Source organism: Chlorocebus sabaeus, chromosome 18 (assembly GCF_047675955.1).
Source record: "Chlorocebus sabaeus isolate Y175 chromosome 18, mChlSab1.0.hap1, whole genome shotgun sequence".
In the NCBI taxonomy this organism is placed as follows: domain Eukaryota; kingdom Metazoa; phylum Chordata; class Mammalia; order Primates; family Cercopithecidae; genus Chlorocebus; species Chlorocebus sabaeus.
In genome coordinates this window covers 67,946,711-68,018,799 of record NC_132921.1, presented here as the reverse complement: position 1 = coordinate 68,018,799, position 72,089 = coordinate 67,946,711, and the positions used below count along the sequence as shown (strand labels likewise).

The following is a 72,089-nucleotide window of genomic DNA, read 5'->3' as shown; positions in this document are numbered from 1 at the left end:
ATTCTTGGATATATCAAAATCAACAGCTTTCTCTAGTCACAATTATCTTCTAAACAGAACCTACATCAGCACAGGGAGAGAGCTTAAAGATGAGTTAAAATCCTGGCTAAGTACCTCTGAGTGATTTCTTATTAGGTACTAGTGTGTGAAAACAAGAATTATTTAACCAGATGGAAAAGCAAGGCACTCCCTGAATAACTAACAAGAAGCAAACATCTCATCATAGAAGGAGACCAAGGCCCCTTACAGCTGCCATTGTGAACAGCCTTTAGAGGACTGTCCTGCCAAATAGGGAAAATGTCTACTCACTTATGACCCTGGCAAAGTGGAAGATTCAACCTGAAAATTGTCCATTTTTGAGGTTGGTTGTCCAGTTAGGGTTCGATAGAATGTTCGGCATAAATATTTGTGTTTCATCACATTCAGGACATTACTCTTCTTTAAAAATTAACTTATCACTTTAAAAACAATCCTGAAAAACAAAACAAAAACAAACAAATACATCTTTGAGAATTCTATAAACTATCAGGAGTAAATAACCCTTTCAGCAAACACACTAAATCGAACCCTGTGACAGCCATAGCCCGTAGTTATCTTTGTTTCAGGCTACTCTCCACAGAGCCTTATTCTAAGAACAAACACTTAAAGCAACACACAACGCACTGGCTCTGTTTGCTATTCCTGATGGCATTATGAGTCCGGCTATGATCTGACAAATTTTTATACTTCACGAACAGATTCCCTGGTAAAACTCCTAGGATTTAAAGAATGTCAAAAGCTTCAATGGGATAAAGCTGTTCTTAACTTATCATAACTGTGTCACGGGGTAAAATGAGTTTTCTTTTTGTTGGTGATTTATATGTAGTAGAAACTGTACTTATCACACACATTTTGGTAGTTCAGTGTACATTTCTATGAGCATAACCTTTATAACATGGCCACCACGTATTGGGAAGAATATGTTTTAATGCAAGGAAAAAGCAGTGTTTTTACTTCCATCTCTCCCCATTTTATTTCATGTCACTGTAACAGTCAACACAACAGAGACTTACTTTCTCATGAAGAAAAGTTATTCATCCATGGAACTTGTCAGGGGAGATAAGAAGCACATATGTGACCGTACCCGCTCATGTGTGAAGTTAGAAAGTGACTCATACCACTAAGTACATACATCCTCAAGGCTGCGTTTTCCTGCATTATTCGCATTTGAGGGGAAAGTGGCCACTTAGAAGACCTTACAACTCTAGCTAAAGATCTAGTTCCTGGCTGGGTGCCGTGACTCACGCCTGTAATCCTAGCACTTTGGGAGTCCGAGGTGGATGGATTGCCTGAGCTCGGAGTTCGAGACCACCCTGGGCAACACGGTAAAACTGCATCTCTACTAAAATTCAAAAAAATTAGCCAAGTGTGGTGGTGAACGCCTGTAATCCCAGCTACATGAGAGGCTGAGGCAGGAGAACTGCTAGAACCCAGGAAGTGGAGGTTGCAGTGAGCCGAGATCACACCACTGCACTCCAGCCTGGGCAACAAAGTGAAACTCTGTCTCTAAAATAAATAAGTAAATAAATAAAATAAAAATAAAGAAAGAAAGAACTAGTTCCCTTTACAAAGATGTGGAGCACTAGCATTTGAAGATAGTAAGCCTTAAGATTTTGACTTAAATGCTTATCTCAACGAGCCAAATGAAGTTCAGTTTGAAAGTCATCTGGAACCATTTGAATGATTTAACTCCACGTTTACCTACTGTGTGTGCTATACTTTCGGTTATTAGGTGATACGACGGAGTCACCTGAAATCCTTTCGGGAATCAATCAGAGTAGACATCTCACACACACACACGTTACATGGCATGGTGGCATCTCAATCCAGAAAGGAAAGAGACTTGATGAAGTACAACTAAAGAAATATTTTTTCCAATTAGATCTCTTAAATTTTGATAAGAGAAATTTTTGAGCCAGGCACAGTGGCTCCTACCTGTAATCTCAGTGCTCTGGGAGGCCTAGGCTAGTGGATTCCTTGATGTCAGGAGATCCAGGCTACAGTGAGCCATGATTGCACCACTACACTCCAGCCTGGGGGACAGAGCAAGACCCTGTCTCAAAAGAAGAAGAAAAAGCAGAAATTGTTTTGTTTGTTTTGTTGTTGTTGTTGTTGTTATTGATACATAGAGGTCATTTTTCTTTAAATCTTTGAGGACTTTGGCCTTTTTAAAAGAAGTATGCAAAATAATAGTACCTTTAAGAAAACAAAAAGATAGTATGCAAAACCTGGGGAGCAATATGTGCTTTCTTTGGTTCATAAAGAGGATGGCCCTGGATCATCAATAAGATAAATATCATCAATTGCTTTGCCAGGAACAGCGAGGACTGTGCTCTGATGAGCCCCATTCCCCTAACTCCCGTTGTGACCAGTAGCACTAGTTTTTCAGGTGGTCACCTGAAATTTGGGGCTTTTAGCCACTGCCATATGGCTTGATTTTTTTAGGCAATCATTCTTTTTGTTGTTGTTGTTGATGGAGTCTCTCTCTGTCGCCCAGGCTGGAGTGCAGTGGTGTGATCTCGGCTCACTGCAACCTCCACCTGCCAGGTTCAAGTGATTCTCCTGCCTCAGCCTCCTGAGCAGCTGGGATTATACGTGTGTGCCACCATGCCTGGCTCATTTTTGTATTTTTAGTAGAGATGGGATTTCACCATGTTGGTCAGGTTGGTCTTGAACTCCTGACCTCGTGATTCACCCACCTCAGCCTCCCAAAGTGCTGGGACAGGCGTGAGCCACCATGCCTGGCCTTAACGCGATAATTCTAATAAAATTAAAGTAATCATTCTGATACCAAAATAGACTATTTGTTTTCAACTAGAAAAATATTTTAAAAATATAGATTATATCCCAACTTATAACCCAAACACTGACCAACTTACTTATAACTGTACGACTTGAAAAAAAAAGAAAGAAAGAAGGAGGGGGAACAGGAAGGGGAAGAGGAAGAGAAAAAGGAGACTGAATGTTGAACACAAATTCACTTTTGTGAAAAGCAATGTGTACGTGTAAAAGGTATTGACACCATAGAGTTGTAGCAGAGAACCGTAGTTGCCCATAACGCATCCATTGTCTGTTCACCTCTCTTGTCAGTGGGTCCTAATTTACAGCTGTCATCTAACTACGAGATTGTTTGTCCAATCTTCCTTTGTGACAAGAAGATATAAGTAGATGTTTCTTGATGTCCGGAAGGTTCGCTCCCTGGACACAGTGGAACCAGGATTTGTGATGTTGCTTTGTCCAAATCCCTGATGTCATGGAGCTGCCAATCCAGCTTCGGGGCTGCTTATTTATAAGCATACATCTTTTACATGATAAAGAAATAAAATTTCCTCTTATTTAAATTGCTATCTGAGAGGTTTCTGTTATTTGCAGCAAAACCAAATCCTAACAGTTAAAGCTGCTTAGCTCTGTAAATATCATAAAATACTTTCACATTTATTATTTCTCTATAGATTAAAAGTAAACCTATGATATAGGTAGAGGAGATATTATCATCTCCATTTAATAGACGAGGAAATGGAGGCTTGGAAAACGTTAAGTATCGTGTCCAAGGTCAGAAGGCTCATTAGGACAGAAGCAAGTGGAGAATTCATGCTTTCTGTCCATAATCTCACTTTCTGTTATTTCGTCAATTCTCTGTGGTCTGCTGAAATTGGCTGACTAGCATCTTCATTGTACAAGTAATGATTAATCTCTATTGACCATTTACTATGTGCTAGACATTACTGTACGTTATTTAGCTGTGTTAATTCAATAAAGATTCACAGTTTCATGAAGTGAATACTATTAATTACCACCATTTTGTAAGTGGGGGAACTGAAACTAGGTGGGGGAACTGAAAAAGGTGAAATATCTTGAGGCTGACTCGATGATCAATGGTGAGGCTTTGACCTGAAATCAGGCCGACTGGTTTCAGAATAGGAGAGCTTCACCTGAGTCCTCTAAGCAGATGAAAGGAAATGCAGCATGGTTGATGAACAGTGGAATTTCCCCAGGAGAAACACTAAACATATATAGTATTATAATCCAAAGTATTGAGAGTATGCATTTGAGAGAACATCCTTACAGTCAGTGCCAAGAACTAGTATAATTCAGGTATTTTGTGATATTATGTTAATCATTCAGCTGCTCCCCCAATTATATGATGTTTTGATCTTTTTGAGTTAATGAAGTTTTTAGGTCAAGTGGGTGGTAACCTAGAATATTCGGAGCATAGGAAGATATTTGTGATTCTGAGTTACCCATCCAGAGAAGATCAAATTTTAAAAGTTTAACATTAAATTTAATATATACATGTATGTATTGTATCTAGACAATGCCTGGCATGTAGCAGGTGCCCTACAAAAATGGTAACAATTCTCTAAATTGATCTCTAGATATTGTACTGTGTACTCTCCATCTGTTTGACTAATTGTGTGGTTGCTTAGGCTTCATTCCTCCTTCTTCTGAAAATATCACCAAACCAAACCTGGGTCCATCCAGTCCATGCAGCAAAGACAAGCACTGATATCAGGACTGCAGTGAGACAAAGCGAGGGAAACTATTATTACCTTTTGCTTATTAGGTTGCTCATGTGCTTCTCAGGGCTAGCTAGTGCCTGGAACTTTCATTGAAGGAACTCAGGATTTTCCTTTATTTCCATGCTTGTGGATGGGGGTACAGAGGCCCCAGGGGTTCCTGCTCTGTCTCAGTAATAGCAGTTCAATTTTCTACTGAAATCCATTCCTCCTCTTAGTCAATCTTCTAGAATTGAACAGAGAGGACTTTTTCAGAGATGAATATATGACCCACAGTTAGTTAACAAGAATTACAGTGAGTGGTTGAAGGATGGGCAGTTAAACCACAGATATTTAGGCCTGTGTAAATACACAGTGACAGAAGCCACAAGGGATTTGAAGGATGGAACTCATTCTCTTTGGAAAAGCAAAGTGAGGGTATTTCAGTGGGACTGAACATCATGCAGAAATAATGCTGCCATTAAACATTCAACTTCTAGCATTGTGTATTGGCCTTCCAGTCATTTAAGATTTTCTATAACATGAGTTGTCATAAAGTTTACACATACAATGGACTCATTTTTCCCTTATTTACATTTGGAAAAGTCTTTCTCACTGGAAGGAAAAGAAACTTTCTCATATGTCAACAAAAAGAGTCAAACTCTATAAAATATTTGAAGAGATTTATTCTGAGCCAAATGTAAGTGACCAATGGACAGTGGCACAGCCTCAGGAGGTCCTGAGAACATGTGCTCAAGGTTGCTAGGCTGCAGCTCGGTTTTCTTTATTTTAGGGGGGCACAAGACAGCAACCAACACATGTAAGAAGTACATTGGCTCAGTCTAGAAAAGGGGGAGAACTCGAAGCAGGGGCTTCCAGGTCATAGATAGATTCAAAGGTTTTCTGATTGGCAATTGGTTGAAGGAGTTAAGTTATTGTCTAAAGACCTCGCATCAATAGAAGGGAATGTCTGGGTTAAGATAAGGGGTTGTGGAGACCAGGGTTCCCATTATGCAGAGAAAGCCTCCAGGTAGCAGGCTTCAGAGAGAATAGATTGTAAATGTGTCTTATCAGAGATGATTCTCTCCTTGAGCAGGAAAAAGACCTGGAAAGGAACTGAGATTCTCTACAGAATGTAGATTTTCCGCACAAGAGACAACTTTGCAGGGCCATTTCACAATATGTCAAAGAAATACGCTTTGATTTTTTTTCAGGGCCTGCTATCTGTTATGTGATGCCATCCTAGAGTCAGGCTGGAATTTGGTGTCCTATTGCTACAAAGAGTCTGCTTTGTCAGTGTTAAGACCTGTTTTAATGTTAACGCTGGTCAGCAGGGCCTGAATTCCAAAAGGGAGGGGGGTATACTGAGGTGTGTCTGACACCTGCTTCCCATCATGGCCTGAACTAGTTTTTCAGGTTAACTTTGGAATGCCCTTGGCCAAGAGGTGTCCATTCAGATGGCTGGGGGTCTTAGAATTTTATTTTTGGTTTACACATATTGTCTCTAGAATACCATCCAGGGGAAAAAACCTACACTGACAATGTTGTCATCATGTGTTGGCTATTGGCTTTGAGCTTAGTTTCTGCAATAGGCTAAAGTTAATCGCTAGCAGGACTGAATCCTAATTCTGTTGTGGGAATGACATAAAGCTAAATCTACATTCAGAAAGCCTTGCTAAAAATGTTGTTTGCTTGCTTTCACAGGATGAGATCCAGGCCTCTCAGAACACGCTTGGGGGGAATTTTATGCCAGGACTATCTGAAAATTTGCAATTTCAGCAGACTGTAATGTTTACCATTCTGACAACTAGACTCCAGCCTGGTATGAGGCATGGTGTAGCTGCTGAACAAATGCGGGGGAGGGAAGGAGCAAGGAAGAGAACAAGCAAATACCTGACCTGGCTGACATTTCCAATCTACACATAATCATAGTCACATCCTGGAGAGATGTGGGCGAGGGGAAAAAGCTGAGAACCACTGCCTTAAACGTCATTGTTTGTAATCTCTCCATGCACCCTACTGAAATACAATGATCTGTGCGCTAAGTTTCTCTGCTTTAGTACTATGTTGCCTTGGTTCTATGGTAGGATTGGTTGCAAGGTGAATTGCAGCTGTTGCTAAGGAGATACTCAGGCATCCTCAAGGTCCAGGCTTCAATAGATGATAGCAAGTGAGTTTTCCTGAAGGCTGAGGGCTAAAGCAAGGCAGGAATGCAAATTCTCCTTAGGGAAAAATGGGCGCCGGACTACGTTTAGCCTAGAGACTGCCGAATGGTTGTGACCAGCTTCACCTGGGAGAATGGGCGTCTAGAAAAAGCAGAGTACTAAGAAAGCAGCAATGCATATTAAAGCTGGGTTTTCAGATCAGCTCAGGGGTAGTCATTTAAAAAAGAAAAGGAGAGAGAGAGGCACTGATCTTTTAATCAAGAAAGCAACCTCCCTCCCCATGTAGCAGATAGACAAGGAAGGTTCCAAGGGTTTGCATACCGTGTGAAATCACAGAGCCTAGAGCCATACATAAGCCTAGGGGTTGTTGCTAAGGCCTGAGAGATGTTGCTAAGGATTTTTCTTTTTGAAGCCACAAAGGAGGAAAAGGAGGAATCATAATACTGAAGGATTAGTGAGATGGGTACTAGATTCTGACTTAGACCAGAGATTCTTAAGTGGAAATGTATGCGTCCCCAGGAGGGAGAATCAAAAAAGTTTCAGATCCTGTAGCTCATGGAGTGACTTAAAAATCCTTCAATAATTTCCTATTGCTTTAAAAATAAAATCCAAACTCTTCATCATGACCTCCAGGGCTGTGCATGAACTGGTTCTAAACCTCTTCCCAGCCTCATCTCTCACCTACAGCCTGAATGAAATGAGGCTCATGGTCCATCTTCCACCCGACAATTCTGACGAAACCCCACCCCTCCCTCTTTCAAAACTCCTGACTTTTGCTGTGCCATTTCACTCTCACCCTTGGATTTGGGCTTGTCACTTCTCCCAGGGGATTTCTCTAAACCCTCCCCAGGGTGGCCTCCCTAATTACCTACTTTCTTATCACCCAGCATTTGTTACGCCTGTAATTATTTGGTTTATTCATTGGTCTATCTTTCCCCATTAGAATATTTACTCATTCCAATAGTTATTCATTCAAACTGTTTGTACTGAGCCTACCATGTGCTTAGAACAGTGTTTACTTAGGATTTATCAGTGAACAAAACAAAGTTTCTCATACTCAGGGACCTTACCTGAGAGACAGGAGAAATGTATAATAAATAAGTAACACACCTAATATGTGCGATGGTGACATTTGCTATGGAAAATGTGACGTGGGGAAGGTCAGTACAGAGGGCTGGGGGCGGGGGGGAGTTGCAATCTGATCAGATTTTGTAACATTTACCACTCTAACAACCAGAGCCCAGCCTGGTGTGAGGCACGGTGTAGCTGTTGCACAAATGTGGAGAGGGAAGGAGGAAGGAAGATCAGATTCCCAAGCTAGGGACATTTCTACAACATACATGATCATGGTCGCAGCCTAGAGGAATGTGGGTGAGGGGAAAAAGTTGAGAGCCAGTGCCTTAAACTTCCTTGTTTGTAGGCTGGGCACAGTGGCTAATGCCTGTAATCCCAGCCCTTAGGGAGGTCAAGGAGGGCAGATCACTGGAGGTGAGACCAGCCTGGCCAACATGGTGAAACCCCATCTCTACCAAAAATGCAAAAATCAGCTAGGCTTAGTGGCGGGCACCTGCAGTCCCAGCTACTCGGGAGGCTGAGGCAGGAGAATCACTTGAACCCGGGAGGCAGAGGTTGCAGTGAGTGGAGATTGTGCCATTGCACTCCAGGCTGGGCGACAAGTGCAAAACTCCGTCTCAAAATAAACAAACAAACAAACAAACAAAAACTTCATTGTTTGTAAACTCACTCTATGCACCCTACTGAAATACAATGATTCATGTGGTAAAGTTTCTCTGCTTTTTATGAGGTTTCCTTGGTTATATACTAGGATTGCTTCCAAGACTCACCAGACAATATGATAATAAATATTCACATCAAATCTAGGCTGCATGTTGATTTAAGGCATATTAAAATGGAGGAAAATGTTGATCTTCTAATCAAGAAACAATTTTAATGATAGGTAATCAATGGAGAAAGCACGATTTTCATTTGGATTTCAGCCAAAGCCCTTGCCTTGTAATTCAGCCCCTCAGAAACTCTTGCTTCCTTGCAGGCAGTAAACAGTCCATAAAGGAGAAAGTGCTCATGGAGGGAGTGGTGGCTTGGATGCTCTATGTGGAAACTCCAGACAGCTCACAGCAAAGGTTGAAGAGTTCCAAGGCACTGCTAAGACCGCCTAAGATGCTACATAGGAACCCCACTACTGCAACGCATTTTTCTTGTAGGAGGGAGTTTTAGCTATTAATCTCTGAAGAGTAACTTGTATAGGGAGAAATGTCCACTGTCAAGAAATTCCAGTGTATTTTGCATTTCACATGTCCTGTTCCTATTTAAAACTAGTGGATAATCTCCAGAAGTATGTGTGACAAACAAGCCAACAATGGTAACTCTCCCTCCCCGCCAAATGCCACACTCACAATGAAGCCATTGATTTGCTCCTGGAAAAAGCATGTTTTGTTCACCTGGACAAGAAACAAACTGACTACAAAATGTATTCTTACATGACAATGTTGAAAAATCCAGTGATTATTGCTCAGCGTCAAAACTTGTTATAACAAGCTGTAAGAGAATGCTGTCAGGGTTTGTGTGTCCTACAATTTGGTTGTACAGAATATTGCTTTTCATATGCCATTGCTATTGGCCTGGGAATCTTTTGCTGTAATGGAATTCAGCTTGTACTTCCTTTAGACTTCTTAATTATTCATGCAAAATAGAGAAGGCTATTAATTAGTCAATTAATCCCCCTCTGTGGGAAAATGCTATTTGGATTCTTATTATGCATTTTAGCTACCTAGTTAGACATAATTAGCCAAATAAATGATAACTTTCTGTTTCCCAGGAACCTTTTATGCATAGTCTTAGTTTCAAGAATAGATTTCTAAATATACTATTATTTACAACAAAATTGCTAAAGTCAGAGTCTAGTAGCACACTGATAATAAAAAGTGAGTGTGAGTGGGGATACTCTTTTATAGACTATAAAGGCTGAAAAGTCACCCACCTTTATTTACTCCCAGGCTTAGCCAAACTTCCACATTTTTCCACCTACCCAATCCATCAATAATACTACAATAATTTAGGAGGTGGTTATAAATCATCTGTAACGTGTCCAGACTTTTTATTCCTGAGTAAATACTTGAACTGGGCACCTGTTGCATGCCATTTCACAGCGCTCAAGTTCTGCCTCTCTGAGGGCTCTGACAGCTTCTCACAGGTGCAATCTCACACCTGTGCACGCCTCTTCTTTCTTGCCTTTGGACGTGATGGAGGCTGCCATGCAGGAGGCACCTTGGAGCACATTCTGGTATTTGCACCTGCATGATCATAACGTGGGGTCCAGCCTCCAATTCCCTGGAGAAGACTGTTCTGAGACATATTTCAAATGGCTCTTCAGAAGATCCAGGTTGGACACAGCATCAGCTGCCTGCTACAGTACCCCACTGGACAACACCTTAATGCAACTTTCCCTCCTTCCCTGTTCTATGCCTCTGTCCCACAGTCCTGCCCCTTCAAACCAACAGCCCACTTGTAAGCCTTCATCTCAGGCTCTGCTTTGTGGAGGCACCCAACTGCACACCACTATTTGGTTTATGTCTTTCTGACCAAACCAATATATCATTTTCCCTTCAAAGTCAAAACAGATACAATCAGAATAGGAAACCACTAAGCTAACAAGCAGCCTCGGCAAAGTGCTAAGAGCCACTTCAAGAATCAGAAACGAGGCCGGGTGCGGTGGCTCACGCCTGTAAACCCAGCACTTCAGGAGGCCGAGGCGGGCAGATCACGAGGTCAGGAGATTGAGACCATCCTGGCCAACATGGCGAAACCCCATCTCTACCAAAAATACAAAAATTAGCCGGGCGTGGTGGCGGGCACCTGTAATCCCAGCTACTCGGGAGGCCACGGCAGGAGAATTGTTTGAACCCGGGAGTCGGAGGTTGCAGTGAGCTGAGATCACTCCACTGCACTCCAGCCTGGTGACAGAGCGAGACTCTGCCTCAAAAAAAAAAAAAAAAAAAAAAAAGCAGAAAAGACGGACCACAGGGGAAGTCCTGGTCCCTTCTTCATCTGTGAATATGATTGTGCATCTGCCAATCCCAGGCTGCCTGCCAGGGCAGGTACGTGGAGAATGTGAGCTGCGGCAGCCCTGCCACCCTCCTCCAGGCGTCTCCACACAGCCAATAAGTATAGGACCAGTGGCAGTCTCACCTATAGGGCATGTATTCTGTATAGTTACCTTTATTGGATCATACACTCACAACAAAATAATAATTCTCTTCTTCTAATATTTAGAGCAAGCATAGTGTTTCTTCTGTGTGAAGTCCCGTCTGCTGAGTCGCCTCCACCAGATGGTGACGAGTAACCCTTCAGGCCTCATGTTCCTCCCAGCTTTCTTCACCAGCAAGAGTTATTTTGGCCAACCAGCCATCATTAGTTCCTGCCAGGTGGTCTGTAAGGCAGTGCTTGGGTGGGGCTGGGCAGACCCCGCAGGACCTCCCTGCAGGCCCTTCCCTCGGGAGCCAGCAGGTGGTGCTGAGACAGCGCAGGACCCAGGGCTGGGGCGGCCACGCACTTCCCAGGGAGCGAGGGTGAAATGCGATTCCTCCTTAGACTCTAAGCAGGGAGTGAATTGTGTAATCCTTAGTATTTCACCCTTAAAATCTCCAGGGAATTTGTCTTGAACTCATTTCCAGCATTATTCATCCCAAAAGTTCAAAATCGTTTCAAGGTTCTTGGATAACCTGTGAAGCCAGAGGCCTTGTCTTGCTCACCTTCGTATGTCTGAGACCTAGCATGAGGCCTGGTACTTAGTAGGAGCTCTAGAAATGCTTCTGAAATGAACAAAGTATCTGCATAGATGAATTATTCATACACCGGTAAGCCAAGTTTCAGAAGGGCAAAAGTGGCCTGTTCAAAGCCACAGCCATAGCCTTTAACCTGTCCTGGACTTAAACTTAGTACTTCCAAAGTCCTGTCTGCTACTGTACCCTGTCTGTCTGCAGTTTTCTGAAGAGCTGAATTATTGTTTTTATTATAGTTTATGAACATTTTAGAAGTTTTCCAACATGTGAATTTAACATATAAACCAGTGAGAAATTTTGATTCTGTGTGCAGAGAAATTCACTTTACAGGGATATCTGTTTATTAATACATATGTGCCATATTTAATTGAAAGGGACAACTTCACATTAAGGTTCAAAAACCTCGATGTCCTTCTATTTAAATCTTCAGTATGGTATCATTATACACAGGAGGAGAATTGCCTGATGGTAAAACTTCACTTCTCCAACATCAGTGAAGATACAATAAGCCAATTCAATTTTTGTAGACCTCAATGTATTTTTAGAAAATATTAGCCATTTTGGATAGGTAGCTTTCTTAAATGTGGCATGTATTCTCATCAAGGAAAACGTGGAATGGAATTTAACTGATTCTTTATGGCTGAGCATCCCCTCTGTGCAGTGACACCTTTGGGGCTACCGAGGTCATATTTGACGCCCTGTTGGCTCTACCCTATTGTCTCAATTCTGTTTTGAAAAGAAACAGCTCTGGGCTGCCTTGTTGTTACTGTTGCTTGTTTCTGGTTGTGTATGTTTCTTTTTCTTCTCTTCAGCATCCCACTGTCTGCTCTTCTCACCACTGTCTCTCTTTTTCATGTTCCTATGTCCAGTGCTCTCCACCAACAGTCAACCAAAGCCACAAAGAGCAAACCACTCCTAATCCATTGTGGTTTGTTTCTAAGATGCAAATGTTTATAAAACTAGAAGAAGAGTAAAACCTAAAACTGAGTGTCCTGCATTGGAACACAGTGCAAGAAACGTTGATAGGATTGTTAGCCCGCCATAGGATTGTTAGCCCGCCATATGTGATCTTTGAGACTTGGACTCTGATTACCTATTTTCGGAGCTCACAGGCTTTTTATTTTTATTGTTTTGGTAGGAGAGTAGGACGGGGAGGGGGCAGGGTTAGGGGTCAAGCAGGGAGAAGGAGGCTAACTGTGTTCTATGTAGTGAGAATGCTGATGAACAACTTCCAGCTCTGTGAGGTTTTCATGTTTCTTGTTTATTGTGATTAATGTGCTTTACTTGTCCATTTAGCTGTGGTTTTAAAGTTTCATGTAAATATTTTTATTCTCATTTTATTATTTTTAAAAATAAATTTTATTGTGTATATTTGAGGTTTGCAATTGGATATGGGATACATGTAAATAGTAAATTGGATACTATAGAGAAACAAATGAACATAACTATCATCTCACGTAGTTACAATATTTCTGTGCCAACAGTAGCTAAAATCTACTTATTTAACAAAACTCTCTAATACAAGGTAATTTTATTACATATAGCCCTCACGTTACACATTAGATCTCTGCACTTGTCCATCCCACGTATGTGCTATTTTGTATCCTTTGACCTACATCTCCCCATTTCCTCCCACTGGTTACCACTGTTTTGTTCTCTATCTCCGCATATTTGACCTTTCTGTTTTCTTAGATTCCACATGTAAGTGAGATCATGCAATATTTTTCTTTCTCTGTCTGGCTTATTTCACTTAGCATAATATCCTCCAGGTCCAACCATGTTGTGGCAAATGGCAGGATCTCCTTCTTTCTAAGGCTGAAGGATATTCTGTTGTCAGTGCGCTGGAATATCACACAGTTTCTTTATCCATTCATCTGTTGACAGGCTGTTTTCATATTGACTATTGTGAATAATGCTGCAGTGAACATGAGAGTGCAGATATCTCTGCTAGTGGATGATTTAATCTCCATTTATTATAGGATTACTAGGTCGTATAGTAGTTCTATTTTTAATTTCTTTAGAAACTTCCATACTGTTTTCCATAGTGACTGCAGCAATCTACATTCCCATTAACAATGTGTAAGTTGTTCCCTTTTCTCTAACACTCCCAACAATCTCACCATTTGTTACCGCTTGTCTTTTTGATAATGGCCATCCTAAAGGGTGTGGGGTGGTATCTCATAGTGGTTTTAATTTACATTTTTTTTTCTTTTTTTGTTTTTGTTTTTGTTTGTTTGTTTTTCTGAGGCAGGGTCTCACTCTGTCGCCCAGGGTGGAGTGCAGTGGTGCAATCATAGCTCACTGCAAACTCCTAGGCTCAAGCAATCCTGTTCTGTCCTGCTATGTTGCCCAGGCTGATCTCGAACTTCTGGGCTCAAGCGACCCTCCTGTCTCAGCCTCCTCAGTGGCATGTGCCACTGGCAGGGCCCCATTTCTGAATCAGGTTATTTGTTTTCTACTATTGAGTTTGATTTCTGATCGATTTTGGATATGAACCCCTTATCAGATGCCTGGTGTTCAAACATATTCTCTCATTCCAGAGTTTCTCTCTTCACTACGTTGATTGTTTCCTTTGCTGTACAGAAGTTTTTTTTTTTATTTTGATGGCATCCCATTTATTCGTTTTTGCTTTTGGAGCCTGAGCTTTTGGTGTGGTGTCAAAAAATAAATAAATAAATAAATAAAAATCATTGGCAACGCCAATATCAAGGAACTTTTCCCCTGTGTTCTCTTCTAGGAAATCTGTGGTTTCTGGTCCAATATTTAGGGTTTTTTTTGTTTGTTTGTTTGTTTTAACTTTGAGGGTTTTTTTAATGTGGTATAAGGGTCCAATTTCATTCTTTTTCATGTGAAAATCCAGTTTTTCCATCACCGCTCATTTATTTTTTAATTTTTAATTCTTTTAACTTTTATTTTAGGTTCAGGAATACCTGTGCATGTTTGTTACACAGGTAAATTGCATGTCACAGGGGTTTGGTGTAAAATTATTTTGCTACACAGGTAGTAAGCATGGTACCTGATAGATAATTTTTTGATCCTCACCCTCCTACCTCTTTCCACCCTAAAGTAGCCCTTGGTGTCTGTTGTTCCATTCTTTGTGCCCATGTGTACTCAATGTTTAGCGCCAGCTTATAAGTGAGAACATGCAGTATTCATTTTTCTGTTCCTGTGTTAGTTCACTAAGGATAATGACCTCCAGCTCCATTCGTGTTGCTGCAAAAATCATAATTTCATCTTTTTATGGCTGTGTAGTATTCCATGGTATATATGTACCACATTTTCTTTATCCAGTCTACTATTGATGGGCATTTAGCCTGATTCCATGTCTTTGCTATTGTGAATAGCCCAGTATCTTCATTTATTGATGAGACTATCCTTTTCCCATTGTGTCCTCATTTAGCTGATTTTTAACTTTTGTAAGCTCTTGCCTAAACATTTTTGAAATTCAACACACCAGTGGTAAAGACAGTTGAAACAACAGTAATGGGCTGTGTGTTTTAAGGACTTAAGGAAAATAAAATCTCACAATTTTTAAATAAAAGAAGCCATGCCATAAATACTTGCCATGGTCTTGGAGAAAAGCCAGTATTTCAGGAGTAGCTATCACTGGAAACTGTAATTTTAGAAAAGGGGCTGAGAATCAAGGGAGCTGGTAGAGGACAGGATGTTCTAAATGTGCCCATACTTTCAGTAATGATGAGCAAATGTATGGCCAGACTCCAGACACCATTTTTTTCTGAGCAGGACTTCTATTTGTTTGAAGACCTATTTGACTGTTCTGTAATTACTAGCCTTTTTATCTTAATTCTGGAACCACACTAGTCTTTCTTTTTATGGGACGTGTCACATCCCTGGCTTAATTGCAAAAATTTCCATTTTAAAAAGCCCTGTTGTTAACAATATTATTCAGCCAAACATGCTAAACTGAATATTGTCTATACTGCTCTCAATTTTAAAAACTCCATGGGAATATAAAAATCTTTGAGAAAACCTAATTTCAATGTGATGCACTTAGATTCTCTGGTTTTAAATTCTCTGGTCCTCCTCCAGCGTCTTCTTTGGCTCTTTGTGGGGTTGGCATCTTAGAGCTTCTTCCTCCCCCAGCCCCAAATGCAGAGGCTCTCTAAGGCCTGGCCTCTGGCTCTCTGCCGTTTCCACCCACAGGCTCTTTGGAAGCACCCTTCCATGTTCTCGACTCCACCAACCACACGTGTACAAAACTCCCAAGTAGACGTTGAGTGCCCGCCATATTCTCTCAACATCCCTTCAAGGTTAGTTCTTCCAGCCTCCCAACCACCCAGTCTCAACATCTGGAATAACTGTTGACTCTTAACTTTTTCCATAGCCTTGGCAGGTCGGTTTAAAAACACATCAATTTTCCATTCAAAACGTCCCTAAATCTCATCCCTTTTTTTCCTTCTCTGCTGCACCCACCACCATCTCCACCCAACCCTATAAGCTTCTGGATAATTGTGCCTGACTTCTAAATGGTTTCTCTGACTTTAGTTTTCTCCTCCTGTAATCCCACTTACATACAACCACTAGACTAATTTTAAAAATACACTGCTTTAATTATATTACTTCCCTACTTAAAAATCTCCGTTGGTTCCTTTTTCACTTCCAGCCATGAATTTAAACTCCTCGGCCTGTCCTGCCAGGCTGTTTGTTATTACCCGGGTATAGGCTCCAGGGTCAGCAGACACAGTTTCGTATCCAGCTCTGGCACTTACTGTCTGTAAGATAGGGATAATTGTACTTGCCTCAGAGGACTTTGTGCAAATTAAATACCATTTGCAATGTCAAGAACAGAACCTGGAAGGTGATAAATGCAAAAGAAACACAAGCCATTTCCCACTCAACTTATTTCTTGATGAAATTGACAACAGTAGCTTTACTGACACTGGAGCAAACTAGGCACTTGTGAAATGTTCTTGGTGAGTGGAGATATGAGCTAGGAATATTGTTCTGAGGGAGTGTTGAGATGGCACAGTTTCAGAGATGATGAGTTCTCCATAAAGACAGTGGCCATGGATAGTGGAGATGGCAGGGAATGGGGAGGTCACTGGTGAGGATGACTGTGATCTAGGATGACAAGACTGCTGTCCCCCTAACCCGGGGCTCAGCGTGCACATCACTAATGGCAGGTAGACCAGATGTCGTGAGCCTTTTGAAATAATGCAAGGTGAGGTCCGCATCATTGCCAATCAACTATTCCAGCCCCCGATTCTTACGTTGGATCTGTTAAACCTTTAGATATAATGTCCAGTTTATAGCAAACACAAATGTGGCAACCACATAATGCACAGCTCCAATGTGCTGGCTGCAGAGAGTAAGGTTCACTTAGGCCTCTGGATCCACACCTGCATGGCTGGCTGCTCCCCAGTCAATAACTGGTTATGCCTGGGCATCTGGTGCAGGCCCATTCCTGTCAAATGTGCAGTTCCTCTGGGTGGAGTTTTCTTAGAAATGCACTGCAGTCTGTGATTGGCTTTTGCAATGCCTTCCTCCTCCTTCTCTCTTATGGGGTCTGACCGCTCACCACACCACCTTTCCCTGCTCTCTCTCATTCATGAGTCAAAGGCATTTCCCTCCATAAATATTCTGTGCATCTAATCCCATCTTGCTGCCTACTTCTTAGAGGCCTAGAACTAACACAAATGGTACAAGGAGCTGTCCAAAAAAAACAGACCACAATGATTCTGCTGAGACGTTGGAAATATCAAATAAAAAAAATTGTTTAAAAGAAAATAGACCACATGATGGGATTTGAGAACTGGCTCACTTACCTCTCTGTAAGCAAAGAATGCCATTCTGAGTGTTATGGGAGACAGAGTTTGTCTCTGGCCCAAAGAAGGGCCCAATCGCTAAGGATTTTCCTGGTCATACCCGGGAAAAATTCCAGAATGGAGAACACTTTGCAGGTGAAATTCTTTGGGCATTTGAAAGGCATGGGGGCCTATGAAGATGGCAGAGTTGGCTGGTTACTGCTGAGTTGTATTGCTGCCCCGTGGAGGGACAGTGAGAGACCAAGAGCCATTAGCAAGCTAAGCGTGAGAGGCAGAGCTCTCTTTTGTAGCTCACAAAGATGCCCTTATCTCCTGCAGCACAAGAGTGGACACAGCTGTGCAACAGATGCAGGCCCTGATTTAGAGCCACAGAGCTCCAGAGATGCTTATGTGCTCAGCCAGTCTGTTCTGCGGAGGGCAGTGCCAATCGTACACTGGACCTCGCTCTTTTTTAGCTCCCGAGAGCCAATTAATCATTAGTGCCTCTTCAGAACTCCTCTTTCAATGACATTATAATTGATAGCTTGAAGTCAGCTGTGGTGTGATATCTGCACCACAGAAATCAGCAAATGCTGTATGATTCAGAGGTTTTCTTCATCCCTCTTTTGGAAGAGCTGCTTGTTAAACACTTAGAAGCATACCACTGACTGGGGCCTTGGCTGGGAAATCCTGGGATCCTGCAACATGGGATGGGGATACGTAGACATAAAGTCCAGACAGCGTGGGTTCTGTAGACCTGCCTGCACTGTCAGAACCTGCTAAGATTGCGCACCCTCCCTAGGAAGGGGGTGGGAAGAACTGGGGCTTCCGCATGCTTAAATGTGCTGCAGAGGCTTCTCTGCACAGCCATGGAGGCTGCTTCTACCTCCTCTCCTGGCTGCCAAGCCGATAAGGGTAGGGGTTAAATCTCAGCATGACCTAGCTGGGGATGCAACTGACTCTAATAAGGCAAGAAAGCCAATGTGCATGGAAGGAGCTGCAAACATCACCTACATGCCCTGACAGGGGCCAGAGGGCACCCCTGGTACTGGATTTTGAGAGTGCTTGATCAGGGGACACAGAACACATAACTGGATAAGCAAAAATACATTGGTTCTTAGAAATTCCACTTGCTTGGAATACAAGATTTAACACCCTGGCAAGAATCTCAGGGGGGGTTGCCAGCTAAAATTAAAATGTTTCATGTGGCATTGGGGGACACATTTATGTAAAGAGTATCTGTTGCTTATCTAAAATTTTAATTGAACTGGGCATCCTGTACTTTTATTTGCTAGAACTGGCAACACTAATCTTAAGAGACAGGTAAACTTGCCTCTAAGGGGGTTCTTTGAAGCCCGGAGAAAGTGAGGACGAACATCAGGTGAAGTGGAAATGTCTGGGGTATCCTGCCAGAAGGCGTAAAAAACACAAAGAGGCCGAGGCAAGTGGGCATGCTGGAACGCACCACGTAAAGCCAGAAGAACCGCCGGAGGATGAGGTTCCACAGGATGGCCTCGAGGACACCCCATCCATTAAGGCCATGGGCCTTGGTGAGAGGGGCAACAGCATCGCTAGAAAGTTCAGCAGCAGCTCCTCTATAGGCTAGGATGGTGCTGGGACAGGCGAGCAGAGAGCTGAGCTCATTAACATCCATGTGTATGATGGAGCCCTAAAATAGCAAAGGCTGGGTGGTGGCCTTATAGCTATAGGCTGCAAGTCCCCTAATATCCAATGAGAAACTGTGAAGGGAAATTGTGGAGGTGTTACCATAAGACAACAAGGAGGCCAGGCACAGTGGCTCATGCCTGTAGTCCCAGCACTTCGGGAGGCTGAGGCAGGAGGATTTCTTGAGCCCAGATGTTCAAGACCATCCTGGGTGACATAGTGAGACCTCATCTCTACAAAATATCAAAAAATTAGCTGGTGTAGTGGTGCCCACCTGTAGTCTTGGCTACTTGGGAGGCTGAGGCAGGAGGACCACTTGAGCCCAGGAGATTGAGGCTGCAGCAGCCTGGGTGACAGAGAGAGATCCTGTCTCAAAAAGATAAAAGACAGCAAGGAAACCCAGAATTTCCACTTTCAGTTATTCTCATAAATGTGGTCACAGAGACATGAACAAGGATAATCATCGCAGCATTTTTTTCTAATGGTAGAACAATGGAAAAGGCCTAAAGATCTTGGACTAGTTAAGTAAATTGTACCTTCAATCCTAGAATGGACCCATGATAGTTGAGAAGATATTCACGATGGAGTATTAAGTGAAAATCACAGGCAGTGAGACAGTGTTAAATGTGTGTATTCACCTTGAGATAATTTATCAAGCCGATTTGTGCACTTTTCTTATATGTATATTATACTTTTAAAAAAGTTTGTTGATAAACTGAAAAGATGAATGCATGCTCCCATTTTATGAAAGCAAGCATGCATATGGGCATGCACGGGTGTGTGCATCATTACATTGTCACAGGTATGTTTTTATTTGTCCTCATGTGTACGTATTTGTGTAAAGATGTAACTAGGAGCCTGTGTGTATGTACACAGGAGCCTCTGCCACATACAGGCACACATACGTGCAGGTAGCTGAGCGAACACTCCACTCCATCCCTCTCTTCCTCCCATGACTTTCCTGTGCTTTCTGGAACTCCCACTCAGGAAGCAACAAGTGAAAGCATGAAGAGTGATTGAGGGGCTGGCTGAATTGTGGGGTGAAAAAGATACTTACTTGCAAATGTATTCTCGATTTGAGTTTTTGGTCACTTTTTTTCCCTTTTCCATTTACGAATTACATTTTATAAACCTAAAAAAATAGAATAGATAGCTGTGGTCAGGAAGTGGCATTGGAGAATAAAGAGAAGCACAAATTCTCCCTCCCAGACTTGATAAATAGAGTTTGAATGTAGAAATGGCTTCTGCTTGAGAGGACTGAAGGGGGTCACTGCCTCCAGGGCATAGGTTTCAGTTCAGGCAAAGTGGTAGAGGGAATGTTCAGAAAAGGGTTGGAGGAATTTGCTGATCCCTGAGTGGGAGTCCCAGAAAGCACAGGAAAGTCATGGTGGAGAGAGGGGAATGGAGTGGAGTGTTCATTCACCAGGAAGGATATGCAGAGTGGCATAGGGATGAGAATGCCAAGAAAGCAGATGACTGTAAGGAGTAATCTTGCAGATTGAAATGACTTGAATGAGGGTGTTTAATTGTGACAGCTTCTTGAAGGAGAGTTTAGAAGTGAGACCCAATTAGGAAGCGTCCCTGTGTATACTGCTGTCATCTACAGCAAGCATGTCGCTGCCTTCGACAGCAGTGAGCAAACAAGCATGAGGTCAAGTCCTTCTTTGGGGTTTGTGTGGCAGATGCATTGGGGCTGACCATGGAATGGCAGTGACCTATGCAAGTCCATTTAGTCTGTTTGTTGGATCAACATGCCACCTAATCATGGGGTCACCCTTCTTCGTGACCTCACGCTTGCTTTGCTCTAGGGATGGGGTGAAGGGTGGGGTAGGATGTGATCTCCATGCTCCATTCTAGCGGGCATAGAATGGTAGATTAGAACACAGAAGGTGGGCAATAAGATGGCCTTGTAATGGAGAGGACCCCAGAGGTCAGAAAGGAACTATGAAGTCTAGATCACACATTTTAGGCCCTGGTAAGAGCTTTGGCTCTTACTCTGTGAGTGACATGAACTGACATATTTTTAAAGGATTATTCTAAGCCCATTGAATAGCAACTCTCCATTTCTCTCTCTCCACCAGCCCCTGGCAACCACCATTCTGTGAGTCTATATATAAATTTGGCTATTTTCAATACCTTATCTATGTGGTATATTGTAGTATATTTCCTACTGTGACTGGCTTCTTTTACTTAGCATAATGCCCTGAAGGTTCATCCATGTTGTCACATATTGTAGGATTTCCTTCTTTTTAAAGTCTGAATAATATTCCATTTTATGTATATTTCATATTTTCTTATCCATTCATCCACAGATGGACATTTCAATTGTTTCCACATATTGGCTACTGTGAATAGTGTTGCAATGTATATGGGAGTGCTAATATCTCTTTGAGATCCTTATTTCAATTCTTTTGGATAAATACCCAGAAGTGGGATTACTGGATCTTATGGTAGTATGGTAGTTTAATTTTTTGAGAAATTGCCATACTGTTTTCTGCAACAGTTACACTACTTTGCATTCCAACCAACAATGTACAAAGGTTCCGTTTTCTCCACATCCTTAAAAACACAGGTCTGATATAAAACATTGTCCCTATAATTACCAGCTCTCTAATGTACACTTAAAAGTTTGCTGGGAGGCTGAGGCAGGTGGATCATGAGGTCAGGAGATCGAGACCATCCTGGCCAACATGATGAAATCCCATCTTTACTAAAAATGCAAAAATTAGCCAGGCGTGATGCAGGCGCTTGTAGTCCCAGCTACTCAGGAGGCTGAGGCAGGAGAATGGCGTGAACCTGGGAGGCAGAGCTTGCAGTGAACCAACATCGCACCACTGCACTCCAGCTAGGGCGACAGAGCGAGACTCTGTCTCAAAAAATAAAAATAAAAATAAAAAAATAAATTGTTAAAAGATTAGAATCTGATGTGAAGAGCTCTTACCAAAATAAACTTTTTTTTTTTAAACAAAATCATTCTAGTTATTATATTGGGAATATGCAAAGAATGAGGTAAAGAAGAAAAAAGACCATTTAGAAATCTATTCAAGGGTTTTCAAAAAAGTTGATTGGCTTTGACCAGGGTGATGGGAGTTCAGATGGTGATAAGTGTTAGGATTCTGGAGATATTATGTAGATACAGACAATTGGATTTCATGACAGACTGTGACTTAAGATAGTTTGCCTGAGTGACTGGAAGGGTGGAGTTGCCATCAACAGATGGGATCATCAACGAAGATAGGGAAGGCTGCTGGAGCAACAGGTTTGGAGAGAGATCAGGAGTTCCATGTAGAACAAGACAAGTTTGAGAAGTCAATAGACCTTTCAAATGTCAGGAATAATTCAGGTTTGAGTTCTAACTTTAAGATACACGTTGGGAGTTATTGGCATGAGTGGTACTTAAAGTCATGTGAGTTAATGGAATTCCAAAAGAGTTATTATAGATAGGGAAGAGGATCAAGTAATGAATCTTGGATGGGGTGGGATGGGGTGATCAACTCTACTGGCTTGCTTGTAATGGAGGGATTTCTGGGACATAGGACTTTAAGTTTTAAAACTGGGAAAGTCCTAAACAGACCGGTCCCCCTAGTTCTAGTGTACTTCAGTTGATTAGAGATCCCTTACCTGGAGCAGATATTGAGCTGGAAAGGGCAACTGGAGTCAGCTACTTTGGATTTCTGGAACGTGATTAAACACATACCAATTAGGGGAGTGCTTGATGAAGGGAGAGGCAACTGATGATTTTCAAGTGAGCAGTGTGCATGAACCAGAGATGTTGCCAAATTCCTTAGCCCCCCTGTGAATGTGAGTTAGGAGCATGTTTTTCTGGAGTGGCTATCTGGAACCAGAGTGGGAAGCAGGTAACTTGTCCTCCAAAAATATGAGGTTGTGCTTTTGTATCGGTCTGGTTGTGCCTTTAGAGACAAGTACAAATGCTTACCTTGATTTTGGCACTCTTGCAGCAGCAACTTCCTCCAGGAACATCTGTCAGGAAAGGTAAAGAGACAATACAATTTTTTTTGAGCCAGACATTCAGGAAAATCTTTGTTAACTGACCAAAGAGATAAAGGAACTCAAATGTCAGTGTTCACACACAATGAGAAATACATGCTTTGCAAAAATAGTTTGGAAAAGTCGCAAATGAGTAGTTCCAGCCCTCAACAAGCAAAAATCAGCATTCTGTGAGGAGTGGGAAAATCAAATTACCAGAGTTACCATGTTTTAATACTCCAGAAGTGCAGTCTCAACAAAAAATTAGAAAACATACCAAGAAACAGGAAATTATAGCCCATCCACAGGAAAAAACAATTTGACAGAAGTTATTTCTAAAGAAGATTAGACATTGGAATAACTAAGTATATCAAGCCAACTGTCTTAAATATGCTCAAAGAGCTAAAAGGAAAAAAGCCATGGACAAAGAACAAAGGAAATCAGAAAGCAATGTATGAACAAAAAGGTTATGTCAATAAAGAGATACAAATTGTAAAAAAAAAAAAAAAAATACCCAAACAGAAATTCTAGGAGTGAAAAGTACAATAACTGAAATTAGAATTTTCCTGGAGACATTCAATAACAACACAAACAGTCAGAAGAAAGGATAAAAAGTATTTGAAGATAAAAAAATTAAAATTATCCCATCTGGGGAATGGAAAAAATGAAGAAAAGTAAATGTATCCTAAAGAGCTTGAGGGAAGCAATCAAGCATAATAACATATGGACCACAGAAGTCGCAGGGGAAGAAGAGAAAACGATGCAAAAAAAAAAAAAAAAAAAAAAAACTTTTTGAAGAAATGATGGCTTAAAATTTCCCAAATCCACTGAAGATGAAAATACACAAATAGGATACATTCAAAGAAATCCAAACCCAGAAAGATAATAGTCAAATTGTCAAAATCCAAACATAAAGATAGACTTTTGAAAGCAGAAAGAAGTGACTCATTATATACCAGATGTCCTCAATACAATTAACAGCTGGTTTTTAATTAGAAACCATGAAGTCTAGAAGCCACTGACATAACAAAGCCTTAAAAGAAAAGATAAAACTGTCAACCAAGAATTCTATATCAAGCAAAATTATCACTCAAGGATGAAGGAGAACTTAAGATATTCCCAGATTAAAAAACAACAACAACAACAACAACAACAAAAAACAGCTGAGGGAGTTTATTACCAGAAGACCTACCATACAAGAAATGTTAAAGCGAGCCCTTCAGGCTGAAATAAAAAGACACTAGGTAGTAAGCTGTAAGAAACAATGAAGAACACTGGTAAAGGTAACCATATATATAAGTAGAAAAGCCAATATTAACATACTTTTGGTTTGAAACCCCTCCTTTTTTTCTACATGATTTAAAAGGTAAAGGCATAAAACAAAAATTATAAATTGATGTTAATGGGCGCAAAATATACCAAGATGTATTCTGTGGCAATAATAACACAAATAAGTAGGAACAAAGATGTATGGAAATAGGGTATTTGTATACTATTGAAATTAAGTTGGTTCATTTAAATCAGGTTGTTATAATTTTAAGGTGTTAATTGTAATACTAAGGCTACCACTAAGAAGATAAATCTTTAACGGAATCAAAATGATATACTACAAATGTTAAACTAAGTGTTAAAAAGGCAGTAATTCATGAATTGAGGGACAAAAACATAAATAGACATACAGAAAAGAAGAAGTCAAATGGAAGAAGTAACTCCTTTCTTATCAATAATTACTTAACTGTAAATGGATTAAATTGTCTAATCAAATGGCAGAAATTGGAAGATTGGATAAATAACACATGATCGATTTATGTTGTCTAAAAGAGACTCACTTAAGATACAAAACACAAAGAGATTAAAAGTGAAAAGATGGAAAAAGATAATCTCTGCAAACTGTAAACAAAAGACAGGTAAGTCAGCCAAAATATACTTAAAGTTAAAAAAGTTTACAAGAGACAAAGAAGGACGTTACATTCTGATAAAAGTCTCAAGCCAGCAAGAAAATATAATTATAAACATTTAACAACATTATATCCACTTAACAACAGAGCCCCCAAATATAGCAAGCTACAATAATTGTTGGAGATTTAATAGTTGAAGGTTAATAATCAGAACTAGAAAGAATATCTATAAAAAATTAGAGAACTTGAACAAGACTGTAAAACAATTAGAACTAACAAACATACTGAGCACTCCACCAAACCAGTAGAATACACATTCTTCACTAATGTACATGGAACATTTCCCAGAATGGACCATAGGTAAGCCCACATAATAAGTCTCAAGGCATATTAAGAGATTTTTGAAACAATACTAAATATCTTCTCTGAACGCAATGCAATGAGCTAAAAATCAATAACATAACGAAGGCTGGAAGATTTGCAAATATATGGAAATTAAGTAACACAGTTTTAAACAACCAATAGGTCAGAGAAAAAGTCACAAGGGAAATTGTAAAATACCCTGAGAAACATAAAAGCAATTATAAATGTCATTATTTATGGGATGCAGCGAAAGCAGTGCTCAGAGAAAAATTCACAGTGTAAATGTCTACATTAAAAAAGAAGAAAAATATCAAACAATCTAATGATTTTAAAAGGAAATAGAAAAAGAAGAGCAAACTAAACTCATTGTTAGCAGAAGGAAAGAAATAAAAAGATTAGTGTGTAGCTAAATCAAATATCAAGTATAAAAACAATAGAGAAAATTAATAAAACTTAAAGCTTTTCTTTGAAGATAGCAGTAAAAATAGACAAACTTTGTGCTGGATTGACTAAGAAAACAGAGAGAAGACTCCTATTACTCAAATGTGACATAAATATGGGGACATTACTTCCAATTTTACAGAAACAAATGGCTTAAAAGAGAATACTATGAACAATTGCATGGTAACAAGTTGGATAACCTAGATAAAATGGATAAACTAGAAACACACAAACTAGCAAACTAACTTAAGAAGAAAAAGAAAATCTGAACCGACCTATAACTATTAAGGAGACTGAATCAGTAGTCAAAAACCTCCAAACAAGAAACGCCCACAACAAGATAGTTCCATAATGGCATTCTACCATTTAAAGAGGAGATGGCCGGGTGCAGTGGCTCACGCCTGTAATTGCAGCACTTTGGGAAGCTGAGGCAAGTGGAGTTTGAGCTCAGGAGTTTGAGATTAGCCTGGCCAACGTGGTGAAACCCCTTCTCTAGTAAAAATACAAAAATTAGACGGACGTGTCAGTGCACTCCTGTATTCCCAGCTACTCGGGAGGCTGAGGCAGGAGAATGGCATAAACCCGGGAGGCGGAGCTTGCAGTGAGCTGAGATCCGGCCACTACATTCCAGCCTGGGTGACAGAGCGAGACCCAGGTCTCAAAAAAAAAAAAAAAAAAAAGAAGAAGAAGAGAGAAACATTCCTCTCATTTTTTCCCAAAAGATAGAAAAGAACACTTCCTAATTCATTCTATGAGGCAAGCATTACCTTCACATCAAGGGCAAAGACACCACCAAAACCCAAAAAATGGCTGGGCATGGTAACTCATGCCTGTAATCCCAGCACTTTGTAAGGCAGAAATAGAAGGACTGCTTGAGCCCAGGGAGTTCAAGACCAGACTGGGCAACAGAGCAAGACCCTGTCTCTACAAAAAAAAATAAAAACTTACCTGAGAATGGTGGTACACACCTATAGTTCCAGCTTCTTGGGAGGCGGAGGTAGAAGGGTCACTTGAGCCCAGGAGTTTGGGGCTTCTGTGAGCTACGATCATACCAATGCACTCCAGCCTGGGCAACAGAGTGAGAACTAGTCTCTAAAAAACTACAGGTCAATATTTCTTATGAATATAGACATTATCAGTAAAGAACTAGCAAACTGAATTCAGCAGCATATTAAAAGGATTATATATAATGGCCAAGGGGCGTTTAGTCTCAGAATGCAAGAACTGTTTGAGATAAAATCAATTAATGCAACATAACATGTTAAGGAAAAAAGACACAATAATATCAGGTACAAAAATATTGGACAAAATTGCACAATAATATCAGGTACAAAAAATTGGATACTGTTTTATCTCATGATAAAAACGGTAAACTAGGAATCGAAAGGGATTTCGTCAACATCATGTGTATATCTCACAGCTAATGGTGAGCAAATTCAATGGTGAGTGAATGAAAATGGGTTGGGGGCATTGGTGTCAGAAAGGAAGAAGTAAAATATCTGTCTTTACAGATGACACAAAGTAAAAAAGAAAAAACTATTAGAGTTAAATGAACTCAGCAAAATTACAGGGTACAGAATCAATATTCAAAAATCTGTTGTATTTCTATACACTAGCAATTAACAATTTTAAAAGGAAATTAAGAAAACCATTTCACTTACCGTAAACATCAAAAAGATTAAAATACCTGGAGGTAAATTTAACCAAGGAGGCAGTTAAAAACATTAAAAACACTTGTGCGGGCCAGGCGCGGTGGCTCATACCTGTAATCCCAGCACTTTGGGAGGCCGAGATGGGCAGATCACGAGGTCAGGAGATCGAGACCATCTTCGCTAACACGGTGAAACCCCATCTCTACTAAAAATACAAAAAAAGTAGCAGGGTATGGTGACGGGCACCTGTAGTCCCAGCTACTCGGGAGGCTGAGGCAGGAGAGTGACGTGAAACCAGGAGGCAGAGCTTGCAGTGAGCCGAGACTGGGCCACTGCACTCCAGCCTGGGCTACAGAGCGAGACTCTGTCTCAAAACACACACACACACACACACACACACGTGTGTTAAAAACACTGAAAACACTGTTGATTGGCCAGGCACAGTGGCTCATGACTGTAATTCCAGCACTTTGGAAGTCTGAGGAAGGTGGATCACCTGAGGTCAGGAGTTCAAGACCAGCCTGGCCAACATGGCAAAACTCCCCTCTACTAAACGTACAAAAATTAGCTGGGCATAGTGACATGTGCCTGTAGTCCTAGCTACTCGGAGGCTGAAGCAGGAGAATCACTTGAACCTGGAAGGCAGAGGTTGCAGTGAGCCAAGATCACGCCACTGCACTCCATCCTGGGTGACAGAGAAAGACTCTGTCTCAAAATCCAAACCAAACCAAAACAAAACAAAATCACTGCTCATAGAAATTAAAGAAGAATTAAATGAATGGAAAGAAATCCTATATTCGTGGGTTAGAAGACCAATCCATGATCAATAAGCACATGAAATGCTGCTCAGTATCATTAGTGATCCAGATGATGTAAATCCAAACCACATGAGATACCACATCATACTCATAATGATGACTTTTTGTTAACGGGAAATAACAAATGTTAACCAGCATATAGAGAGATGGGAGGACTTATGCTTTACTGGTGGAAATATAATATGGTACAGTGCTATGAAAAACAATCTCTTCGTTCCTCCAAAAGTTAAACATGAAATTATTATATAATCCAGCAATTCCAGTTCTATGTAAATACATGAAAAATTGAAAACATGGACTTGAACAGATATTGTACAACACATATAAGTTAATTATGGAATTATATAATCCAGCAATTCCACTCATAGGTAAATACATAAAAGAATTAAAAACTGTACTTGAACAGATAGTCCACACCACATTGCAGCATTATTTACAATACATAAAAGGTGGAAGCAATAAAAGCCTATTGGTGTATGAATGAATATACGAAATCTGGTATATACATATAATGGAATATTATTCAATCATGCAAAGGAATGAGGTTCTGATACATACTATGACATGGATGAACCTTGAAAATAAAATGCTATGTATGATTCCACTTATATGAGGAGTCTAGAATATGTAAAGTCATAGAGATAGAAAGTAGAAGAGAGGTTACTAGGGGCTGTTTGGAGAGAGAATTGGGAGTTTTTGTTAACTGGATACATACTTTCTCTGAGATTATGAAAGAGTTTTAAAATAATAGTGATAATTACACAGTATTAGGAAGATACTTAATATCACTGAATTGTAAACATAAAATAATCAAAATAATAAATTTTATGTTGTGTATATTTTACCACAATTAAAAAGTTACCAAACAAACAAACAGCTACACCCCACAGCCAGCAGTAAAAACAAACCCTGAAGAGCTGAAGCATAAGATTTCCAGAGTTATTACTTTATAATATTCAGAATAGTCAATTTTCTGTAAAAATTATGAAGCATGCAAAGGAACAAGAAAATATGGCCCTTTCACAGAAGTAATTTACAGAAATTTTACATGAAGCAGCACAGATGTTGGATTCACTAGACAAAGCCAAATCAACTGTCTTACATATGCTCAAAGAGCTAAAGGAGAACAAAAGGATTATTTATGAGCAAATAGCAAAAATTTATGAGGAGAAAGAAGTTACAAATAAGAACTAAACAGAAATTCTGGGCCAGAAAAGTACAATAACTGACATAAACGTTCACTAAAGGGTCTCAATGGAAAATATACGCAGAAGAAATAAGGAATCAGAGAACTTGAAGACAGGCTAATTGAAACTTATGCAGCCTGAGGTACAGAAAGGAGAAAGAATAAAGAAAAATGAATGAAGACTAAGAGGCCTGTGGAACACAATCAAGCATGCCAGCATACTCACAATTCCACAATGAAAGGAGAGAGAGAAAGGAGCAGAAAGAATATTTGCAGATGTAATGGCTGCTAAATCTTTCCCAAGATTTTACACATTTCCCAAATCTTACAAAAAGAATAAAACTACACATTCAAGAAACTCGATGAAATTCAAGAATAAAAACCACAGAGATCCTTGACAAGATACATCACAATCAAATTACCAGAAGCCAAAAATAAAGAGACAATCTTGAAAGCAGCGGGAAAGAAGTGACTCCTCATATACAAGTGATCCCTAACAAGGAAAACAGCCAATTTCTCATCAGAAACCATGGAGGCCAGACACAAATGGGGTGATATTTTTGAAGTCAAGGAAAACAGAATGTCAGTGAAGAATTCCATATCCAGCAAACCTTTGCTTCAAATATGGAAAAATTCAGACTTTTCCAGATAAATAAAATCTGAGGGAATTAATTGCTAATATATCTTCACTATAAGAAATTCCACAGGAAACGGTTTAGGCTGAAATGAAAGGACACTAGACAGTAACCCAAAGGCATATCAGAAAATGAAAAACCTCCATAAAGGAACTACCTAGGCAAATGTAAAAGTCAGTATTATTGTATTTTTGTTTTGTGACTGCATTTTCAAATTTCCTCTGTGATTTAAAAATAGTGCATGAAATAATAATTACAAATCTGTGCTTATGGGCACACAATATATAAGGATGTAATGTGTGACAATAACAACATAAATGGAAATGGAGCTTTATAGGAGTAAACTTTTTATATGCCATTGAAGCTAAGTTGCTGTAAATTCAAATTATATTGTTATAACTTACGAATGTAAATTAAAATACTAGAGAAACCACTAAGAAAATATCTAAAAATTATATGCAAAATTGAATAAGAATAGCATACTACAAAAAAGAAATTAAACACAGGAAAAGCAGTAATGGAGAAAATGAATAATAAAAAGGTATAAGCCGTAGAAAACAAATCATAAAATGGCAGAAGTAAGTGCTTTCTTATCTGTAATTACTATGAAAGTAAGTAAATTAAGCATTACAATCAGGCAAATATTAGCAGAATGGATTTTAAAAACCATAGTTTAATTACATGTTAGCTACAAGAAATTCACATTAGATGCAAATAAACAAATAGGTTGAAAGTGAAATGGTAGAAAAAAGATATTTCATACAAACATGAACTAAATGATAGTTGGGATGGCTATGCTAATATATAATACAGGGTTTAAGTAAAATAACTGTTAAAAGTGATAGAGAAGAACACTAATATTGGTAAAGGGTCCTTTCATCAAGAAGATATAACAATTGTAAACACATATGTAATACAGAAAAGATTCTAAAAGACACTGGCAGAATTGAGGGAGAAGTAGACAGTTTCACAGTAATACTTGGTGACCTCAGTATCTCACTTTCAATGGTAAATAGAACACATAGAAGATCTATGAGAAAATAGAGAACATGGAACAACACCGTAACTATCTCAGCCTCATATATACAACACTCCACGCAACAGCAAACTACACTTTCCTTTCAAATGCACATGGAACATTCCCCGGGATAGACGACATATAAACTCAGTCACAATAAATTTTTTAAAATTGGGATTATACATGATTTCTCTCCAAAAACAATGGAATGAGCCAGATCACTGCTAGAAATAAAACTGGAAAATTCACAAGTACATGCATACCTCAGAGGTATTGGGGACTCTGCTCCAGACCACCAAAATAAAGTGAGTCAGACAAGTTTTTTGGTCTCCCAGTTCATATAAAAGTCATGTTTGTATTATACTATAGACCATTATGTGTACAGTAGCATTATGTCTTTTAAAAGTACATGTTTTAATTTAAAGGTACTTTGTTACTAAAAATGTTAATGATCATCTGAGCCCTCAGCAAGTCATAATCTCTTTGCCTGAGGAGGGTCTTGCCTTGACATTGGTGGCTGCTGACTGATCAAGTTGGCGGTTGCTAAAGGCTGGGGTGGCTGTGGCAATTTCTTAAAATAAAAAACAATGAAGTTTACTGCATCAATTGACTCATCCCTTCATGAAAAATTTCTCTGTAGCATGTGATGATGTTTAATAGCAGTTTACCCACAGTAGGACTTCTTTCAAAATTGGAACCAATCCTCTCAAACCCTACCAGTGCTTTATTAACTGAGTTTATGAAATGTTCTAAATCCTTTGTTGCTGTTTCAATAGTGTTCACAGAATCTTCATCAAGAATAAATTCCATCTTAGGAAACCACTTTCTTTGCTCATCCATGAGAAGCAGATTCTCATCCACTTTTCAGCAATTCAGTGACATCTTTAGGCTCCACTTCTAATTCTAGCTCCCTTGTTATTTACATCACATCTGCAACTACTTCTTCCACTGAAGTCCTGAACCCCTCAAAGTCATTCATTAGGGTTGTAATACACTTCTTTCAAACTCCTGTTAGTGTTAATATTTTGACCTCTTTCCGTGAATGTTCTTAATGGCATCTCGGATAGTAAATCCTTCCAGAAGGTTTTCAATTTACTTTGCCCAGATCCATCAGATGAATCACAGTTCATGGCAGCTATTGCTTTACAAAACATACTTCTTAAATAATAAAACTTGAAAGTTGAAATTACTCCTTGATCGATGGACTTCAGATTGGATGTATATTAGCAGGCATGGAAATAGTGTTAATCTCCTTGCATATCTTGTCAGAGTTCTTGGGTGACCAGGTGTATTGTCAATGAGCAGCAATATTTTTAAGTAATTTTATTTTTCTGAGAAGTAGTTCTCAACAGTGAGAGTAACATGTTCAGTAAACCATGCTATAAACAGATGTGCTATCATTCATGCTTGCTGTTTCATTTCTAGAACACAAACAAAGTCGATTTGGCATAATTCTTAAGGGTCCTAGGATTTTGGAAATGGCAAATGAACAATGGTTTTGTCTTGAAGTTGCCAGCTACCATTAGATCCTAATGAGCTATTCAGCCTGTCCTTTGAAGCTTTGAAGCTAGGCATTGATTTCTCCTCTCTAGCTGTGAAAGTCCTAGATTCCATCTTCTTTCAATAGAAGGCTATTTTTCTACACTGAAAACCTGTGATTTAGTGTAACCACTTTCATCAATGATTTTAGCTAGATCTTCTGTGTAACTTGCTGCTGCTTCTCCATTAGCACTTCCCGCTTCACCTTGTACTTTTGGGTTATGGAAATGGCTTCTTCCCTTAACCCTCATGAATCAACCTCTGCCAGCTCTGAACTTTTCTTCTGCAGCATCCTTACCTCTCTCAGCCTTCACTGAATTGACACATTAGGGCCTTGCTCTGGATTAAGCTTTGGCTTAAGGGAATATTGTGGCTGATTTGATCTTCTACCTAGATCACTAAAACTTTCTTCATATCAACAGTAAGGCTGTTTTGCTTTCTTTCCATTTATGTGTTCACTGGAGTGGCACTTTTAATATCCTTCAGTAGCTTTTCCTTTACATTCACAGCTTGGCTAACTGGCACAAGAGGCCTAGCTTTTGACTTGTTTCAGTTTTTGACATGCCTTCTTCACTAAGTTTTATTATTTCTAGCTTTTGATTTAAATTGAGAAACATATGACTCTTCCTTTCACTTGAATACATAGAGGTCATTGCAGTGGTATTAATTGGCCTAACTGCAATATTATTGTGTCTCAAGAAATAGGGCGGCCAAGGAGAGGAAGAGAGATAGGGGAATGGCTGGTTGGTGGAGCAGTCAGAGTGCATGCATTTATTAATCAGGTTTGTCATTTTATAAGGGCATGGTTTATGGCACCCCAAAACAATTACAATAGTAACATCAGAGATCACTGATTACATATATTATGATAATGATGAAAAAGTTTGAAATATTGCAAGAATTACCAAAGTGTAACACAGAGACAGGAAGTAAGCACATGATCTTGGAAAAATGGTGCCTGTAGACTTGCTCAATAGAGAGCTGCTGCAAACCTTCAACTTGTAAAAAAGAAAAAAAAAATGCAATATCTGTGAAGCATGATAAAGCAAAGAGCAATAAAACAAGAACATATGCATGTATGTGGAGTTCAAAAACACTCTCAACCAATGCGTCAAAGATGAAATCACAAGGGAAATTACAAAATATCTTAAGATCAATCAAAATAAAAGCACAATATTCTAAAGCTTATGTGATACAGTGAAAATAGTCCTGGGAGAGAAATTTATGGCTGTAAATGCCTACATTATAAAGAAGAAAGATCTCAAATCAATAACTTCACTTACCCTTGAGGAACTAAAAAAGAAGAGAAAAGTAAATTCAAAGCCAGTAGAAGAAAAGAATAATAAAGATTAGAGTGGAGTTAATATAAATAGAAAAGGAAAATCAGTAGAGAAAATCAGCAAAAACAAAAGTTGATTTTTTGCAAACATAAAAAAAAAAAAGATAAACCTCTAACTAGACTAAGAAAAAAGAGAAAGAGTACTTAAATAGCAAAAAATGGAATTGAACTGGGGATTTTATCACCAACCTTCAGCAACACAAATAGTTATAAGAGAATATTATGAACAATTGTAGTCCAACAAGTTTCATAACCTACATGAAGCAGACAAACCCCTAGGAACATAAAAACTACCAAATTGACTCAAGAAGAAATAGAAACTCTGAAAAGACCTAAGGAGATTGAATCAATAATCAAAAGCCTTCCAACAAAAGGAGCTCAGACGGCTTCACTAGTGAATTTTACCTAACATTTAAAGAATAATTTAAACCAATCCTTTTCAAACTCTTCCAGAATGTAGAATAAGAGGGAATACTTCCTAACTCATTTTAGGAGGCCGGTATTATCCTCGTGTCACAAGCAGACAAAGACACTTCAAGGAAAAAAAAACTATAAACCAATATCCATTATTATGATGTATGCAAAAATCCTCAACAAATTACTAGCAAGCTAAATTCAGTAAATTGTTAATGGGATTATATGCCATGAACAAGTGGGAGTTACACCCAGAATGGATTTATACTCAATAGGCAACATGGTTTAACATAAGAAAGACAGTAATATAACATACCATATTAATAGAATAAAGGGGAAAACACATAATAATCTCAATGGATATAGAAAAAGCATTTTTTGAGTTCATCATCCTTTCATGATTAAAAACACTTAGGAAAATAGGAATAGAAGGGAACATCCCCAAAATGCTAAAAGGCACTTATGGAATCCCCACAGCTTACTGATGGTACTCGAAGGTGAAAGGTTGAAAACTTTTCTCCTAAGATCAAGAACAAGAAATATATTCTCGGTTTCACCACTACTTTCAGCATTATACCAAAGTTCTAGCCAGGGCAATTAGGCAAAGTAAAGAAGTAAAATTCTTCCAAAGTAGAAGACAGAAGTAAAACTACCCCTATTTGCAGATGACATGATCCCATATATAGAAAACCTCAAAAACACACACAGCAAAGAACTACTAAAGTTATTAAACAAATTCAGCAAAGTTGGAGGGCACAAGAGCAACATGCAAAAATCAGTTGTATTTCTTTTTGCCAGCAATGAGCAATCTGAAAAAGTAAATTAAGAAAATTTAACTAAAGAGGCAAAAGATTTATACAGTAAAAACTGAAAAACATTGCTGAAAGAAATTAAACACCTAAATAAATGAAAATATATCTCTTTTGATGGATAGTAAGACAACATTATTAAGATGCCCATACTATCCAAAGCAATCTATAGATTCAATGGAATCTGTATTTAGATTCCAATGACTTTCTTTCCAGAAATGTAAAAGCCAATTTTCAAATTAGTATAAAATTGAAGGGGTTCTAAACTGCCAAATAATTTAGAAAAAAGGAGAACAAATTTAGGGGACTTACACTTCCTGATTTAAAAACCACAAATCTACAGTAATCAAAACAGTGTGGTATTGGCATAAAAAGAGACATACAAGCTAATGGACTAGAATAGACAGTCCAGACATAAACCCTCACATATATGGTCAATTGATTCTCAACAAGCATGCCAAGAACATCCAATGGGGAAAGAGTAATCTCTTTAACAGATGGTGCTGGGATGACTGGACGTGCACATACGAAAGAATGAAGCTTGACTCTTATCTGACACCATATACAAAAATTAACTAAAAATTGGTCAACGACCTAAAACTATAAAACTCTTAGAAGAAATACAGTGACATTGAATTTGGAAATGATTTCTGGATATGAAACCAAAAACATGGGTAACAAAAATAAATAAATTGGACATCAGCAAAATGTTAAAAATCTTTGTACCTTAAAGGGCATTATCAAGAAAATGAAAATGGAAAGATGACCTGCAGAATGAGATAAAGTATTTGTAAATTATATTCCAGATAAGGGTTTAATATCTAGAATATATAAATAATTCTTACACCTCAACATCAACAACAAAAAACCCAACTCAATTAAAAAATCAACTAAGGAATTGAATAGAAAATTCTCTAAATAAGATGTACAAATGGTCAACAAGCACCTCAAAAGAACCTCAACATCACTAGTCTTTAGGTAAATGCAAACCCAAACCATAATAAGATATCATGTCACACCCTGTAGGAAGGCTATAATGAAAAACATTTTTTAAGGGAAAATGACAAGCGTTGGCCAAAATGTGGAGAAATTGCAACCTACACATACTATTGTTGGAAATACAAAATGGTCCAGCCACTGAGGAAAATAGTTTGGCAGTTCCTCAAAAAGTTAAACAGAATTACCATATGACTTAGTAATTATATTCCCAGATACATATTCATACTGGAAACAGAAGTTTAAATGAAATCCTATACATGAATGTTCATAACAGCATCATTCACAATAGCCAAAAGGTGGAAATAACCCAGTGTCCATCAATGGATGAACATAGAAAGAACATGTGATAGGCCAGGCGTGCTGGCTCACGCCTGTAATCCCAGCACTTTGGGAGGCCAGGCAGGAGGATCATTAGAGACCAGGAGTTCACGACCAGACTAGCCAACGTAGTGGGACCCCATCTTTACAAAAAATAAAATAAGATATAATTAGCCAAGAGTGATGGTACATGCCCATAGTCCCAGCTACTAGAAAGGCTGAGGCAGGAGGATCACTTGAGCCCAGGAGGTGGAGTCTGTGGTGAGCTGTGATCACACCACTGCAGTCCAGCCTGGGTGATGGAGGGAGACCCTGTGTCAAAAAAACCAAAAAACAAAAGCATGTAATATATCCATACAGTGGCATGTTTTTCAGCCATAAAAAGGAAAACAGATACTAATAACATGCTACAATGTAGATGAAAACATGCTAAATGAAAGAAGCATTCACAGTAGGCCACATATTGCATAATTTCATTTATATGAAATATTCAGGATAGGTAAGTCCACTGAGACAGAAAGCTGATTAGTGGTTATTAGAGGCTGGGAGGATGGGAAAATGGGAAGGACCTCTTCAAGGAGAATGGAGTTTTATTTTTTTGGTAATGAAAGTGTTTGTGGAACTAGATAGAGGTAGTGGTAGCACAACATTGAAAATTTACTAAATGCTACTGAATGACCCACGTTAAAATGATTAATTTTATGTTACATGGAATTTTACTTCTACAAAAATAAAGAACAGTCAGAGAATAGGACGAGAGAGAGTGGAGGCAGTGAATTCAGACAGTTTTCAAAGGAGTTTTGCTGTAGATGGGAGTGGAGAAATGAAACTGTAGCTGGTAGAAGTGGAGTAAATAGTAGATTTTTATTTTCAGATGGGAGAAAAAATATTTAAAATGACTCTTTGCTCATGAGAATTATGTATAAGAAAGCTGATGACAAAGGAGCAGGAGGAAAGAATTGCTGGGAAGACATCCTTGAGTAAGTAAGAGAGGGGTGCCTGTTCCAATATTTACCGTTCACAATATCTGAAAGGGGATTACAAAGTGAGACAAACTTGGGCAAGCAAAAAGATTAACCAAACTCAACCTGCATTGTATAACAAACCCAAAGAGATAAATACCATGAAGTACATAAAATGTGTGAGTCTAGCACTGTTGTTCTGATGTTCCTTGTTCCTGCTGCCTTGAGTACTGCTAAACTCTCAGTCCAATGTGGGTGGGGAAACAGCTGAAAAGGACCTTTGTTTCCCTTTGCTGGTTCCACAGCTTATCGTTCTACTTCTTGACCTCACACTGGTTGACATCTACCTCATGCAAGTCCACAAATGGACAGCTACTATCTTTCTTTTTTAAAATTTTTATTTGGTGTGCAAAGAGTTAGCATGGTTGATTTCATTGGGTGCCTTGGTAATCCATTCAAGGAAGATTACTTAGTCCAACTTAATGAAATCCATATCATTTGCACACTGATGGAGACACTAGTCACACATAGAAACAGGAACACTCACAAACGTGTGTGTCATCCTTGCATAGGGACCATGCTAATCTTCTCTGAGTAGTTCCAGTTTTAGTATATATATGTGGCCAAAGCCAACACTGGTTACCATCTCTTAGTACAAACTGTGTTCTGTGTCTGATTTGAGTTATTTAAATTTAAGTCTTCAAAGTTCAGATGCCTTTAGTCCCAGCTATATAGAGTTTATCATGGAATTTCCATTACTATCGTCTTTCAGTTCTTGTAGCATTTTACACATCACGTTATATGTACAGCTCTAGAGATGGAGCTTTATCTGAATATGAATGCCCTCTGCAGATGCCTTTTGCAAAACACTGCTGTCACTGAATTATTTCCACCAAATGTTTCCTCAGCCAGATTGAGAAGTTGTGTGTGTGTCTGTGGGGCGAGGACGGGATACAGTCCTGGTCCTCTCTGAGGTTACCAGGGTGTCACCCTCCAGGTTCAGTGCCATCTTGAAGATTCCCCCTGCCTTCAATGTCTCAGATGTTCTTTCATGTGTCTCTTTCCTATATCTCTCTAACACATGCCTCTTGACTATGAAAATTAAGTTAGCAAATTTTCTGTTTAGAGTTTCATGAGAATTTACTGGGTTTATGTCTTTACATGGGGGCTTTTACCTGCAGACTCACAGAAGAGCTTGTCCTGGGGTGGAGCACTCTTTATCATTTTCTAGGGATGATTCTGAGCACAATCTCTCCCCGGAGCCAAAAAGTGCTTAGTTACTGCCTTCTTAGACATTGAGAGGTATTGGAATTTAATCAGCAACTAATGATTCCAAAGTACTTACTGCGATGATGCCCACTGAAAACCACAATTACTATCTCTATGAATTCATTTTTTCTCTCCATTGTATATGTTATCAACTGGGTGAGTGCAATGACTCAGCCTATAATCCCAGCACTTTGGGAGCCTGAGGTGGGTGGATCACTTGAGCCCAGGAACTGAAGACCAGTCTGGTCAATATGGTGGAAAAATACAAAATCTCTACAAGAAATACAAAAATTTCTTGTAGAAATGGTGGCATGTGCCTGTGGTCTCAGCTACCCAGGAGGCTGAGATGGAAGGATTGCTTGAGTCCAAGAGGTTGAGGCTTCAGTGAACCATGACTGCACCACTGCACTCCTGCCTGGGCAACAGAGTGAGATCCTGTCTCAAAAAAATTACAATTAAAATTAATACAAGTATATATTACCTACATAGCAATAGAGGTAGCACTGAAAGTTGTGTTTTTTTGGTTTCTTTATTTGGAGGAGGGACATATCTTCACACAGAGAAACCTAAAATTGGAATACATACATTTTCCCCCATTTTCTTCTTTATTTTTTTAAAAAATAGAAGCAGGGTCTCACTATGTTGCCCAGGCTGGAACTCCTGGGTTGAAGCTGCCCTCCCACCCTGCCCTCCCAAAATGTTGGGATTACAGGTGTGAGTCACCACGCCAGCTCTAGAGTACATTCAATAATTTAGCATATTTCTGGAATTCAGTCTTTTTTATTGTATGGAAGCAAAAATATCTTATGTTCCTAATTTTAACAAAGATGAGTATAGTGACCAAATTCTAGTAAGAATCTGAATATCTCTCCTCTAATTAGTTGTGTCATTAAAATTTTGCTTGGAATCAAAAGAAATTTTCTTTTTAGTCTTTACATGGCTCATAAGAAAATTCCCTGGGATTCAACAAGAGTATGGAGATTAGTTCTGATTATACACTGAAGATCCTATACAAGATTTAATCACAAAACTAATTAGAAAGATAATTAACAAATCATTATCAACCCCACATGAAAGACAACTGAAAATAACTCTTGCTTTCTATTGTGACTAAAGTCTAGAGTTTCCTAGTCATTGGTTAGTTTTTCTAATCTGATTACAGAAACCAAAAATAAATGCAAAAATTGAATGTTAGTACAGTATTCAAAGAAGATATTGTTTTAGGACAAATACAACTGGGAGTCAACAGTCTAGTGATTTGTGATCATTCACATTTAATATGAAATATTCATGTTAAAATTCTGCAGGTTTCATTTAGATGTAGGCCGAATAACTCCACTTCATTCAATTATTCTCATATGACAGAGAAAAGAATCTAAATTTATTACAAAGTTATGAGCCCAAAGCCCTACCCAATGAATTAAGAGCTAAGGTACGCCAGTCATGGCACTGAGCTTGTCTCAATCCCATTAAGTGGTTGTCTCTGGATGGGCATATGCGGAGGATGCTGACAGATCTTCCGGGTTCACAAAGTGGGCTCTGAAACATTTCATTTTAACTTGATCATCCTCCACTTTTTTTATTTTTTAGGATTCCCATTATATTAGAATAATTGCACATACTAATGGGAGACATAGTGATGTTGAAATACACGAAGTGTATAGTGGTCAAAGTAATTAGCATATCCGTAGTCTCAAACATTTATCTTCCTTAGGATGTATTCAGTTATCCTCCTTCTAACTATTTGAAACTATGTAATACATTATTGTTAACTATAGTCATCCTACAGTGTTTAATTCCTATTTTTGACCTTAATTTATTTTCTATTATCTTGCCTACATAACCAAAACAGTTTGATAGGCTAATTTTCTGCCTTTCCAGATCTTGACCTTTGGTTTGTTTTAGTTGGAATACAAGTCTGCTATATCAAAAGCCAAAACAACAGTGGCTTCAACAAGATAGGGCTGTATTTCTACCTCACGTAACAGTGTGAGTGTGAACAGCCCAGAGCAGATACTGTGCCTCTGTGGCATTGAGGACCTAGATTCTTTGCTGTTATTCTGTTCTCAACACAAGGCTTCCATCTTATGTTCTGCTAGTTCATGCTTCTGTCCACTTTCCTGCCTGTGGGGAGGGGGAACACCTCTCCCTTCCCTTTAGACACACAACTCAGAAGTTGCACACGTCACATGGACACACATTTGTTGGCTGGAATTTAGTTGCGAGGCCATGTCCAGCGACAAGGGAACAAGAAAATGGAGTTTTTGACTGGGTAGCCATGGGCTCGTCTTAAATTGAGGGTACGGGAAGAAGGAGAGAATGGACAGAGGGAAACATTGGCAGTCTCAGCTACAGATTCTGTTTTCTGGTTTTTTAGCAAATATCCCTTGAGAGCAGCATCTCCATGATTGAACGTTTCCATGTTAAGTGACTGTTTGAGCCCAGCTCTGGGGATCTCGTGCACCCGGATATGGCCTTCACATACAGCCTGTGGCAGGTCTAGCCAGGCCCAGCAGGTACAGTCTGGACACAGAACTGAGTGGTGGATCTCTGATATAAAGGCATGGTCTAATCATGCAGAATATCCTAACATCTTCACTGACATTTTGATCTTGGGCATTTAGATATTGCTTCAGGATAAATGCGTGATAGTTTTGCTCGTGAGGACGCAGTGAAGCAAACATCTTTTGGCAAGCCTGCTTTGCTGGAGAGTTACATCATGAGCTCTTGGGGGCCAAGAGAACAGAGAAAGGAATGGAGACCCCACAAAGTGGCCTTGATGGAGATTGTTTGGGTCACTGAACGGAAATGTACAAACGGTTGTCCAGGAACTGACGGCTTCAGGGGCTTCCTGCCACTTGGAGTGTGCTGAGAGCAGGTGGGCAGCTGCCAGTTTAATTTTTGGTTGAGTGGCAACATTTGGGGCTTTGGAAAGGTTACAAAGCCCTTTCATGAGGGCTGTGAGATCACCTCATTCCAAAAGTGCTTGGGCTTTGCTTAGCAGTAAATCTTGAACAGTTCCCGAAAATGTAGGAATGACAAGCCATGGACCTTTTAATAAAATTAGACATAGCTATCATATAAACTTTGATTGCAAGTCCATAATCACTAAGTTATAATTAAAGTTGAATTAGGCTTTTTAGAGTCTTTCTTGGGAACCATGGTGTGGCCGATATTTTCCTTCTCTGGAATGAAAAAGGAGGCTGGCTGGAAATAGGCCCTAAAGCTTTTATTATGGAACTAACCATAAAGCTAAGGAAGAGTCCTCATTTAACTAAAGGCCTCCCGAGTGTACCATACTTACCAAGAATTCCTCCAAGGAACTTGGTGACCAGGATCCAAGTCTACCCTCACTTGCACTAAGACTGAGGGTCCTTTTTCTTCAGGAATTACTAGGAACCATCTTCAACTATGTTGTCTGAACTAAACACAAAAGTTTCTTAAAGCAACCATCTAATAAATAATTTTAATTCATTTATTTTTTGTTAGAGGCAGGGTCTCCCTCTGTCACCCAGGCTAGAGTGCAGTGGTGCAATCATAGCTCACTGCAGCCTCAAACTCCTGGGCTTAAGGGATCCTCCCACCTCAGCCTCCTGTAGTTAGGACTACAGGTCAGTGCCAGCACACCCAGTGAATTTTTTTTTTTCTTTGTAGAGACAGTGTCTCCCCATCTTTCCCAGGTTGGTCTCAAACTCCTGGGCTCAAGCAATCCTCCTGCCTTGGCCTCTCAAAGTGCTGGGATTACAGGTGTAAGCCACCACGCCTGGTCTAATTTTAATTTTTAATAACTCAATTTAAAATATAATAGGCCAGGCTGGGAACAGTGGCTCATGCCTATAATCCCAGCGCTATGGGGAGCCAGGTTAGGAGAATTGCTTGAGGCCAGGAGTTTTAGACCAGCCTGAGCAATGTAGCAAGACCGTGTCTCTCAAAAAAAAAAAAAAAACTCTCTCTCTCTAGATACATATATATATATATATATATGTATACACACACACCCCTATATAGTAGTCCAAAAAATGTGTGTGAAGGGTAAGAGTGAGTTTTTTAAAAAGAATAGATTCAGCAGCTGTGATAAAACTAAAACAGAAAATTCACTGAGCATTATTAACTAAAGAAGCATACTTTTAGGACCATTTAGATTAAATGTAAATTAATCTTACTCGTGTAAGTTTGGGAATAGCTGGAGGTATTCAATTTGGAATCAGAAAGGATTATATGATCTATTTTTTAAAATGGTAATTAAAAAGTAAAGATAAAAGTGTGGTCACAAGAAACAGATGACAGTTATAGTTAAGAACATTTAACTTGATTTAAAACAATGAAATTAAAGGAGGTCTAATGAAAATAGATTGTGTGTGGGGTTTTTTTGTCATCAGCCTGTATGATGAACCTGTCTGTTCCTTGCTCTGTGCTTTTTTCCTTAGAAAACAGTTTGAGGAATGAGCTAGGTAGGCATGAGAACAATAACTTTCCTAAAATATAAATTTATTTTAACAAAGGCAACAATTCAAGCTATAAAAGGTCTGGAAAATATTAGAAAAATAATTACCCATAATATCATTCCCATAGCCCAGTTAATGTTTTATTTTTGGTGGTTTTCTTTTGAAATTGTGCGTGTTTTGTTACACTCATTCTTTCAATATGGTAGTGAACAAGACTAAAACTATCCCTGCCCTCATGGCGCTTGCATTGGTAGAGAAAGACCGTGAACAAATGAGTCAATGATGTACTATGTTTGAGCTGATAAGTGCAAGGGAGAAAATAAAGCAGGCTGAGGGGGATGGGTCAGTGATGTGCTTTGTAATTTTAATAGACTGGTGCCAGGGTACAATAGAAACTGAGAAGTGACTTTTGAGCAGAGGCAGGAAGCGGGCGGCCATTTGCTGTGACAAGACCTGCGGAAAGATCCAAGCAGGGGAATCTGAGATGGCCAAGGCCCTGCTGGGGAGCTTGCCTGGCAAGTCTCCGGGACTCCAGTAACACATGGGCCCCGTCCGGTAGTGATGGAGTGGGCTGGGCGGTAACCTGCCTCTGCAGCCAGGCTGCCTCAGTGACCCGTAGGTATGGTGTTCACTTACATTGCTTCATTCTTCTAATCTTTCTACTATTCTGTGTTTTCCCAGTTTTTCACTTAGGCCACAAGGATTTTCTTTTCTTTTTTTTTTTTTTTTTTGAGACAAGGTCTTGCTCTGTTGTCTAGGCTGTAGTGCAGCAGCGCAATCACAGCTCACTGCAGACTTGAACTCCTAGGCTCGAGTGATCCTCCTGCCTCAGCCTACCTAGCAGCTGGGACCCTAGGTACATGCCACTGTGCTCAGCTAAGCCACAACGATTTTTAAGAGTGTGTATCCAGGAATACTGTCTATTATTATATCTGTCTACTGTTTATTATTAAGAATAAAAACTTGTTTTAATTACAATTTTTTAGAAATTGGCTATTGCCGATATATATGAACACTATTCATTTTAGTATATTTACCTTGTATGTAATTATTTCCTTGAATTTTCAGAATTCTCGTAATTTTTCAGCTGATTGTTTTACTACTCCTAGGATTAAAATTATGCCATCTACAAGAAACAATAATTTTATTGTTTTCTTTTCCTTACATATGCACCTAATGGGTGTTTCATGCTTTCTTGAAATTGTCAAAAACTACCTAAAATATTAAATAACCATCATAGTATTGGGCTCCTTTATTTTATTCTGGATTTTCATGAGAGTATTTCTAGTAGTTTGCCATACAATTTTTATTGTTATCTATATAGATGATTATTTTTAAAGTTCCATTTATTGTTATGATGTACCAAGATGTAAGCATCTCCTAAAGCTGAACAACTGTCCTTGATACGATGTGTGGTCATGAAGGGAATAGATGGTAGTTACAGTGCTGGGCTTCATTCACTGCTGTCATGAAGGATGTTCACATCTATAGTAATGTTGTAGTTTTCTTTGGGAAGCAGGAATTTGAACAGCATATTAAATAAGTAGTTTTTTTTTTTTTTTTTTTTTTTTTTTTTTTTTTTTTTTTTTTTAAATAGGACCACAAACTAGTCAATGTAAGACAGAAACAGCACAAGTAAAGGACATATCCATTGTGTTGAAGCAAGAACCATCTGATTCAGGGCGGCCGCCTGAGAGGGGCGGGAGGAGGGCAAGCCATGGGTTCTTCCCTAGGGACGGTGTGGGGCTGTCAGAGCCCAGGCATATGTCCCTTGCACACTCGGCTGAAGCAGAGCATAGAAGGATGGAGGAGCAGAGTGGAGCAAACCCCGCTGTCTTGCTTGCGGAGCCAGAGTACTGGAGCTACTCCGCAATCAGTTTGGGGTTTTTGATAAAAGATCGTTCTTCACTCTTCAGTTTCTGCTGCCTCTGGCACTCGCTGGCATAATCGATTATTGTCTGGCATAGACAGACAATAATCAGCTCAGGCACATTTAACTTTGGAGGGCTGTGCTCTGAGCACATGGAAATATATGTCACCTATACAAGGTGTCACCACCTGTAGGCCCTGCGGACGGATGCTGGGCTTGAATTACTTTTCTTCCAGCAACAACTGTAGAGTTTCCTAGAATTGCTTAGAAAATGTGCCCTGGGGAGAGCAGGAGGAAAGCTTTCTCCAAGGAAGTCTCTCCAGGGAGACAGTTTGTTCTATGGTCATGTAATAGACTATAAAGTTGCTTGCTGACAGAAAGATGGTGAGAAGGTAAATTGGATTAATCCATCTAATGAATATTTATGGAACAGGAACCAGGTACCATATCAGACTTGGAGAACAAAGTCTGGATGTAGTTAATGAGGTGGGCGGGAATCTTTAGGGTCTCCACTCATCTTGTGTCCTTCCCCTACTTATTTTCTCTTTCTTCCCTACTGCAGGCTGCCTGTGACTCACCGTATTTTAAGTTTCTTTTGAGTACACTGAGTCTGATATGTAATAGTAGTAATAATTATAAGAGCAGTAACAACAATAACAACAGAACTAATAACAAATATTTATTGAACTTACACTTTGTCCCGGCCATTGTTCTAAATGCTCCACGTGCATGAACTCACGGACCCTCCCAGCCACCCACGGGGGCCGCTGCTATGATTACCACACAATATTAAGCTGCTTGCTCAAGTTCACGGGGTTGGGAAGTATCAGAGCCAGCATTCCAACTTGACCTCAGTTTTTCTAGCAAATAGTTCCTGAGCCTGGCTCCCAGCAATGTGCTGTGGGTACCTGTAAGTATGCTTCAGGAAGGAATGCAAAGCAAGGGTTAATTTAGTGGGGCAATTAAAGTTGTTTTCACTCTAGTCTCTACTTTTTTTAAAAATAGTTTTAATTTCCATAAATCTGTGGGGTCCAAGGGCAATATTGTTACATGCATTGATTGCGTAGTAGTCAAGCCAGGCTTTTTGGGTCTCCATCACAAGACTAACATACATTTCACCCATTAAGTAATTTCTCATCATACGCCCAACTCCCACCCTGGTCTCTACATTTAGAAAGTAACATACAAAATTTGGCTGAAACCAGAGAAAACAGTAACAGCCCCAAATCACAAACTAATGAAAAATAGGGTTTGTGAAAAATAATATTATTGAGTTTGGATTGTTTGATTCACGGAAAAGCAGGCACAGGGATGATCCAGGTGTTTTCAGGTACACAAAGAACTCTCTTACAGGCTTCTGACAAGTGATTAGCCATTGCTACAGGAGGCATAGTAGAAGGCTGAGCCATCTTTAAATAGAACAGTAGCTAAGATATAAGGTAGCCGTTACTGACAGTTATGGGAGAACCACTGGAAAACCTGCAAAGGGACATGGGATAATTCATGAGATTTAGTGAAGAGGGCATACCTTCCAGATGGTTAATATGTCATCCTGTCAAAGATTTGGACAAATGAGTAGTTTTCGCAGTGTTTTCTGTGCAGCTTTAGCAGTTAATTTTCTGTGCAGCTTTAGCAGTTAATGTATTCTCTCTCTCCCTCTTTCTCTGTCTCCCCCCCTCCCCAAGTTCTTAACCGTTCGTCAGTTTCTGTGCACGCTGCCCATTCTGGGTCCAGTCTTCACAGAGTTTACAGTCTTTATGTGGCAGACAGAGAAAAACATTATCTCCTAACACACAGAAAACTGCCTGGCTAGATATTTTGATAACACCCCCACCCACCCCAGATGTCCCCTCCTTTCTTTCTACTGGGCCAAGCATAGCCCACCCCTGCTCATTATCTCAGGGAAGGCTCACCAGGGCAGAAACCAGAGACAGTTCCAAGCCTGGTTGCTTTTGTAAAATAGAACCATGAAGCCTCAAGGAAGGATGATGCCCTAGGATAGAGGAAGTAGTTAGAGCAGATAGTCCTGCAAACAGGAAGTGATTTCCTTAGGCTTGGGGGAAGGACGAGGCAAACCATGGTTCCTGAGAGAGCCCTGTTAGAGGTGACTAGACTCCTAGAAGCATGTGGGATCCCAAGAACAGAGGGATCCGTGGTCTCCACCCCATTTCATGGAGCCACTGGAGAACGGTGAGACCACAGAGGGAGAAATAACCAGGGAGAACAACTCTGCTTTTTCATCCTGTTCATAGACTAGATTTCAAATAAACAAAGGGTTTGGAGGCTAAAGTTTGGAAATCATGCAGCAGAAAATCATTTCTTACAAGGCTTTATTCTGAGCTATGCCTCAGTCTCAGGCTAAATTAACCCTAGGATGTTTATTTTCACCCTGCACATGCATACATGCCCCAGCAGCCCAACCAGCCCCACGCACAGGTGCATTTCTGTGATCTGTTTCCCCCCAGAGCTTATGCTCGCTCGAAAGCTGCTGTAGTGGCGGGGCGCACACACTCACTACCCCTGGTGAGCCCATCCCCTTACTTCTCTGTGCCTTTGAACACTCTTCCCTCTTAGCTTTAGTTACACTTATTAGCCTACCTTTGCATTGATGGATTGTTCCAGTTAGAAATACATTCACAAAGTATTAGCTTATGTGGTATTTGAATAATTTACATTTTCAGAACAGTGGTTTTTCTGAGACAATCATGATAAGAATCATAGTATTTTTTTTTTTTTCCAGGTGTCAGTCAGGTTAAATGTGTCAAAAGGATAATCTCACTTAGTCTCATAATAAACTAAACGGAGCAGGCATTTTTATTATCCTCCTACTACAGAGAAGAAAATGAAGACACAGGGATGTTAGGTAATTTGCTTAAGTTCACACAACTGTTAAGTGGCAGGGGTGGAATTTGGACTCCAGTAATTTGATTCCAGAATCAACCCCTGTTCCTGGAGGGAGGGAGGTGGTCAGGGAGCTTTAGACTCTCTCCCATGCCCTTCTGAGGCTGAGTAAGGAGGCTGCAGGGTGTCGTCTGAAAGACCAAAATATGCCCCTTTATCAATTAAGATGAACCCTAAGGTTAAGTAAACAAAAATTGCCTCTGGGTTGAAGGTTCAGGCCCTGGCTGGCATGGCAGATTTCTAAATTCCTTTGGCTACAAGAAAAACCACACTCCTACTAAACTTCCTAATAATCGGAACTATCAGGCAAGTTCCAACTCGGATTTGCTGCTACGACTCTGGCTGGACAGAGGCATGACCTTTCAAACACTCTTTCCTGATAAGCAGCTATGGACCTTAAGCCAGTTTCGGCAGCTCATCGAGGCTGCACACAGAATGTCTTTGTGTCCTATAGTTCACCCTTTGATGTAAAGAGCCAAATATCCCACCTCATTTTAATGCTAAAACCCTGCTCCACGGTGAGCATGGGATGTATGTTACATGTATGTTTACCCACTGTGCATGTGCTTCACTCACCTCACAAGTATGAGTAGCTTTTCCCCAAAACCTCAACTCTGTTGTGTGATGCAGGCCCTGTGAGACATAACACCCAACCCCCACCTTTCCTCTTCGAAGAGAGAAAATCTTCGACACATACCAGACACTGTCTCCTCCTGATTTGAAAACTGATATCACCAATAAAGCTCTCCTTTCTACTATGTAGCCATCCTGGTGGTCTTCTGGAAGACAAGGGATTGTCTTAGGCCTGTCTTGGCCTACAACAGCCCTGCCATCACCACCGTGCCGCAGTTGCTGTAGAATTGAAGGAGAATGTCAAGTCCCGCTTGCTTTAGTGACTTTCCTGAGCCTTACAAGTGACCTCTAACCTGGGCTTTCCAAGTTTTCTGAGAGTTCTACCGCTGAATCCACCCACTGCACAACACAGCTTTTGGAACTCACTTGGTCTCAGTGGAGGGCAGCAAAGACCAGGGCTTCCTCCTCAGCAACACCTCCAGGGCCCAGCCCAGGGGGCTCTTTTCTATGCTATGAGAAGAAGCTTCCTATTCAAATGTGCTTCCAGTTTACACCTGGACCAAGCATTTCATCTCTCTTTCCACCTCCTAAAAACAAAGTATTCTGAGTTCTCTATTCTCCAGAGCACAAAAGACCAAATCTAGCAGTCAGAAAGGAAAGGAGCAAGGAATCCAAGAAAATAAATTTAACGATGCACCAAAGGGATTTAATATGGCAATTATTATCCTGCCACATGAGCTTTCATTTTGATATGGTGTATTCCTAGTCCTGTTTTCTAGCACAAAGAGCTTAACTTGTTCTATATATTTCTATTGTTGATAAGAACCTTTATCCTCACCAGTGTCCATATCATATCCTATTTACTATCTGGGTCCTTGGGAAAGTATGTTAACTTGCATGTGTAGAAACATTATTCATTACCATGTTTCTATTTATGTATATTGAAGGATGCATTTGGGAAAGAAAGCATATGGTTAATGATTCGTTATTAAATATGCATATGAAGTTGAATATTTTCACAACAGAAAAATACCATTTCAACTCTGTTACAACATATGGGTTAAAATGCAGTGGAGCAATGATTACCAAATCATGAGGGGTTTGCTCTAGGTCCTATTGCTCACCACAGAGAAAGCCAATTACAGAGACAACAAGTATTGCTAGGTGTATTAGGCCAATCTTGCATTGCTATAAAGAAATACCTGAGACTGGGTAATTTATAAGGAAAGAGGTTTAATTGGCTCAGAATTCTGCAAGCTGTACAGAAAGCATGACACCAGCATCTGCTTCTGGGGAGGCCTCAGGAAACTTCCAATCATGGTGGAAGGCAAAGAGGGAGCAACCACATCACATGGCAAAAGCAAGAGAGAGAGAGTAAGGAGAAAGGTGCCACACACTTTTAAAAACGAGATCTCCTGTGAACTCAGAGTGAGATATCACTTATCCTCAGGGGATGGTCCAAACCACTCATAAGGGATCCACCACCTGATCCAAACACCTCCCACTAGGCCCCACCTCCAACACTGGGAATTATGTTCAACATGAGATTTGGGCAGGGACAAATATCCAAACGATATCACCAGGGGAGAAGGCTTTTTATTTGGGTGACATCAACTGGGATAATAGGAGATAAGTCTCAAATCCATCCTCCATGAACTAAAATTGAGGGTTTCCATAGCAGGAAGGAATGTAAAACAGGAATTAGGGTGGGGTAAGGAAGAGAAATGAGGGGTCTGGCATCTCATCATCTGGATGTAGTGATCTGGTGAGTTTCAGGCCCTTGACAGAAGTTGGTTTCCTGAGGAAGAAACTCAGATAGGACAAATATAAGCTTCAAGTTTTAAGACTGGGAGGGTCAATTTCTACATTTATTTTAAAAATCAGCTCTATGGGACAATTAAGATGGTTTCACAAGCAGTAAAAATGATTAATGTTTACTTTCTGTGCTAATATTAATTTTATTCTTCAAAAATGCATGTAATTTGTTAGTTATTTTTTCAAGAAGTTAGTTTTATTTACAGAAGGGCCTTTAAATCTTATGGTTTATGTTTTCTAATTTGTAGGAGAAGTGGAGGGACAGAGAATTTAAGTGACTTGCCTAAGTTCATTCAGAAATCAGGGTCTTCTGTCTCTCTAGGCTAATCTTCTTGTTACTCTACTGTGTTGCCTCTTATATCAGATTTCTAATTTTATTTATGAGGAAGTGTTGTTTAAGGTATGTGTGAATATTTCTGCTAAAGAAGTAATGCGAAAAACTTCTAACACAGGGACAGAATTCAATTTATTAGTGCCCTTTGTCATATTGTTCTACTGACATAAAATTCTTCAGCAATGTCATTCACAGCCATTCAGAGACATATTCCAGGGCTGTATAAGCTATAAAGGATATGGTCAGCATTTAATGTTACTTTTTTTTAAACGCAGCCTATAGTAAACAAAATTGAGTCATTTTTCTCATACATAAAAATAAACTGGATTGAGCTATTTGATGTTTTCATCCACTTTCAAAAATAATCAGTGATGCACAGCTGAAGATTGAGGAGTGGACAGTGTATTACAGTATCATTATTTTTGGAAGAATTGTTAGCACATCAGGTAATGTAACACAGGGAACATAAATTGACTTGCAAAGAAGGAAAGAAAGAAAGAGAGAGAGAAAGACAGAGAGAAAGAGAGAAAGAAAGAGAGAAAGAAAGAAAAAAAGAAGGAAAGAAAGAAAAGAAAGAAAGAAAAGAAAAGGAAAGGAAGGAAGGAAGGAAGGAAGGAAGGAAGGAAGGAAGGAAGGAAGGAAGGAAGGAAGGAAGGAGATTCTACTTAAATGTTTGAATGAAAGGGGAGAAGCTGTAAGGAGCCTGAGATGGTGATGGATAGTAAGGTTTCTGAAATGGTTATCAGAGTTCCATAAGATTATTGATTTTGAATGTATAACAGTAACCTATTTGTAGCAACAGAGGGAAGAGTTCAAGGATTTCAAATACCATAAATGATGTTTCCTGCCAAAGGAACATCAGTTTGAAAGCAAGATACATCTTTTCTAAATTAGTAAATCCCTTTTCTCTTTGCTCAATAGATGAAGAAAAAACCTCTTTGCCAAAGAAGGAACCGGGAAGAAGCTTTGAAGAGAGCAAGGAGGAGAGCTGGTGGAAATGATGCAGCGTCAGGACACACGAGCTCAGAAGCACCGGAGGCTGCGGGAACGGCAAGGGCCCTGCGCTGCTTCTTCATTGGTAGAGTGGGGATAATAATCTTTACCCTAAAGAGCTGTTGTGAAGATGAGATGAGGAAATGCACATGAAAGTTCCTGGTTTATAGTAGGAATTCCAAGAATGTATGCTTATTTTAAGTACACACGCAACCAAATTTGAAGGGAATCTATTGATGTCTAGTCACGAACTTGGTGCTTAGGCAAGGACTGCTATTAACTATTTAGGCCATCAGTTATAAAAACATTCATTATAAAACCATTGCCCTCAGCGAGACAGGTTTGGTTTGGAAGTGATAACTGGCACCCAAGCAGCCCCGCCTTGGACCATGAAGTAGAAGTGATCTGTTGAGAATGGGAGAGTAAAATGATAGAAGCCTGGTCCCTGATAACTCTGGAGCTATTATACAACCTGGACAGCCCAACTCTGGTCCACAGTTACATGGGAAAGAAATAAACTTCTGTCTTGTTTCAGCCACTATCCTTTTGGAATTTTGGCATTTAAAGTTGAGCCCAATCTTAACTGACAAAGGTGTTTTATTTTCTGAATAATAGAATTTAGTGTATAATCTTAGTACAGTGCCTCTCCAAAGAGTTTAATAAATCATGGCTATATAATACAGAGTTCAAAACTCAAAAAATGCAGTAAAAATAATCTTTAGAAGAAACATATTCAGCAAGGTTGCAAGGATACAAATACACAAAAATCTATTGCATTCCTCTACACAAGCAACAGAAAGCTAGAAAATAAAAGTGATTTCATTAGTGACAAAGGCAAGATTTTTTTTTTTTAAAGTAAAATCTGGCTGGGCAAGGTGGCTCACACCTGTAATCCTAGCACTTGGGAGACCAAGGTAGGAGAATCACTTGAGCTCAGGAGTTTGAGACCAGCCTGGGCAACATGGCAAAAACCCATCTCTATTTAAAAAAAAAAGAAAAAAGAAGTAAAATCCTCATGGGGAAATAAAGGAAGGTAAGAACAGAGATATTTGATTATCTTTGTAAAGAAAAAAAGAGAAAAAAATAGAACAAAGAGAGATAAATTTCATACTCTTGACTAACCTAACTAAAAACACAAAATTAAGAGATCGAGTAGAGTTAGTTATAACAACAGTAAACATGGAGAGAACTTACAAGGTGTCTAGCAGTATTGTCAGAGCTCGAAATATATTAACTCATCTACATACATAAATTCAAGAGTCCTAAAACGTAGATATTATTACTACATGTGTTTTACAGAAAAGGAAACTGAAGTACAGAGAAACAAAGTAATTTTCCAAAGCTCACACACACACTAGAAGTTTCTCTTTATTGAAATGCACACACATACACTCAAAAATATAGCCAAATCCCCAATAACCTAAATAAAAATTCAATTGTGTGTTTATTCTGTCTCTGAAATGTATATAAATCCACGAATATTGAAAAATAGAGCTTAACATTAAAGGCGAATATAACTATTGGATAAATTCAAGTATAGAGTAAAATGTGACAAATAGGAAGGAAAATGATATTTTCATGTCACAATTTAAACTTAAATTTTTTTTTTTTTAGATGGAGTCTCACTCTGCAGCCCAGGCTGGAGTGCAATGGCACCGTCTTGGATCACTGCAACCCCCTCCTCCTGCCTTAGCCTCTCAAGTAGCTGGGACAATAGGCGTCTGCCACCCCACCCAGCTACTTTTTGTACTTTTAGTAGAGACGGGGTTTCACTATGTTAGCCAGGCTGATCTTGAACTCCTGACCTTGTGATCCACCAGCCTCAGCCTCCCAAAGTTCTGGGATTACAGGCGTGAGCCACCACACCGGGCCAAATAGTCTTTCACTTCCCATCAGGATGATGTACTACATTCATTCTTTGAAAACTCCCTTAGCTTCAAACAGTTAGTAACAAATCAGTAAAGAATAAAAATGTAAAACCAGAAGGAAAATCTGGGTTCCTAAACAAGCAAAACCCTTAAATGGATAAAAATTCAAAGACTAACTCAGAGCAGTGAACAGGGATGAAGACAATCACTAGCTGTATTCCAGGTCTGGAATCAGGAAGTGATGGCCAAGAAGTTCCGTTTTCCAGAGGTGGAGGGAGTGTAAGAAGCTCACTCAATGCAGAGGGACCAGAGCAGGCTAGTGAAGGGCTCTCATGCTTCTGAAAGGAGGTGGAAGAAAAGGTTCTTTGTCCATCACTTTAACCTGTCGATTTTGGCAAGCTATGGGCTTAGATACGCAGGGAGACAGACGCAGCCTGGAACCCAGGAACAGAACGATGCCAGCCACTGACTTTAGGACTAGATAGGGGCTATCTCCAATATTCCCAAGACATATGAGAAGACAAAATTCAAAGCCACCCATTCTTTTCAAATTAAGCCATAAAATAAATGCAAGTATTATTTTTTTCTAGAACTTGATAAACTGATTCTAAAATACATATAAAGGAGTAAAAGACCAAGAATTGACATTAAAATTTTGAAGAACAGAGAAGAGAAGTATCTCTATTAGCTATCAGATTTGTGATAAAACTAAGGTTTGGTGGAAAACGAATACACCAATCAACAAGAAGAAAGAGTCCCAAAGCACAAATATATATATATATACACACACACACACACACATATATATATACACACACATACACACACGGAAGTTAGATATAGGAAAGAAATAAAATAGTGGGGAAAGGAAACCAGTTGAGGAAGGAATCACTCAATTCAGTAAGTGGTCTGAGGACAACTGATTATCCATGATGGAAAAAAAAGTAGTTCTCTACCACATATGCCATGAACAAAAATCAGTCAGTCCTCAGATTTGGATTCGACACTTAAGTGTGAAAGTGAAAACATAGAAACATACCTTTATAACCTCAAGTTTCTTAAAGAAGATGTCAAAACCACAAGACATTTAAGAAAATACAGATAAATGTAACTACTTTAAAACCAAAAACTTCTGTGTATCAAAAAACCCTATACACTAAAACTATAAGCCATAGATTAAAATAATGTTTGTGTGATGCACATATTCTACTAAGGATTTGTATCCAAAATCTATAAAGATCTACACATTAAGAAAAACGACAAAACAATTAAACAGAAACATGTTCCCACTATGTGAACACACAAGTGACAGAGGCAGAAACTAGAAAGGTATGAAAGACGTTCAGCTTCACTTGCCATCAGGGAAATGTAAAATTGAGATTGGTGAAAAAATGTGAAAGCCTGCGGAACCTTGGCAGGGATGGTGGAGCAGATACTCCTGGTCAGCCGGTGAAACATCATCTCTAATCCCTGTGTCCCTGGCTGCCCGGTACTAGAGTCTGACCTCCCTTCCGGCTGGAGGAGGCCACGAGCTGCAGCTTTGGGTGTGGAAGTGGGCTGAAGAGCACTGGGAAGCTTTGTCTTTTCTGGCATCCCTCTCTTCGTCCTCCTCTGAGCAGAGAAGTGATGTCTCATATCACTGTAGCCTTCATATAACCTTGGGAGACGAGCATGAAGGTGAAGCCAAGCTCCTCACAGACACGCCACTTCTGACCTTATTGATCTGCTCCAGTAGTAGCAGCTGCTTGTCTCCAAAATGTTATGTGAGAAAAGGCAAACTCTTATTAAAGAAGTCACTGTGAGTCAGATGTCCTATACATGCAATGAAGTGCATTCCTGATTGATACAGATGTAGAGAAAACGAAACTCCTTTACACTATTGGTAGGAAACTAAATACAATGTAGTGATTTTGCAGAGCAATTGGGCAGTAAGAATCAGCCATGTCACTTCTAGGAATATACATGTAAGTTTCACTTTTAGGTATATGCATAGTATGTGTGGATGTGTGTATTTACAGTATATGATGATGTATAAATGCAGACACAGATGCGTACACACACATATATATTATAAATGCATATATAAATATAGAGATATAAAGAGGAGAAATAGATGCAAGAGAATGCTCAGAGTTATGATTTGTAATCTCAAAAAATTAGAAACTGACATGATCTTCAATCAGAAAAAGATAAATAATTTGAAATAATATACAGCCACTAAAATAAATACACTAGATCTACATGTCTCAAAGTGAATTAAACTTAGTATAATCTTGATATAAAAAGAAAAATTACAACATGACATGTAGAGAAAATACCACTTAAGGGCTGGGCGTGGTGGCTCATGCCTGTAATCCCAGCACTTTGGGAGGCTGAGGTGGGCAGATCACAAGGTCAGGAGTTTGAGACCAGATGGCCAATATGGTGAAACCCTGTCTCTACTAAAAATACAAAAATTAGCTGGGTGTGGTGGCACACGCCTGTAGTCCCAGCTACTTGGGAGGCTGAGGCAGAAGAATCTCTTGAACCTGGTAGGTGGAGGTTGCAGCGAGCCAAGATTGTGCCACTGTACTCCAGCCTGGGTGACAGAGTGAGACTCCATCTCAAAAAACAGAACGAAACAAAACAAAAAAACACTTAAATAATGCTTGAAAGCATGTAAAACGTGATATTTTTACTTTACATATATATGTAGGAATGGTATAAAAATGTGAGTGGTTATAATAAACATGGCATTTGGAGTGATGGCTAGCTCTAGAGAATGAAGGAAGGGAACTGAGTCAGAGAGGGTTCCAAAGGGGCTTCAATTATGTCAGATGTATTTCATTTCTGAATCTGCCTCATCCGCTTATCAAAAACCAAAACAAGCCCACATGTGGTGGCTCACACCTGTAATCCTAGCACTTTGGGAGGCTGAGGCAGGAGGATTGCTTGAGGCCAGGAGTTGAAGACCAACCTGGGCAACATAGCAAGACCCCTTCTCTATTAAAAAAAAAAAAAAAAGGCAGAAACAAATAAATATTAAAAAATGCTAAATTTATTGAACTATATAGTGTTTTCAGGATATATCTTTTATTATTTTGTATACATTTCAGTGTGCTCGATATATCTGATGTTCTTTAAAAAGCTTACTTTCTAAAATATGCAACTAATTGATACAAATGTATCACATTCCATTTGAAAACTGGGTAAAAGAAATTAATGGATCATTCAATAACATGGAACTACAGATAAAAAAACATACAGATAAATGCATATTTATTTAATAAGTGTTTCTAGTAATATTAAGATACTATTTTAGGTCGTGCTCTGTGCTTCACACCTGTAATCCCAACACTTTGGGAGGTCTGGGTGAGAGGATCACTTGAAGCCAGAAGTTCTCAAAACCAGCTTGACAACAAAGCAAAATAAAAAATAAAATAAAATAAAAAATAATAAAAAATACTATTTTATAGTTATCTACTAAATAAATAGAAATTATAAAATATCAGTGCTCTTGTACCTGAGAATGACAAATTTTAAATGTTTTTGGTCACATTGTCAATTATCTTGGTTGTCCTGAGAAAAAAATATGATGAGCTATGAAATTACTGGGTATGATTTGGCAAAATAATCTTACTCTCTGGAACATTCTCCAAGGAAATAAACATATTTAGAAGTTATTTATTTAAAAATATTTATAGTAATGCTATTTATGATTGCAAAAACAAAAATGCAGCAGGGAAAAACCCATATTACTAAGAATAGGAGATGGCAAGCAAAAACAGTCATATTACAACAGAAGTTCACTGCAGAGCTATAAAAATGTCAACTGTGGGGTTCATGCTGATGCATAAAAACATGAAATAAAATTAATTTTGTCAAGCTGAGTTATAAAAATGTCACTTTGAAAACCATGTTGATATATGGAAATATAAATTAAAATTAATTTGGAAAAGCAGCACACAGCATTTCTTGATTTCCTTTCACTATGTGAAAACAACAATATTTGGCAAAGATAAGAAGAAAATTTGGTGGGAAGTACATAAACTGAATAGGATTCATTAGGTTCTTATTCATTTCTTTAATTTTGCCAAAGTTGACATATATTCTTCAATAAGACAAGACGACAGAGCTTTTAGCAGCAGCGTAATGATTTTGTGAATAAACAGACAGATCTGAGCCCACCTGGTGTGGTTAGTAAGCACTTGTCTTCTGTCTTCTGACATTTCTCATTCTCCAGGCAGGTGACCACATGACAAACTGGAGAACCATATTTTTCCCACATGTTAAAATTTTTACAGCACTAACAGTTTTCTATCATCTTTCTTATTGTGGAAAGAATATGGCACTATACAATAAAATGTTAATCCATTCATATAAGACTAACGTGAATAGTTTATAAAAATCATGTCACCAGGAGCCACAAAGCTGTATTTCATGAACAGCACCATGGGTCATTCTGTATCATAGCAGATGTTAATCTTCCACCTCAATCAAAATACATGAGTCAAAGGAACAAATAGCCCATGGACATTCTGGCTTCAGCCACCAGCTACAACTCTTCTGTTATAAATGACTGCATGAATGAAATTACAGAGGAGGCCAAATTCTAACAGAAGGACAATATTAGAATAATAAAATTAGCTTTCTAGAGATAGACAAGTCGTAAAACATACATTTTCCAGAAGAACAAAATTATTTTTGAAGTTTCCAGTTTTATCTTAAAAGTCCAGGCGTATTTTGCCTCTACTCCATAATATATCCATGTTTATTTTAATATAAAAATAATGCTTTAGATCATCAGCTAAATAATTTGAGTCTCCCTCCTGACAAAGCTAGAGAATAACAGTATTTCATGAAGATGCTCATGAGTTTATATACTTTCAGCACATGGAAGCCCACTCCTGGGGGGTATAACCCCCCAATTTGAGAAGCATGGCACAAGAGTGGGAGGATTTGAATGAGAACATTAGCCATGAAAGGACTTTGCTCATAAGATTGTTTCTGCACTTAAGCCTTTTTTCTTTTCCTGAGAGGAAAATGAAACCAGCAAATCTTTTCCAAGGTAAAGAATGTGTATATTTATTATTAGAAAATAGTTTGGACACAGTTTTGTAAATTGTTTTCCAAATGTTGAGTTGAACTTACCCTTAGGGAAAAATAATATATAGCATTAACTTTTGCCTCATAATATTACACTCTTTGTTGACCTACAAAAATTTTATTTTGCCATCAAATAGCTGGTTATTTAAGACAGGATGTTCTCAAGGTTGGATTGGCCAGGCACAGTGGGAGGTCAAGGCAGAAGGATTACTTGAAGCCAGGAGTTTGAGATCGGCCTGGCCAACATAGTGAGACCCCCATCTCTGTAAAAAATTTAAAAATTAGCCAACCATGGTGGCAAGCACCTGTGGTCCCAGCTACTTAGGAGGCTGAGGCAGGAGAGTTGTTTAAGCCCAGGAGTTGAGCTATGATCGTGCCGCACTCCAACCTGGGCAACAGAGACAGACCATCTCTAAAATTAAAAAAAAAAATTTAAAAAAAAGTTGGATTGTCAGAAATCAATGAAACCTAATTAATAATATTGCAGAAAATCAGCGAAACCTAATTAACAATATTGTAGAAAATATAAATAATATTTTTTTCATTTTAAAAATAAGAAAAATGATGCTAATAGTGGGATGAGACCTGATGTGACGGTTGAGTGAAGCATTTAGAAGAAAGTGCTAAAGGGCCATTGACAATACGATGAAGGGCCAACATTAGACAATTGCAATTTGCATAGTTTGCTACTTAAAAGTTTCCCTCAGAGTTTAATTTAAAGATGATAAAGAAGAAGCAGCTGAATAAATGTGACAGAGGCTCTATGAAGAAGATTATTGCACAAAATCTTAAAAATCTGATTAGACCATAGTCTGAGTATAGCAAAATGTAATTATAGTGTAAGACCTTACCTACATGCTAAGTAGACAAGGGAGCAATTCCGTGATCATGAATCAGTGCAAGGTATTCTGGCTTATTAGTACTTGTCCACGTGAAAAATGTTGATTATTAAGACTGTTAGTGATAAAATAGGAGTCCCACATTTGGATTTCTGTTTGCCATTTACTTTGGTGGTGGTTCATTTTCAGGTTTAAATCAGAGCCTGTTGAAGAAAGATGAGAGCAGAAGACTATCCTCCAGATTGGAGGGCTGTAAGAGAAAACCGCTGTGAGTATGGAGATGTATGCATTGAGTTGGAACCCAAGGTAAGATAATTTAAGATTCAAAAAGGCAATCAGGCTGGGTGCAGTAGTACAACTGTAATCCCAGCACTTTGGGAGGTCGAGGCAGGTGGATCACCTGAGGTCAGGAGTTCGAGACCAGCCTAACCAACATGCTGAAACCCCGTCTCTACTAAAAATACAAAAAATTAGCCAGGTGTGGTGGCGGGTGCCTGTAGTCCCTACTACCCTGGAGTCTGAGGCACGAGAATCGCTTGAACCCAGGAGACAGAGGTTGCAGTGAGCCGAGATTGTGCCACTGCACTCCAGCCTGGGTGACAGAGTAAGACTTCATCCGAAGAAAAAAAAAAAAGAGGAATCTTTGTTTTGGAAGGTGGAGATTATCATGTCTAGAGCTCTATATAATAGCTTCTGGGACACTCTACAGCCAGAGACAAAAGTGTTGGCACTTAACAGAGACAAAATTTAAAAGCAAAAGAAATAAAAGGTAGAAGGGAGGTGAAGGTAATTTACTAACCTGAGATGTAGGAGTTATGACCTCTGGAAGGAAGCTTGGTAAATGAAATTTTGATTAAAGAGGAGACTATAAATTCAGATAAATAGGCTAGTTACTTGCATACATTTCACCATAGCAATGATAAGTGAAGGCAGGCAGAGAAAGTATGAAGATATAATAATGAAAGCATACATAAGAAATATTAAATTGATTCCTTAGAGTTGAATTGTAGATGAAGCAACTCTTCTTTTTTTTTTTTTTTTTTTGAGACGGAGTCTGGCTCTGTCACCCAGGCTGGAGTGCAGTGGCCGGATCTCTGCTCACCGCAAGCTCCTCCTCCCGGGTTTACGCCATTCTCCTGCCTCAGCCTCCCGAGTAGCTGGGACTACAGGCGCCCGCCACCTCGCCCGGCTAGTTTTTTGTACTTTTTAGTAGAGACGGGGTTTCACCGTGTTAGCCAGGATGGTCTCGATCTCCTGACCTCGTGATCCGCCCGTCTCGGCCTCCCAAAGTGCTGGGATTACAGGCTTGAGCCACCGCGCCCGGCTGAAGCAACTCTTCTTATATCATCCTTGCTATCTCCAATTATTTATTGAGAATGTGGTAATTGTCTGTCCTAGTAATTATCTGAATATGCCTACCTTTCTTTAGAGCCACTCTATGCATATGAACAGGGACTGAGTCTTGAAATCCTTCACACACAAAGGATTAATTCATCTAGATCAAAGTGGTATTGATGAATGAACTTCCTCCACAGTATATTTGTGATGAGACTATACTCAGTTTCCAGTTGATCATGAAATGGGTTTAATTCCAGAAACTTTTTTGGAGACTTACGTTCAAAGAACTATGCAAAGTGTTGAAAGAGGGATAAAACCAAAAGCAAAGTCACTGAGTTCATCTTTGAAGTACCCATCCTGATCTAAACATCTCACGCTGAAACAAATTAAAATGATAAGGCGGTTTTCTCCATGTCCTAGAAACACACATACAGACACAGACACACACAGACACACACACACACACACACACACAGTGGAATGCAGAGGCTAAAACTATGCTCCCAGGAGTTTCTAGGTTCTGAAATATCTAAGGTGAGTGGCAGTTCCATTCCTACCAAAGAGCATTTCATGATGGTGAAGGACTGGAGCCAGGCTCAATATCTAAAACTGGGGTTTGGGTGTTCTCTAATCTCTGAAAAGAGCCTGAAGATAGCAACTTTTGCTGCTAGGGAGTACCGCTGATATAAAGTGGTATTCTTGCTGTGCACTCAGAAAGAGAAAGGTACAGGGCCTGGGCCAAGTTCCTCATTGTCTTGATGACTGTTTCTGCAGAACTCTCAGTCTCATGGTAGATGGGAAGGCCAGAGCTGCCAATACAAGGTCTGAAGCTGGACCAGAAGGCAAGGGCCAGGAGAAGGCAAAAGAGGGAGAGAAGGGGAGCGGGAGAGAGAAAACAGCTCACTCCAAGTCCCCAGGACTATAAACACTGAGGAAAAACAAGCAGCAGTCGACAAATCAAAATGGGAAGGCAAACATAGAGCAATAAAACACAAATAAGAGAAGAAGATCAAAATGACTTTTAAACAAGTATGTTTAAGATTCTCCCAGAAATAAAGGAACAAACTCTATGAAACAAGTCATTATGAAAGGAAAAAGAAAGTGACTTGTCTCAACAGAAGTTGAAAGAGCATCTGATAACATCCAAACATGTTTACGTAAAAACAAAAACCAAAAAAAACTCAAAATAGTAACAAGAGATAACGGAACCTCCTTAACCTGAAAAAGGGTCTTTACCAGAGCCTGTAGTAAACATGGTGACTTTAACACATTCCCATCAAAGTCAGGAGCAAAATAAGGCTGCCCACAATTCCCTACTATTCAATGGGTGCCAGAGGTTCACACACTACGGTTTTAAAATATTAGAAATTTGGCCAGGCACTGTGGCTCACGCCTGTAATCCCAGCACTCTGGGAGGCCAAGGTGAACGGATTGCTCGAGGCCCAGAGTTCGAGACCAGCCTGGCTAACATGGCCAAACTCTGTCTCTACAAAAAATACAAAAATTAGCCGGGTGTGGTAGCGCATGTCTGTAATCCCAGCTACTCAGGAGGCTGAGGCGGGAGAATCACTTGAACCCGGGAGGCGGAGTTTGCAGTGAGCCGAGATAGTGTCACTGCACTCCAGCCTAGGTGACAGAGTGAGACTTTGTCTCAAAATAAATACATGAATAAATAAAAATTAAAAAATGAAAATTAGGCTAGGTGTGGTGGCTCACACTGTCATCCCAGCACTTTGGGAAGCAGAGGCCAGAGGATTGCTTGAGGCCATGAATTTGAGACCAGCCTGTGCAACATAGCAAGACCATATCTCTACAAAAAATTTAAAAAATTAGCTGGACCTGGCAGCCTGTGCCTGCAATAGTCTTAGCTACTCAAGAGGCTGAGGTGAGAGAATTGCTTGAGGTCAAGAGTTCAAAGTTGCGGTGAGCTGTGATCATGCCACTGTACTCCAGCCTGGGTGACAGAGTGAGACCTTATCTCTAAAAAACAACAACACAACTTTAAGCGCCAAGACAAACGTAGTGGCTGAAATATTTCATGTGTAAAGCTCACAGCCTGCACCCTTGCTCCTGCCTAACTAGCTCCATTCATTCTATTTCTCGCCCAACCACACCTACCCCAGAAGGGAAGTTTTGTCCCTGAGGCTGCTGTTCTTTGGGTGTTTGTAGTACAAGATCAAGAGGGCAGAGGGTGGGATACTGAAAGGGACAGGCTGGAGGTAAAAAGCCCAGGCTGAGATTTCCTGAGGGATTAGTTGATATCCACAGCAAGTGCTGACCTGGGAAAGAGAGGATAGAAGAGAAAAGAGGGAGGGAGAGAGGACTGTTTCAGCTGGTTTGAAGGGCTGGCGTAGATGAACTATTTGAATTTCTTCAACTGTTCTTCCACAGATAAAATAATGAAATTTGTTTTTAATTACTTCTACTGGTTGAATTCTTCTCTAACCCATTCTGAAACAAAAGCAGTTATGTGGGTGTTTAAGGTAAAAATGTTCACACAAAACTATGTCAGGCCAGGCACGGTGGCTCTCAACTGTAACTGCAGCACTTCGGGAGGCTGAGGAAGGTGAATCAACTGATATAAGGAGTTTGACACCAGCCTGGCCAACATGGTGAAACCATGTCTCTACTAAAAATACAAAAGAATTAGCCAGGCATGTTGGTGCGGGCCTGTAATCCCAGCTACTTGGGAGGCTGAGGCATGAGAATCACTTGAACCTGGGAGGCAAAGGTTGCAGTGAGCTGAGCTGGCTCCAGCCTGGGCGACAGTGAGACTCCAGCTCAAAACAAACGAACAAACAAAACAAACCCAACTGTATGTCAGGAGTGCTAATATAGCTCTGGAGAGACGTGATCAGGGCCTGATGTAGGTAATGGGAGAGGAGAGCAGAATTTTTTTTTTAATAAAGTGGAGTGGGGAGAAAATGATGATGTAGAAAAATGTCAATAATGGTTGACAATAGAGTGAACTGGCAGGAATCAGGGAGAAGGGAATGGCTGGGATGATGGTGGTCTCAAATAAGGGCAAATAAGGGCAAGGGGAGGAGGAGGATGAAAGAAAGAAAAGGATCAGAGAGAAAAAAATGGAGGATTTGGATACGTCATATGAGGGGGAAAATGCATGCAGAATAGCAGGCAGCAGGATGGAAATCTGAGTGTGCAACTGCAGAGAATGTCAGGGTACGATACATAGATTTTGGAATAGAACAACAACAACAATAAACCAAACAGTTAATGTCATATCAATGGAACTGAAAGCTCAGGAAAAGAGCCCAGATTTAGAAGGAACAGAATGTTCTCAGCCAGTTGTTGAGGATAAATGGAAGAGGAGGAGGTCAGTGAGGGGACGGAGAAGTGGTCAGAGAGGAAGGTGGGGAGTACAGCTGGGACTGCTCCACTAGTGGCAACTAGACAAGATGCTGGAGGCACATTTGGGGATGACTACCATTCTATATTCTATTTATGCCAGGGGTGGGCATCTGTGACATTCTGAATGTGTGTCTCTGCCCATTTATGGATTAACAGTAGACACCTGAGTCAAGCTGGGGCCACTCATCTTTCCCAAGAACGAGAAACTGGAACTCAGTGAAGCAAATCAGTCTGTGAGGTGCTTGAACCGGGCCTGGGGTGGCTGGGCGTGGCCATGGTACCTGCTGAGGCAGAGAAAGACAGCACACAGAGAAACAGAGAGGACGGCATGAAAAGAACCGGGAAACGGGAGCACGTGGAGTGAGGGAGGGTGGCCTCGGCCCCGGTGCTCTGCAGGGACGCCAGGCTGAGCTTCCTGACTTCGTCTTTTGGGAAAGGCTTCTGATTCCACCTGAGAAAGTTGTCTTTTTTTTCTGAGCAAACTCATTGGGATTTTGTCCCTGCTTACGGCCAAAGGAGACATTTGAAAAGTGTGCTCAGTATCATCAAATGTTACAGACGAGTCTGGTAAGAACAATGACATGATAAAATAAAGTTGGGCGAAGTGGCTCACGCCTATGATCCCAGTGCTTTGGGAGGCTAAGGCAGTAGGATCACCGCAGCCAGGAGTTAGAGGCCAGCCTGGGCAACATGGCGAGTCCCCATGTCTACCAAAAATATGAAAATTAGCTGGGAGTGGTGTCTTGAGCCTGCACTCCCAGCTACTCTGGAGTCTGAAGTGGAAGGAACACCTGAACCCAGGAGTTCAAGGCTGCAGTGAGCTAGGATCCTGCCACTGCACTGAGCTAGGATCCTGCCGCTTGCACTGCAGTCTGGGTGACACAGCGAGATCCTACCTCAAAAATAAATACAATAAATGTGTACAATTCAAGGGCCATTGATGACGTTTCCGAGAGCTGTTTCAGCTGAGTTCAGGGAGCAGATGTCAGACTGCAGGGAGTTAAAGCGAAAGTGTCCACTGTAGATAGAGATCTATAGCGTTCTGGGAATTAAAGGAAGAAGAGGGAAGACAGAAACAAAGTCAAAGGACCGCTTCTGCTGCTGTCAGTCAGGGTGGAAAACACTTGCATATCTGTGTAAACTGAGCAGGGAGAATTAATAGGAAGGAGAGAATAGCTAGTTAGGGAGAACGTAAGAGAAACATTAATGGGCCAGCACTGTATACTGTACCACATTTGTACAAGACATAGCTGCATTTGCTTCCCATGATGACTTTGTCCCTGAAATCACAAATGCTGAACTTACACAACATTTGAGTTTTAGGGGAGCAAAGCACCCAGTTCGTTATTCATTTTACTCTAGGAGAAAAGAAATAACGTTATTTTCAAAGTTTATTTTGTTTTTGTAGAGATGAGGTTGTGCTGTGTTGCCCAGTCTGGACTCAAACTCCTGGGCTCAAAGGAGCCTCCCACCTTGGTCTCCCAAAGTGCTGGGATTACAGGTGTGAGCCACAGCGCCTGGCCAGAAACAACACTATTTTAATGTAATAATAAATAGACGTATTGTCTCTGCTAAATATGGCTGTATAAAAAGACACCCCATTAAAATAATGTTATTTTAATGTAATAATCAATAAACCTATTGTCTCACCTAAATATTGCTGCATTAAAAAACACTTAAACACTTGGAGATTTAACACCATACTCTATTATTTCCCGGGAGTATTTAGATTGGCTGGCTGGTTCTGTGAATCTGAGCCAGCTCAGCTGATCTCACTGGGTTCCTTCATTTATGGTGACCACAGATGGTCAGCTGGTGGGCTGGCTGAGTACTATGCGATCTCTCATGCTGGGGTCTCAAATGTAACAACTGGCCGTGTCCCATTCCCCAGCAGGCAAGCTTATCCTCCTGGCAATCACACAGAAGCATGGCATAAATAGGAATAAATAAGGCCTTGGGAGCCTAAGCTTGGAACTGGCACATCATCACTTTGCCCTTTCTACTGGCCAAAGTAAGATATAAGGGCGTCCCTGCCTGCCTCATGATGGGAAGAAATGCAAAGTAACATTGGAAGGGGTATGGAAAAGGGAGATCACTAACTGAGACCGTTAATTACATTGATCCACCACACTTACAAAGACATGTGGGCTTTTTCTTTTTTCTCTTTTTTTTTTTCTGTTTAGACAGAGTAAAGTGCGATCTTAGAGGCCTTTATCAGCTAAGACGGGCCCTAAGTTTAAAGGCCCAGCTGACCTGGCCAATTTCTAAATTCTTACAACTATAAGAAAAATCACAGTCTTATAAACTCCCTAACAATATGAGCCATCAGGCTGATTTACAACTCGCCACAACTCTGTTGGGACAGAGGACTGGCCTTACTACATGCTCCTGATAAACTATTACAGACCTCACACCAGTTTCAGGCAGTGTATAGAGGCTGCACACAAACTGTTGTTGTGTCCTCCAGTTTACCTTTTGACACAGAACCAAATTCCACCTCATTTTAACACTAAAACTCTGCCCCCAAAGTGAACACGGGGTGTATGTTACATATATGTTTACCGATTGCATATGCGTATGGCTCCCCTCATAAATATGCGCAGCTTCCCCCCAAACCTGCTAAATCTGTGTGACACCAGCCCTGTGAGGCATAAAATCCAACTTGTCCTCCTCTTGGGAGAGAGACCACCTTCCAAGGTGGAGACTTTCCCTTCCCAGCTTGCAAACCAGTATCACCATTAAAGTACTCCTTTCTACTGTCTAGCCATCCTGGTGATTTTTTGGGTGACAAAGGAAATGACAGAAATATCAACAGAGGTTTCTTAAGGAGATCATAAGGAGCTCAGCAGTTTAGTGCTGAAACACAAGGTTGAAAAGTTAAGATCAACTTTCTTACTCTTATATTTTATGTTGTTGACTTAAGTAGATTAAATTGGTGAGTTTTGTTCCATTTTGGGAAATTACAGCTGGGGTGTTTTCCAACACCAACAACCAATTCTCTGATTCCTCTCGCATCAACTGGATGTTCAACAATTCAATTCTGGCACTAACTCCATGGAGCTGGTGCAGATCCCACAGCTTAAGAGTTCAGTTCCATAAGACTGCCCTCCACTCAGACACTAGTCACAAGTCCCAGGCCTCCATACTTCTGACCTAATGAGTATAAATCAGGGTTCCCATGACCGTTTCTTCAGGCTCCCATAATTGGCTAGAATGGCTAACAGAACTCACAAAGCCACTTTAATTACATTTACCCATTAATTACAAAGGGTACAAATGAACCGCTAGATGGAGAGGAGTAGAGGGTGAGGTCCAGGAGAGTTCTGAGTGCAGGAGTTTCAGGAAGGTGGGGGAGGGGGTGGCTCCTTATGAATACAAAAGACTCTCCTATCACTCCAGAGATTCTGAGAGCTTTAGGTGCTCTGTGACAGAAACCAAAGACAAATATATTTCTTATTCTAACACAAGATTGTCATGCATCCATTAATGATGGGTCCTTAGACAATTCGGTCCTGGTGCAAACATCACAGATTAGACATACGCGATCCCAGATGGTAGAGCCTACTGCACACCTAGGCTATGTGGTGTGGCCTGTTACTCCTAGACTACAAACCTGTACAGCATGCGATTGTACTGACAACTGTAGGCAATCGGAAAGCAATGGCAAACATTTGTGTATCTAAGCATGCAAAAACTACAGTAAAAATACGGTATGAAAGATTAAAATGGTACCGCACTGATGGTGTATGGATCTATAGGACTGGTAGTTGCTCTGCGTGAGCCAGTGAGTGGACAGTGAGTGAATGGACCTTCCTGTTTGCCACTGTGGACTTTATAAACACCGTACGTGTAGGCTACACTAATTTATAAACACTGTACATGTAGGTTACACTAATTTATAAAAAATATTTTTCTTTCAATAGAAAATAAAAAAATTTTCTTCAATAATAAATTGACTTCAGCTTACTATAACTTTTTTACTTGATAAACAGTTTTTATAATTTCTTGACTCTTTTGTTATAACACTTAACTTGAAGCACATGTTGTACAGTTAGTTGTGCAAAAACGTTTTATTTCTTTATATACTTATTCTGTAATCTTTCCTCTATTTAAACTCTTTTAAAAATTTAATTTTTTATGTTTTGGGAGACAAGGTCTTGCTCTGTTGCTTAGGCTGGAGTACAGTGGTGCAACCCTGGCTCACTGCAGCCTCAAATTCCTGGGCTCAAGAGATTCTCCTGCCTCAGCCTACTGAGCAGCTAGGACTATAGGCGTGCGTCACTGCATCCAAGTAATTTTTATTTTTATTTTTGGTAGATACGGGGTCTTACGTTGGCCAGGCTGGTCTCGAACTCCTGGCCTCAAGTGATCCTCTCAAGTGATCCTCCCTCCTTGGCCTCATTTCCCAAACTGCTGGGATTAGAGGTGTGACTCCTGGTTCTTTTAGTTTAAAAAAAAAAAAAAAAAAAAAAAACTTTTAAAATGTTTTTGTGAAAACAAAGATAAAAAACACATTAGGGTCACCAGTGTGACACAGGATCAGGGTTGCCAACATCACTGTCTTACACTTCCACATTTTGTCCCACTGGAAGGTCTTCAGGTGCAATAACACGCATAGAACTGTCATCTCCTAGGATAACAATGCCTCCTCCTGGAATCCCTCCTGAAGGAGCTGCCTGAGGCTGTTTTACAGTTAACTCTTTTTTTTTTTTTTAATAAGTAAATGTGTGCTCTGAAACAATAAAAAGTATAGTATACTGAATACATAAACCAGTAACATATTCATGTATTATTGTCAAGTATTATGTACTGTACATGATTTGTACATGTTATATACAACTGCCAGTGCAGTGCATTTGTTTACACCAGCACTACAAACACTTGAGTAATTCATTGTATGCTACATTATGGCTACAAAGTCACTAGAAATAAGCAATTCTTAGCTCCATTATAATCTTCTGGGACCACTGTCCTACGCAGTTTGTCATCGACTGAAACATCATTATGCAGTGCATGACTGTATATATTTATGTATGTAATATAATATACCCTATTTTCAGGGTAATATTGATAGCTCAATAATATAAAGAAATTGGTTGTATTCCATCCAGAAACAGGGGAATCTAAAGTATTTAAGTTCAACACAAGTGTATAATACAGCACTCTCACTGTGTATGGGTAATCTGAATATCTAGAGAAACACACAACTTATATCTTTATGAAGATGGATAAAGCCTTTTTACTTTTTCATGGAAATGTCATGCTAGCAGTTTTAGATCAACTCACATTTCTAAAATTAGAAATGAGTTTTATAAGAATTTGCATTTTGGGCATCAAAATGAAAAAGAACAAATGCATATTCAGTCTGGAAAAATTGGACAGTATTTTTTGATGAAATATGAGATATTAAGGTAACATACTAAGCAAAAATACTAGTCTTTTTTACTTTGATTAAAGGTTTAATAAAAAGGGGAACATTTTAAATGAAAATAATTTGAAGAAGTTTGGATTTAGGCAATGAGTACATAAGCGATGTCAGATGCTTTTGGAGTTTTGAGATTGGTTCCAGAAAAAGTAAAGAAAAAGCCATCCTCTGAGAAAGCCAAAAATAAAACATAGGAGAGCTTATCATTCTGCAGAAGTAGCTCTCCCCAAGAGATGGTTTGATATTGCTGATGGAGTTTTAAAAAAACACCTCAATCCAATCAAGTTGGTGACTAGGGAATATCCAAAGTTTAGAATGCAAAAGAACACTGGAGCTCCATGAATAGTGTAATATTCAGCTGACACAGCCCTTGAGTCTCTTGGCTGGAGACATCCCTCTATAACCGTTGTACCAGACAAGTTGTTCCTTGTTGACGCTAGCCATTAAGAGCAGCCAGCTCTCCTTGTTCTGATTTCATGGTCACTTGGAATCTTTTAACATAATTTGCCTTCTTTTGTACACTATACTGGTGGGAATGTGCTGACCAGAAAACACTTATCTTCTGCCCATTCACGTCTGTCAGTATAATTAGGCTTCTTGTTTTCAGCTCGTTTCCTTAGACTGATCCCTTTTTGGAGGATTAACAAAGTTACATTTCTGGACCTACAATGCTGAGAATTAAACCTACACCCTGAACTTGGTGATCCCTTAAGTGCTATGCCCTGAGACACATCCCGTGGAGCCAGCTGGTTTCTTTCCATGATGGCTCAAGGACAGAGATAGAAATAGCAGCCACTTTCCTGACTCCTGGCATGCACTCTATATACAGGTGGACCCCATTTTATTGCTTTTCACTGTACTGTGCTTTGCAGATACTGCATGTTTTACAAATGAAGGTGTGGGGTAATCCTGGATCAAGCAAATCTATGAGCACCATTTTTCCAAAAGCAGGTGATCACTTCCTGTCTCTGTGTCACATTTTGGTAATATTTCAAACTTTATTATTATTATTATTATTATTATTATATTTTTTAGGATGATCTGTAACCAGTGATCTTTGATGTTACAATTGTAATTGTTTTGGGTTGCCAGGAACCAAGCCCATACAAAATGACTTAATAAATGTTGTGTGTGTTCTGACTGCTCCCCTGACCAGCCGTTTCCCCCACCTCTCTGCTTCTCCTTGGACCTCCCTACTCCCTGAGACACAGCAATATTGAAAGTAGGCCAACTGGTAATCTGCAATGATCTCTAAGTGTTCAAGTGAAAAGAAAAGTCCTGGGTCTGTCAGTTTAAATCAAAAACTAGAAAGGATTAAGCTTATTGAGGAAGGCATATTGAGAGCTGAAATAGATAGAAAGCTAGGCGTCTCATGCCAATTAGCCAAGTTGTGAATACAAAGAAAAAGTTTTTGAAGGATATTAAACTGCCACTCCAATAAACACGTGACTGTCAAGAAAGCAGAACAGTCTTATTGCTGATACGGAGAAAGTTTGGTCTGGATAGAAGATCAAACCAGCCACAACATTCCCTTAAGCCAAAACCTAATCCAGAGTAAGGCCCTAACTCTCTTCAATTCTATGAAGGCTGAGAGAGGTGGGGAAGCTGCAGAAGAAAAGTTTGGAGCTAGCAGAGGTTGGGTCATGAGGTTTAAGGAAAGAAGCTGTCTCCATAACATAAAAGTGCAAGGTGAAACAGCAAGTGCTGATGCAGAAGCTGCAGCAGGTTATTCAGATGATCTAGCTGAGATCATTAATGAAAGTGGCCACAGCAAACCAAAGATTTTTCCATGTAGAAGAAACAGCCTTCTATTAGAAGAACATGCCATTTAGAACTGTCATAGCCGGAGAGGAGAAGTCAATACCTGGCTTCAAAGCTTCAAGGGACAGGCTGACTTTCTTGTTCAAGGCTAATGCAGCTGGTGACTTTAAGTTGAAGCCAACGTTCACTTACCATTTGGAAAAATCCTGGGGCCTCTAAGGATTATGCTAAATCTACTCTGCCTCTTCTCTATAAATGGGACACCAACCTTGGATGACAGCACTTCTGCTTACAGCATGGTTTACTGAATATTTTAAGTCCATTGTTGAGACCAATTGCTCAGAAAAAAATATTCCTTTCAAAATATTACTGCTTATTAACAATGCACCTTGTCACCAAAGAGCCGTATGGAGATGTACAAAGAGATGAATGTTGTTTTCATGCCTGCAAACACAACATTCATTCTGCAGTCCATGGATCAAAGAGTAATTTTGACTTTTGAGTCTTTTTATTTATTTAAGAAATATATTTCCTAAGGCTATAGCTGCCATAGATAGTGATTCTTCTGATGAATCTGGGCAAAGTAAATTGAAAACCTTCTGGAAAGGATTTGCCATTTTTGGTACCATTAAGAACATTTGTGATTCATGGGAGGAGGTCAAAATGTTAACACTAACAGGAGTTTGAAAGAAGTTTATTCTAACTCTCATGATGAATTTGAGAGGAGGTCAAAATATCAACATTAACAGGAGTTTGGAAGAACTTAATTCCAATCCTCATGGATGACTTGAGCTATTCAAGGTTTCAGTTGAAGAAGTCACTACCGATATGGTGGAAATAGCAAGAAAACTAGAATTAGAAGTGGAGCCAGAAGATGTGACTGAATTGTTGTAATCT

The 72,089-nt window shown here is 39.7% G+C and overlaps 1 non-coding gene across 1 annotated transcript; it reads right to left on the bottom strand.

The window, feature by feature from the left end:
- Positions 1 to 37,834: 37,834 nt before the first annotated feature.
- On the bottom strand, positions 37,835 to 37,941 carry LOC119618640 (U6 spliceosomal RNA). Its single transcript, XR_005235016.1, has one exon. It is a non-coding gene; the product is annotated as a U6 spliceosomal RNA (small nuclear RNA).
- Positions 37,942 to 72,089: the final 34,148 nt, after the last annotated feature.